General features: G+C 37.1%; 8 non-coding genes across 8 annotated transcripts; all 8 read left to right on the forward strand.

The window, feature by feature from the left end:
* The first annotated feature begins 24,456 nt into the window (after positions 1 to 24,456).
* On the forward strand, positions 24,457 to 24,620 carry LOC135000625 (U1 spliceosomal RNA). Its single transcript, XR_010202471.1, has one exon. It is a non-coding gene; the product is annotated as a U1 spliceosomal RNA (small nuclear RNA).
* Positions 24,621 to 24,772: 152 nt separating this feature from the next.
* On the forward strand, positions 24,773 to 24,935 carry LOC135000650 (U1 spliceosomal RNA). Its single transcript, XR_010202495.1, has one exon. It is a non-coding gene; the product is annotated as a U1 spliceosomal RNA (small nuclear RNA).
* A 674-nt stretch (positions 24,936 to 25,609) lies between these two features.
* On the forward strand, positions 25,610 to 25,773 carry LOC135000633 (U1 spliceosomal RNA). The gene has a single exon (XR_010202478.1). It is a non-coding gene; the product is annotated as a U1 spliceosomal RNA (small nuclear RNA).
* A 150-nt stretch (positions 25,774 to 25,923) lies between these two features.
* Positions 25,924 to 26,087, forward strand: LOC135000642 (U1 spliceosomal RNA). Its single transcript, XR_010202487.1, has one exon. It is a non-coding gene; the product is annotated as a U1 spliceosomal RNA (small nuclear RNA).
* Positions 26,088 to 37,077: 10,990 nt separating this feature from the next.
* LOC135000629 (U1 spliceosomal RNA) lies at positions 37,078 to 37,241 on the forward strand. Its single transcript, XR_010202475.1, has one exon. It is a non-coding gene; the product is annotated as a U1 spliceosomal RNA (small nuclear RNA).
* Positions 37,242 to 37,393: 152 nt separating this feature from the next.
* Positions 37,394 to 37,556, forward strand: LOC135000651 (U1 spliceosomal RNA). The gene has a single exon (XR_010202496.1). It is a non-coding gene; the product is annotated as a U1 spliceosomal RNA (small nuclear RNA).
* A 674-nt stretch (positions 37,557 to 38,230) lies between these two features.
* On the forward strand, positions 38,231 to 38,394 carry LOC135000630 (U1 spliceosomal RNA). The gene has a single exon (XR_010202476.1). It is a non-coding gene; the product is annotated as a U1 spliceosomal RNA (small nuclear RNA).
* A 151-nt stretch (positions 38,395 to 38,545) lies between these two features.
* On the forward strand, positions 38,546 to 38,709 carry LOC135000643 (U1 spliceosomal RNA). Its single transcript, XR_010202488.1, has one exon. It is a non-coding gene; the product is annotated as a U1 spliceosomal RNA (small nuclear RNA).
* Positions 38,710 to 72,089: the final 33,380 nt, after the last annotated feature.

The following is a 72,089-nucleotide window of genomic DNA, read 5'->3' on the forward strand; positions in this document are numbered from 1 at the left end:
GCTGTTTAATCACTCAATTGGATTTTTCTGCCAGCATATTTCTTTTTCTCTGCAACCCACTGCTAAATTGTGCTTCCTAGCTGTTTTTATAAAATCACTGAATCAAATCTAACTCTGATTACATCAGAGAAGGCCAGGTACCCTACACCATAACAGGGGGTTTGAAATTTTGACTTGTCTACTTAAAGATCACCAAAATCTGATAACAAGGTCAATTAAGTCCCTGGGTGGGATTGAACCACCAACCTTTTGGTTAATAGCCTTACACACTAACTGATTGCGCCACAGCGACACTTTGCAAAACTATATACTGACAAAGGCTAATAAGCATTCATCTAGAACGATTCCTAGAAACATTTTAAAAAGTCAATAATGTGGAGAGTTTTTGTAAGATGTTTCTTCCATCAACCAATGAAGAAACACATTGGTACTTTCCCATGATGAGTGAGTGCTTCAGGATCTCTTGCACTTACATGTGCAGCAGAGTACTGTAATGGAAGCATGCTGGGTCCATAACCCAGAGGTAGGCAGATTGAAACTATCCTCTGCTATATGCATTTTTTTTGTTAATTAAAGTAATCCAAAACTGGGATTGATATTTTTGCTCTTTTATTTTTACTTAAAGTACAATAACTTTTACCATTTTAATTTGTTTTAATAGTATATTGACAGTATTGTTTTCTTTCAAAAATCCAATTAATTTTCTTTACCCGATTATTAAAATGGTAATTGACAAAAACAAACTACATTGTCACCAGAAGAGCAATACAAAATGTACAAGTGATATATTAAAATCATCTTTCCAGCTTGAATTTCAATGATGCATTGGGGCAACGATTTTGTGAGAAACATCTTCACCCTTAAATAAAGATTTTCTTAATTCCTTACCTGTGTGCTAATTAGATATCACCTTGTTTTCACATTAAACAGACTTCCACATGAGAAAACAGCAAAGATGCAGTGGCGTTAATGTTTCCTGGTGTCAACCTGTATTATTTCCGTAGATATTGAAATGAGGATGCATCTTGCTGCCTTTCCAATGAAGCAAGTTTAATTTAGTAATAGGTGAAAAACCATCCCTACAAAGATGTTAATCAGATACTTGGCTTTGTGGACACTTTTCAGAGAACAAATTTGTTATCATAAAATTAAAGCCAGAAAATGAAGAGCTGTTTAATCACTCAATTGGATTTTTCTGCCAGCATTTTTCTTTTTCTCTGCAACCCACTGCTAAATTGTGCTTCCTAGCTGATTTTTTATAAAATCACTTAAATAAATCTAACTCTGATTACATCAGAGAAGGCCAGGTACCCTACACCATAAGAGGGGGTTTGCAATTTTGACTTGTCTACTTAAATATCACCAAAATCTGATAACAAGGTCAATTACGTCCCTGGGTGGGATTGAACCACCAACCTTTTGACTAATAGCTGAACACACTAACCGATTGCGCCACAGAGACACTTTGCAAAAAGTCCATACTGACAAAGACTAATAAGCATTCATCTAGAACGTTTCCTAGAAAAACTTTAAAAAGTCAATAATCTGGAGAGTTTTTGTAAGATGTTTCTTCCAGCAACCAATGAAGAAACACATTGGTACTTTCCCATGATGAGTGAGTGCTTCAGGATCTCTTGCACTTACATGTGCAGCAGAGTACTGTAATGGAAGCATGCTGGGTCCATAACCCAGAGGTAGGCAGATTGAAACTATCCTCTGCTATATGCATTTTTTTTTTGTTAATTAAAGTAATCCAAAACTGGGATTGATATTTTTGCTCTTTTATTTTTACTTAAAGTACAATAACTTTTACCATTTTAATTTGTTTTAATAGTATATTGACAGTATTGTTTTCTTTCAAAAATCCAATTAATTTTCTTTACCCGATTATTAAAATGGTAATTGACAAAAACAAACTACATTGTCACCAGAAGAGCAATACAAAATGTACAAGTGATATATTAAAATCATCTTTCCAGCTTGAATTTCAATGATGCATTGGGGCAACGATTTTGTGAGAAACATCTTCACCCTTAAATAAAGATTTTCTTAATTCCTTACCTGTGTGCTAATTAGATATCACCTTGTTTTCACATTAAACAGACTTCCACATGAGAAAGCAGCAAGGATGCAGTGGCGTTAATGTTTCCTGGTGTCAACCTGTATTATTTCAGTAGATATTGAAATGAGGATGCATCTTGCTGCCTTTCCAATGAAGCAAGTTTAATTTAGTAATAGGTGAAAAACCATCCCTACAAAGATGTTAATCAGATACTTGGCTTTGTGGACACTTTTCAGAGAACAAATTTGTTAGCATAAAAATAAAGCCAGAAAATGAAGAGCTGTTTAATCAGTCAATTGGATTTTTTTGCCAGCATATTTCTTTTACTCTGCAACCCACTGCTAAATTGTGCTTCCTAGCTGTTTTTATAAAATCACTGAATCAAATCTAACTCTGATTACATCAGAGAAGGCCAGGTACCCTACACCATAACAGGGGTTTTCGAAATTTTGACTTGTCTACTTAAATATCACCAAAATCTGATCACAAGGTCAATTACGTCCCTGGGTGGGATTGAACCACCAACCTTTTGATTAATAGCTGAACACACTAACCGATTGCGCCACAGAGACACTTTGCAAAAAGTACATACTGACAAAGACTAATAAGCATTCATCTAGAACGTTTCCTAGAAAAACTTTAAAAAGTCAATAATCTGGAGAGTTTTTGTAAGATGTTTCTTCCAGCAACCAATGAAGAAACACATTGGTACTTTCGCATGATGAGTGAGTGCTTCAGGATCTCTTGCACTTACATGTGCAGCAGAGTACTGCACTGGAAGCATGCTGGGCCCATAACCCAGAGGTAGGCAGATTGAAACTATCCTTTGCTATATGCATTTTTTTTTTGTTCATTAAAGTAATCCAAAACTGGGATTGATATTTTAGCTTTTATTTTTACTTAAAGTACAATAACTTTTACCATTTTAATTTGTTTTAATAGTATATTGACAGTATTGTTTTCTTTCAAAAATCCAATTAATTTTCTTTACCCGATTATTAAAATGGTAATTGACAAAAACAAACTACATTGTCACCAGAAGAGCAATACAAAATGTACAAGTGATATATTAAAATCATCTTTCCAGCTTGAATTTCAATGATGCATTGGGGCAACGATTTTGTGAGAAACATCTTCACCCTTAAATAAAGATTTTCTTAATTCCTTACCTGTGTGCTAATTAGATATCACCTTGTTTTCACATTAAACAGACTTCCACATGAGAAAGCAGCAAGGATGCAGTGGCGTTAATGTTTCCTTGTGTCAACCTGTATTATTTCAGTAGATATTGAAATGAGGATGCATCTTGCTGCCTTTCCAATGAAGCAAGTTTAATTTAGTAATAGGTGAAAAACCATCACTACAAATATGTTAATCAGATACTTGGCTTTGTGGACACTTTTCAGAGAACAAATTAGTTAGCATAAAAATAAAGCCAGAAAATTAAGAGCTGTTTAATCACTCAATTGGATTTTTCTGCCAGCATATTTCTTTTTCTCTGCAACCCACTGCTAAATTGTGCTTCCTAGCTGTTTTTATAAAATCACTGAATCAAATCTAACTCTGATTACATCAGAGAAGGCCAGGTACCCTACACCATAACAGGGGGTTTGAAATTTTGACTTGTCTACTTAAATATCACCAAAATCTGATAACAAGGTCAATTAAGTCCCTGGGTAGGATTGAACCACCAACCTTTTGGTTAATAGCCTTACACACTAACTGATTGCGCCACAGCGACACTTTGCAAAACTATATACTGACAAAGGCTAATAAGCATTCATCTAGAACGATTCCTAGAAACATTTTAAAAAGTCAATAATGTGGAGAGTTTTTGTAAGATGTTTCTTCCATCAACCAATGAAGAAACACATTGGTACTTTCCCCTGATGAGTGAGTGCTTCAGGATCTCTTGCACTTACATGTGCAGCAGAGTACTGTAATGGAAGCATGCTGGGTCCATAACCCAGAGGTAGGCAGATTGAAACTATCCTCTGCTATATGCATTTTTTTTGTTAATTAAAGTAATCCAAAACTGGGATTGATATTTTTGCTCTTTTATTTTTACTTAAAGTACAATAACTTTTACCATTTTAATTTGTTTTAATAGTATATTGACAGTATTGTTTTCTTTCAAAAATCCAATTAATTTTCTTTACCCGATTATTAAAATGGTAATTGACAAAAACAAACTACATTGTCACCAGAAGAGCAATACAAAATGTACAAGTGATATATTAAAATCATCTTTCCAGCTTGAATTTCAATGATGCATTGGGGCAACGATTTTGTGAGAAACATCTTCACCCTTAAATAAAGATTTTCTTAATTCCTTACCTGTGTGCTAATTAGATATCACCTTGTTTTCACATTAAACAGACTTCCACATGAGAAAGCAGCAAGGATGCAGTGGCGTTAATGTTTCCTGGTGTCAACCTGTATTATTTCAGTAGATATTGAAATGAGGATGCATCTTGCTGCCTTTCCAATGAAGCAAGTTTAATTTAGTAATAGGTGAAAAACCATCCCTACAAAGATGTTAATCAGATACTTGGCTTTGTGGACACTTTTCAGAGAACAAATTTGTTAGCATAAAAATAAAGCCAGAAAATGAAGAGCTGTTTAATCAGTCAATTGGATTTTTTTGCCAGCATATTTCTTTTACTCTGCAACCCACTGCTAAATTGTGCTTCCTAGCTGTTTTTATAAAATCACTGAATCAAATCTAACTCTGATTACATCAGAGAAGGCCAGGTACCCTACACCATAACAGGGGTTTTCGAAATTTTGACTTGTCTACTTAAATATCACCAAAATCTGATCACAAGGTCAATTACGTCCCTGGGTGGGATTGAACCACCAACCTTTTGATTAATAGCTGAACACACTAACCGATTGCGCCACAGAGACACTTTGCAAAAAGTACATACTGACAAAGACTAATAAGCATTCATCTAGAACGTTTCCTAGAAAAACTTTAAAAAGTCAATAATCTGGAGAGTTTTTGTAAGATGTTTCTTCCAGCAACCAATGAAGAAACACATTGGTACTTTCGCATGATGAGTGAGTGCTTCAGGATCTCTTGCACTTACATGTGCAGCAGAGTACTGCACTGGAAGCATGCTGGGCCCATAACCCAGAGGTAGGCAGATTGAAACTATCCTTTGCTATATGCATTTTTTTTTTGTTCATTAAAGTAATCCAAAACTGGGATTGATATTTTAGCTTTTATTTTTACTTAAAGTACAATAACTTTTACCATTTTAATTTGTTTTAATAGTATATTGACAGTATTGTTTTCTTTCAAAAATCCAATTAATTTTCTTTACCCGATTATTAAAATGGTAATTGACAAAAACAAACTACATTGTCACCAGAAGAGCAATACAAAATGTACAAGTGATATATTAAAATCATCTTTCCAGCTTGAATTTCAATGATGCATTGGGGCAACGATTTTGTGAGAAACATCTTCACCCTTAAATAAAGATTTTCTTAATTCCTTACCTGTGTGCTAATTAGATATCACCTTGTTTTCACATTAAACAGACTTCCACATGAGAAAGCAGCAAGGATGCAGTGGCGTTAATGTTTCCTGGTGTCAACCTGTATTATTTCAGTAGATATTGAAATGAGGATGCATCTTGCTGCCTTTCCAATGAAGCAAGTTTAATTTAGTAATAGGTGAAAAACCATCACTACAAATATGTTAATCAGATACTTGGCTTTGTGGACACTTTTCAGAGAACAAATTAGTTAGCATAAAAATAAAGCCAGAAAATGAAGAGCTGTTTAATCACTCAATTGGATTTTTCTGCCAGCATATTTCTTTTTCTCTGCAACCCACTGCTAAATTGTGCTTCCTAGCTGTTTTTATAAAATCACTGAATCAAATCTAACTCTGATTACATCAGAGAAGGCCAGGTACCCTACACCATAACAGGGGGTTTGAAATTTTGACTTGTCTACTTAAAGATCACCAAAATCTGATAACAAGGTCAATTAAGTCCCTGGGTGGGATTGAACCACCAACCTTTTGGTTAATAGCCTTACACACTAACTGATTGCGCCACAGCGACACTTTGCAAAACTATATACTGACAAAGGCTAATAAGCATTCATCTAGAACGATTCCTAGAAACATTTTAAAAAGTCAATAATGTGGAGAGTTTTTGTAAGATGTTTCTTCCATCAACCAATGAAGAAACACATTGGTACTTTCCCATGATGAGTGAGTGCTTCAGGATCTCTTGCACTTACATGTGCAGCAGAGTACTGTAATGGAAGCATGCTGGGTCCATAACCCAGAGGTAGGCAGATTGAAACTATCCTCTGCTATATGCATTTTTTTTGTAAATTAAAGTAATCCAAAACTGGGATTGATATTTTTGCTCTTTTATTTTTACTTAAAGTACAATAACTTTTACCATTTTAATTTGTTTTAATAGTATATTGACAGTATTGTTTTCTTTCAAAAATCCAATTAATTTTCTTTACCCGATTATTAAAATGGTAATTGACAAAAACAAACTACATTGTCACCAGAAGAGCAATACAAAATGTACAAGTGATATATTAAAATCATCTTTCCAGCTTGAATTTCAATGATGCATTGGGGCAACGATTTTGTGAGAAACATCTTCACCCTTAAATAAAGATTTTCTTAATTCCTTACCTGTGTGCTAATTAGATATCACCTTGTTTTCACATTAAACAGACTTCCACATGAGAAAACAGCAAAGATGCAGTGGCGTTAATGTTTCCTGGTGTCAACCTGTATTATTTCCGTAGATATTGAAATGAGGATGCATCTTGCTGCCTTTCCAATGAAGCAAGTTTAATTTAGTAATAGGTGAAAAACCATCCCTACAAAGATGTTAATCAGATACTTGGCTTTGTGGACACTTTTCAGAGAACAAATTTGTTATCATAAAATTAAAGCCAGAAAATGAAGAGCTGTTTAATCACTCAATTGGATTTTTCTGCCAGCATTTTTCTTTTTCTCTGCAACCCACTGCTAAATTGTGCTTCCTAGCTGATTTTTTATAAAATCACTTAAACAAATCTAACTCTGATTACATCAGAGAAGGCCAGGTACCCTACACCATAAGAGGGGGTTTGCAATTTTGACTTGTCTACTTAAATATCACCAAAATCTGATAACAAGGTCAATTACGTCCCTGGGTGGGATTGAACCACCAACCTTTTGACTAATAGCTGAACACACTAACCGATTGCGCCACAGAGACACTTTGCAAAAAGTCCATACTGACAAAGACTAATAAGCATTCATCTAGAACGTTTCCTAGAAAAACTTTAAAAAGTCAATAATCTGGAGAGTTTTTGTAAGATGTTTCTTCCAGCAACCAATGAAGAAACACATTGGTACTTTCCCATGATGAGTGAGTGCTTCAGGATCTCTTGCACTTACATGTGCAGCAGAGTACTGTAATGGAAGCATGCTGGGTCCATAACCCAGAGGTAGGCAGATTGAAACTATCCTCTGCTATATGCATTTTTTTTTTGTTAATTAAAGTAATCCAAAACTGGGATTGATATTTTTGCTCTTTTATTTTTACTTAAAGTACAATAACTTTTACCATTTTAATTTGTTTTAATAGTATATTGACAGTATTGTTTTCTTTCAAAAATCCAATTAATTTTCTTTACCCGATTATTAAAATGGTAATTGACAAAAACAAACTACATTGTCACCAGAAGAGCAATACAAAATGTACAAGTGATATATTAAAATCATCTTTCCAGCTTGAATTTCAATGATGCATTGGGGCAACGATTTTGTGAGAAACATCTTCACCCTTAAATAAAGATTTTCTTAATTCCTTACCTGTGTGCTAATTAGATATCACCTTGTTTTCACATTAAACAGACTTCCACATGAGAAAGCAGCAAGGATGCAGTGGCGTTAATGTTTCCTGGTGTCAACCTGTATTATTTCAGTAGATATTGAAATGAGGATGCATCTTGCTGCCTTTCCAATGAAGCAAGTTTAATTTAGTAATAGGTGAAAAACCATCCCTACAAAGATGTTAATCAGATACTTGGCTTTGTGGACACTTTTCAGAGAACAAATTTGTTAGCATAAAAATAAAGCCAGAAAATGAAGAGCTGTTTAATCAGTCAATTGGATTTTTTTGCCAGCATATTTCTTTTACTCTGCAACCCACTGCTAAATTGTGCTTCCTAGCTGTTTTTATAAAATCACTGAATCAAATCTAACTCTGATTACATCAGAGAAGGCCAGGTACCCTACACCATAACAGGGGTTTTCGAAATTTTGACTTGTCTACTTAAATATCACCAAAATCTGATCACAAGGTCAATTACGTCCCTGGGTGGGATTGAACCACCAACCTTTTGATTAATAGCTGAACACACTAACCGATTGCGCCACAGAGACACTTTGCAAAAAGTACATACTGACAAAGACTAATAAGCATTCATCTAGAACGTTTCCTAGAAAAACTTTAAAAAGTCAATAATCTGGAGAGTTTTTGTAAGATGTTTCTTCCAGCAACCAATGAAGAAACACATTGGTACTTTCGCATGATGAGTGAGTGCTTCAGGATCTCTTGCACTTACATGTGCAGCAGAGTACTGCACTGGAAGCATGCTGGGCCCATAACCCAGAGGTAGGCAGATTGAAACTATCCTTTGCTATATGCATTTTTTTTTTGTTCATTAAAGTAATCCAAAACTGGGATTGATATTTTAGCTTTTATTTTTACTTAAAGTACAATAACTTTTACCATTTTAATTTGTTTTAATAGTATATTGACAGTATTGTTTTCTTTCAAAAATCCAATTAATTTTCTTTACCCGATTATTAAAATGGTAATTGACAAAAACAAACTACATTGTCACCAGAAGAGCAATACAAAATGTACAAGTGATATATTAAAATCATCTTTCCAGCTTGAATTTCAATGATGCATTGGGGCAACGATTTTGTGAGAAACATCTTCACCCTTAAATAAAGATTTTCTTAATTCCTTACCTGTGTGCTAATTAGATATCACCTTGTTTTCACATTAAACAGACTTCCACATGAGAAAGCAGCAAGGATGCAGTGGCGTTAATGTTTCCTGGTGTCAACCTGTATTATTTCAGTAGATATTGAAATGAGGATGCATCTTGCTGCCTTTCCAATGAAGCAAGTTTAATTTAGTAATAGGTGAAAAACCATCACTACAAATATGTTAATCAGATACTTGGCTTTGTGGACACTTTTCAGAGAACAAATTAGTTAGCATAAAAATAAAGCCAGAAAATGAAGAGCTGTTTAATCACTCAATTGGATTTTTCTGCCAGCATATTTCTTTTTCTCTGCAACCCACTGCTAAATTGTGCTTCCTAGCTGTTTTTATAAAATCACTGAATCAAATCTAACTCTGATTACATCAGAGAAGGCCAGGTACCCTACACCATAACAGGGGGTTTGAAATTTTGACTTGTCTACTTAAATATCACCAAAATCTGATAACAAGGTCAATTAAGTCCCTGGGTAGGATTGAACCACCAACCTTTTGGTTAATAGCCTTACACACTAACTGATTGCGCCACAGCGACACTTTGCAAAACTATATACTGACAAAGGCTAATAAGCATTCATCTAGAACGATTCCTAGAAACATTTTAAAAAGTCAATAATGTGGAGAGTTTTTGTAAGATGTTTCTTCCATCAACCAATGAAGAAACACATTGGTACTTTCCCCTGATGAGTGAGTGCTTCAGGATCTCTTGCACTTACATGTGCAGCAGAGTACTGTAATGGAAGCATGCTGGGTCCATAACCCAGAGGTAGGCAGATTGAAACTATCCTCTGCTATATGCATTTTTTTTGTTAATTAAAGTAATCCAAAACTGGGATTGATATTTTTGCTCTTTTATTTTTACTTAAAGTACAATAACTTTTACCATTTTAATTTGTTTTAATAGTATATTGACAGTATTGTTTTCTTTCAAAAATCCAATTAATTTTCTTTACCCGATTATTAAAATGGTAATTGACAAAAACAAACTACATTGTCACCAGAAGAGCAATACAAAATGTACAAGTGATATATTAAAATCATCTTTCCAGCTTGAATTTCAATGATGCATTGGGGCAACGATTTTGTGAGAAACATCTTCACCCTTAAATAAAGATTTTCTTAATTCCTTACCTGTGTGCTAATTAGATATCACCTTGTTTTCACATTAAACAGACTTCCACATGAGAAAACAGCAAAGATGCAGTGGCGTTAATGTTTCCTGGTGTCAACCTGTATTATTTCCGTAGATATTGAAATGAGGATGCATCTTGCTGCCTTTCCAATGAAGCAAGTTTAATTTAGTAATAGGTGAAAAACCATCCCTACAAAGATGTTAATCAGATACTTGGCTTTGTGGACACTTTTCAGAGAACAAATTTGTTATCATAAAAATAAAGCCAGAAAATGAAGAGCTGTTTAATCACTCAATTGGATTTTTCTGCCAGCATTTTTCTTTTTCTCTGCAACCCACTGCTAAATTGTGCTTCCTAGCTGATTTTTTATAAAATCACTTAAACAAATCTAACTCTGATTACATCAGAGAAGGCCAGGTACCCTACACCATAAGAGGGGGTTTGCAATTTTGACTTGTCTACTTAAATATCACCAAAATCTGATCACAAGGTCAATTACGTCCCTGGGTGGGATTGAACCACCAACCTTTTGACTAATAGCTGAACACACTAACCGATTGCGCCACAGAGACACTTTGCAAAAAGTCCATACTGACAAAGACTAATAAGCATTCATCTAGAACGTTTCCTAGAAAAACTTTAAAAAGTCAATAATCTGGAGAGTTTTTGTAAGATGTTTCTTCCAGCAACCAATGAAGAAACACATTGGTACTTTCCCATGATGAGTGAGTGCTTCAGGATCTCTTGCACTTACATGTGCAGCAGAGTACTGTAATGGAAGCATGCTGGGTCCATAACCCAGAGGTAGGCAGATTGAAACTATCCTCTGCTATATGCATTTTTTTTTTGTTAATTAAAGTAATCCAAAACTGGGATTGATATTTTTGCTCTTTTATTTTTACTTAAAGTACAATAACTTTTACCATTTTAATTTGTTTTAATAGTATATTGACAGTATTGTTTTCTTTCAAAAATCCAATTAATTTTCTTTACCCGATTATTAAAATGGTAATTGACAAAAGCAAACTACATTGTCACCAGAAGAGCAATACAAAATGTACAAGTGATATATTAAAATCATCTTTCCAGCTTGAATTTCAATGATGCATTGGGGCAACGATTTTGTGAGAAACATCTTCACCCTTAAATAAAGATTTTCTTAATTCCTTACCTGTGTGCTAATTAGATATCACCTTGTTTTCACATTAAACAGACTTCCACATGAGAAAGCAGCAAGGATGCAGTGGCGTTAATGTTTCCTGGTGTCAACCTGTATTATTTCAGTAGATATTGAAATGAGGATGCATCTTGCTGCCTTTCCAATGAAGCAAGTTTAATTTAGTAATAGGTGAAAAACCATCACTACAAATATGTTAATCAGATACTTGGCTTTGTGGACACTTTTCAGAGAACAAATTAGTTAGCATAAAAATAAAGCCAGAAAATGAAGAGCTGTTTAATCACTCAATTGGATTTTTCTGCCAGCATATTTCTTTTTCTCTGCAACCCACTGCTAAATTGTGCTTCCTAGCTGTTTTTATAAAATCACTGAATCAAATCTAACTCTGATTACATCAGAGAAGGCCAGGTACCCTACACCATAAGAGGGGGTTTGCAATTTTGACTTGTCTACTTAAATATCACCAAAATCTGATCACAAGGTCAATTACGTCCCTGGGTGGGATTGAACCACCAACCTTTTGATTAATAGCTGAACACACTAACCGATTGCGCCACAGAGACACTTTGCAAAAAGTATATACTGACAAAGACTAATAAGCATTCATCTAGAACGTTTCCTAGAAAAACTTTAAAAAGTCAATAATCTGGAGAGTGTTTGTTAGATGTTTCTTCCAGCAACCAATGAAGAAACACATTGGTACTTTCGCATGATGAGTGAGTGCTTCAGGATCTCTTGCACTTACATGTGCAGCAGAGTACTGCAATGGAAGCATGCTGGGTCCATAACCCAGAGGTAGGCAGATTGAAACTATCCTTTGCTATATGCATTTTTTTTTTGTTCATTAAAGTAATCCAAAACTGGGATTGATATTTTAGCTTTTATTTTTACTTAAAGTACAATAACTTTTACCATTTTAATTTGTTTTAATAGTATATTGACAGTATTGTTTTCTTTCAAAAATCCACTTAATTTTCTTTACCCTATTATTAAAATGGTAATTGACAAAAACAAACTACATTGTCATCAGAAGAGCAATACAAAATGTACAAGTGATATATTAAAATCATCTTTCCAGCTTGAATTTCAATGATGCATTGGGGCAACGATTTTGTGAGAAACATCTTCACCCTTAAATAAAGATTTTCTTAATTCCTTACCTGTGTGCTAATTAGATATCACCTTGTTTTCACATTAAACAGACTTCCACATGAGAAAGCAGCAAGGATGCAGTGGCGTTAATGTTTCCTGGTGTCAACCTGTATTATTTCAGTAGATATTGAAATGAGGATGCATCTTGCTGCCTTTCCAATGAAGCAAGTTTAATTTAGTAATAGGTGAAAAACCATCCCTACAAATATGTTAATCAGATACTTGGCTTTGTGGACACTTTTCAGAGAACAAATTAGTTAGCATAAAAATAAAGCCAGAAAATGAAGAGCTGTTTAATCACTCAATTGGATTTTTCTGCCAGCATTTTTCTTTTTCTCTGCAACCCACTGCTAAATTGTGCTTCCTAGCTGTTTTTATAAAATCACTGAATCAAATCTAACTCTGATTACATCAGAGAAGGCCAGGTACCCTACACCATAACAGGGGGTTTGAAATTTTGACTTGTCTACTTAAAGATCACCAAAATCTGATAACAAGGTCAATTAAGTCCCTGGGTGGGATTGAACCACCAACCTTTTGGTTAATAGCCTTACACACTAACTGATTGCGCCACCGCGACACTTTGCAAAAGTACATACTGACAAAGGCTAATAAGCATTCATCTAGAACGATTCCTAGAAACATTTTAAAAAGTCAATAATGTGGAGAGTTTTTGTATGATGTTTCTTCCATCAACCAATGAAGAAACACATTGGTACTTTCCCATGATGAGTGAGTGCTTCAGGATCTCTTGCACTTACATGTGCAGCAGAGTACTGTAATGGAAGCATGCTGGGTCCATAACCCAGAGGTAGGCAGATTGAAACTATCCTCTGCTATATGCATTTTTTTTTGTTAATTAAAGTAATCCAAAACTGGGATTGATATTTTTGCTCTTTTATTTTTACTTAAAGTACAATAACTTTTACCATTTTAATTTGTTTTAATAGTATATTGACAGTATTGTTTTCTTTCAAAAATCCAATTAATTTTCTTTACCCGATTATTAAAATGGTAATTGACAAAAGCAAACTACATTGTCACCAGAAGAGCAATACAAAATGTACAAGTGATATATTAAAATCATCTTTCCAGCTTGAATTTCAATGATGCATTGGGGCAACGATTTTGTGAGAAACATCTTCACCCTTAAATAAAGATTTTCTTAATTCCTTACCTGTGTGCTAATTAGATATCACCTTGTTTTCACATTAAACAGACTTCCACATGAGAAAGCAGCAAGGATGCAGTGGCGTTAATGTTTCCTGGTGTCAACCTGTATTATTTCAGTAGATATTGAAATGAGGATGCATCTTGCTGCCTTTCCAATGAAGCAAGTTTAATTTAGTAATAGGTGAAAAACCATCCCTACAAAGATGTTAATCAGATACTTGGCTTTGTGGACACTTTTCAGAGAACAAATTTGTTAGCATAAAAATAAAGCCAGAAAATGAAGAGCTGTTTAATCAGTCAATTGGATTTTTTTGCCAGCATATTTCTTTTTCTCTGCAACCCACTGCTAAATTGTGCTTCCTAGCTGTTTTTATAAAATCACTGAATCAAATCTAACTCTGATTACATCAGAGAAGGCCAGGTACCCTACACCATAACAGGGGTTTTCGAAATTTTGACTTGTCTACTTAAATATCACCAAAATCTGATCACAAGGTCAATTACGTCCCTGGGTGGGATTGAACCACCAACCTTTTGACTAATAGCTGAACACACTAACCGATTGCGCCACAGAGACACTTTGCAAAAAGTCCATACTGACAAAGACTAATAAGCATTCATCTAGAACGTTTCCTAGAAAAACTTTAAAAAGTCAATAATCTGGAGAGTTTTTGTAAGATGTTTCTTCCAGCAACCAATGAAGAAACACATTGGTACTTTCGCATGATGAGTGAGTGCTTCAGGATCTCTTGCACTTACATGTGCAGCAGAGTACTGCAATGGAAGCATGCTGGGCCCATAACCCAGAGGTAGGCAGATTGAAACTATCCTTTGCTATATGCATTTTTTTTTTGTTCATTAAAGTAATCCAAAACTGGGATTGATATTTTAGCTTTTATTTTTACTTAAAGTACAATAACTTTTACCATTTTAATTTGTTTTAATAGTATATTGACAGTATTGTTTTCTTTCAAAAATCCACTTAATTTTCTTTACCCTATTATTAAAATGGTAATTGACAAAAACAAACTACATTGTCACCAGAAGAGCAATACAAAATGTACAAGTGATATATTAAAATCATCTTTCCAGCTTGAATTTCAATGATGCATTGGGGCAACGATTTTGTGAGAAACATCTTCACCCTTAAATAAAGATTTTCTTAATTCCTTACCTGTGTGCTAATTAGATATCACCTTGTTTTCACATTAAACAGACTTCCACATGAGAAAGCAGCAAGGATGCAGTGGCGTTAATGTTTCCTGGTGTCAACCTGTATTATTTCAGTAGATATTGAAATGAGGATGCATCTTGCTGCCTTTCCAATGAAGCAAGTTTAATTTAGTAATAGGTGAAAAACCATCCCTACAAATATGTTAATCAGATACTTGGCTTTGTGGACACTTTTCAGAGAACAAATTAGTTAGCATAAAAATAAAGCCAGAAAATGAAGAGCTGTTTAATCACTCAATTGGATTTTTTTGCCAGCATATTTCTTTTTCTCTGCAACCCACTGCTAAATTGTGCTTCCTAGCTGTTTTTATAAAATCACTGAATCAAATCTAACTCTGATTACATCAGAGAAGGCCAGGTACCCTACACCATAACAGGGGGTTTGAAATTTTGACTTGTCTACTTAAAGATCACCAAAATCTGATAACAAGGTCAATTAAGTCCCTGGGTGGGATTGAACCACCAACCTTTTGGTTAATAGCCTTACACACTAACTGATTGCGCCACAGCGACACTTTGCAAAAGTACATACTGACAAAGGCTAATTAGCATTCATCTAGAACGATTCCTAGAAACATTTTAAAAAGTCAATAATGTGGAGAGTTTTTGTAAGATGTTTCTTCCATCAACCAATGAAGAAACACATTGGTACTTTCCCATGACGAGTGAGTGCTTCAGGATCTCTTGCACTTACATGTGCAGCAGAGTACTGTAATGGAAGCATGCTGGGTCCATAACCCAGAGGTAGGCAGATTGAAACTATCCTCTGCTATATGCATTTTGTTTTGTTAATTAAATTAATCCAAAACTGGGATTGATATTTTTGCTCTTTTATTTTTACTTAAAGTACAATAACTTTTACCATTTTAATTTGTTTTAATAGTATATTGACAGTATTGTTTTCTTTCAAAAATCCAATTAATTTTCTTTACCCGATTATTAAAATGGTAATTGACAAAAACAAACTACATTGTCACCAGAAGAGCAATACAAAATGTACAAGTGATATATTAAAATCATCTTTCCAGCTTGAATTTCAATGATGCATTGGGGCAACGATTTTGTGAGAAACATCTTCACCCTTAAATAAAGATTTTCTTAATTCCTTACCTGTGTGCTAATTAGATATCACCTTGTTTTCACATTAAACAGACTTCCACATGAGAAAACAGCAAAGATGCAGTGGCGTTAATGTTTCCTGGTGTCAACCTGTATTATTTCCGTAGATATTGAAATGAGGATGCATCTTGCTGCCTTTCCAATGAAGCAAGTTTAATTTAGTAATAGGTGAAAAAACATCCCTACAAAGATGTTAATCAGATACTTGGCTTTGTGGACACTTTTCAGAGAACAAATTTGTTATCATAAAAATAAACCCAGAAAATGAAGAGCTGTTTAATCACTCAATTGGATTTTTCTGCCAGCATTTTTCTTTTTCTCTGCAACCCACTGCTAAATTGTGCTTCCTAGCTGTTTTTTTTATAAAATCACTTAATCAAATCTAACTCTGATTACATCAGAGAAGGCCAGGTACCCTACACCATAAGAGGGGGTTTGCAATTTTGACTTGTCTACTTAAATATCACCAAAATCTGATTACAAGGTCAATTACGTCCCTGGGTGGGATTGAACCACCAACCTTTTGATTAATAGCTGAACACACTAACCGATTGCGCCACAGAGACACTTTGCAAAAAGTACATACTGACAAAGATTAATAAGCATTCATCTAGAACGTTTCCTAGAAAAACTTTAAAAAGTCAATAATCTGGAGAGTTTTTGTAAGATGTTTCTTCCAGCAACCAATGAAGAAACACATTGGTACTTTCGCATGATGAGTGAGTGCTTCAGGATCTCTTGCACTTACATGTGCAGCAGAGTACTGCAATGGAAGCATGCTGGGCCCATAACCCAGAGGTAGGCAGATTGAAACTATCCTTTGCTATATGCATTTTTTTTTTGTTCATTAAAGTAATCCAAAACTGGGATTGATATTTTAGCTTTTATTTTTACTTAAAGTACAATAACTTTTACCATTTTAATTTGTTTTAGTGCAAAAGGCATATCAGCAGTCAGCACTAACTGGTGACATGCCATTTGTACAAGTAAGCCATGTGTGACTAATATATAAACATACTTTATTAAATAACACCTCAAACTATCATACCCTGGATTCAAACCTATAACCTGTTGAATTCTAATCAAACACCCTACCCATGGAGCTACTTGATCCTGCATCTTTTCTAACCTCCAAAAACAGATTCAGTTGCATTTTCCAGCGTGTTTTGTTTGCGCCTTTGCAAATGTCTTACATCGACAAACTTATTTAGTACTATTTTGCAAATAGGGTTACATTGTCGCAACATTGTGTTCCCTAATTGCTTGATTTTTTAAATGCAACAATTGATAAAGACACCTGATAATTGCTCTGTGGAGTCTTATTTTGTGTTTTGTGTTTAGTCTTTAGATCTGAATTTGAATGTACTTGTGAACTAACTTAATTTCCTACTTCTAAATTCATTCCTAAATTCACTACTTACATGAATCCTGTAGTTGGGCATTTTGGGACTTCGATTGTGGGCATTGTTTTGTGTCCAGACCAGCAGCAGGTGGTGTGCATTTGCTGGAAAGGCATCGAAGACCTCCGATATGCTGCATCTCCTGATGTGTGTCTCCCTCAAGTGGCTGTCAGCAAATGCCTGCTAGACACCCCATTCCAAGCTGATTGTGACATCATGGAACATGCATCATAGAACAGGCATGCTAAAACATGGGTCTTCAACCTGCGACCCTCCAGCTGCTGTGGAACTACACATCCCAGCATGCCCTGCCTCAGTTTTAGCATACCTTAATAGCAAAACTGTGGCAGGGCATGCTGGGATGTGTAGTTTCACAGCAGCTGGAGGGCCACAGGATGAAGACCCATGTGCTAGAGCCAAGCCGCAGGTACATTGAATGCTAGCAAGCTGAATATTTAAATCCTTTTTGTTCCGCAGCATTCCAATGCGGAAGATTCCATGGAACCAGAGATCCTTCCATTGAGAAGGACATGCTGCCTGGATGACTACACTGTGCAAATTAAATCACGGAGCCAGTTGGCTTGTGGGTGGCTCTGGTGACTGGGTGGTTGGGTGGGTGGTGTGTCGGAAGTGGAGCGCATGCAAATGATTGTGTATCATCCAGCTAGTGAGAGAGAAAACTCATGCAGGAGTGTGCCTGCTTGTCAGTGGGTTATGCACCTTGCCAGACGTTAAATCTACATAGAGCAGCTGGAGGGGACAAGAGCAGGTTTGCAAAATATAGATAGAAGAGCATATATGCTGGCGCATTCTCCATGATTGTGTCAGCTTATGTTTTGGTGCACTGCACTTTCCTCCACTAAGTTTTAGCCATTTTTGTTAAGCTCAAGTGTAGTTGCTTCTCGGCCTTTTGGCTGTGATCTTGTATCGTGGTTGAAGGGTCTGCTGGAGGGAGGGATTGTTTTCTTCATTGGCGAAAGACCAAAGATATTCCAGGATGGAAGGCTTGGGAACACTATCTGTTTTTCAGTTGTGGAAGAGCACAGAGGTCGGATTGGACTACATTCTATAGTAAAGGATATCTTTCTATTTATTGACCCTCCCCTTATATGTGTCTGTGTTACAATAAAGCTTCGGTTTTGTGAATCCCTCACCCTCTTACACTCCACACCCATAGCCTTATTAACTGTTCTATTATTGTATAGTTTAAATGTATAGTGCAGTTCATGATTTATAGTGTAGGCTGGCCTGTGCTGTAGTTCTGGAACTGTACTATACCGTCAGCATTTGTATTGTGTTTTGGCTGTGCTGCAACACTGTACTTATGTGTGTAATGTTTATGTATGTTTTTTTAATGTCAATAAAAACTGCTTTTTCAAGCCAATATCTGAAAACAATCAATGTTTATCTTTGATGGCAATAAAAGTGGTATGATATTTGATGCTTTTGAAAGGCAATATCTGATATGTCCCCTATCTGGGAACCATATATTAAATGGCTTTTCAGAAAAGGGAGATGGGAGAAGAGCTTTCAGTACTTGTAGGACCGATGCACATAAAGAAGCAAAAAAACATACATAAACATTACACACATAAGTACCGCGTTGCGGCAATGCCAAAACACAATAGAAATGCTGACGGTATAGTACAGTTCAAGAACTACAGCACAGGCCAGCCTACACTATAAATCATGAACTGCACTATACATTTAAACTGTACAATAATACAACAGTTAATAAGGCTATGGGTGTGGAGTGTAAGAGGGTGAGGGAATCACAAGCCCGAAGCTTTATTGAAAGACTGACACATATAAGGGGAGGATTAATAAATAGAAAGACATCCTTTACTATAGAATGTAGTCCAATCCGGTCTTTCAACTCTTCCACAATTGAAAAAGGAATAGTGTTCCCAAGCCTTCCATCCTGGAATATCTTTGGTCTTTCGCCAATGAAGAAAGCAATCCCTCCCTCCAGCAGACCCTTCAACCACAATACAAGATCACAGCCAAAAGGCCGAGAAGCAACTACACTTGAGCTTAACAAAAATGGCTAAAACTTAGTGGAGGAAAGTGCAGTGCACCAAAACATAAGCTGACACAATCATGGAGAATGCGCCAGCATATATGCTCTTCTATCTATATTTTGCAAACCTGCTCTTGTCCCCTCCAGCTGCTCTATGTAGATTTAACGTCTGGCAAGGTGCATAACCCACTGACAAGCAGGCACACTCCTGCATGAGTTTTCACTCTCACTAGCTGGATGATACACAATCATTTGCATGTGCTCCACCTCCGACACACCACCCACCCAACCACCCAGTCACCAGAGCCACCCACAAACCAACTGGCTCCGTGATTTAATTTGCACAGTGTAGTCATCCAGGCAGCATGTCCTTCTCAATGGAAGGATCTCTGGTTCCATGGAATCTTCCGCATTGGAATGCTGCGGAACAAAAAGGATTTAAATATTCAGCTTGCTAGCATTCAATGTACCTGCGGCTTGGCTCTAGCACATGGGTCTTCATCCTGTGGCCCTCCAGCTGCTGTGAAACTACACATCCCAGCATGCCCTGCCACAGTTTTGCTATAAGGTATGCTAAAACTGAGGCAGGGCATGCTGGGATGTGTAGTTCCACAGCAGCTGGAGGGTCGCAGGTTGAAGACCCATGTTTTAGCATGCCTGTTCTATGATGCATGTTCCGTGATGTCACAATCAGCTTGGAATGGGGTGTCTAGCAGGCATTTGCTGACAGCCACTTGAGGGAGACACACATCAGGAGATGCAGCATATCGGAGGTCTTCGATGCCTTTCCAGCAAATGCACACCACCTGCTGCTGGTCTGGACACAAAACAATGCCCACAATCGAAGTCCCAAAATGCCCAACTACAGGATTCATGTAAGTAGTGAATTTAGGAATGAATTTAGAAGTAGGAAATTAAGTTAGTTCACAAGTACATTCAAATTCAGATCTAAAGTCTAGGTAGGCCTCACGTCCTGGCAGCCGCCAGCATTTAAAAATGCCTTGATTAGAGGTACGGAATTAAATGTAGATAAGAAGTAGACACAAAATAAGACTCCGCAGAGCAGTTATCAGGTGTTTTTATCAATTGTTGCATTTAAAAAATCAAGCAATTAGGGAACACAATGTTGCAACAATGTAACCCTATTTGCAAAATAGTACTAAATAAGTTTGTCGATGTAAGACATTTGCAAAGGCGCATCCAAAACACGCTGGAAAATGCAACTGAATCTGTTTTTGGAGGCTAGAATAGGAAATGTGCATCGGTCCTACAAGTACTGAAAGCTCTTCTCCCATCTCCCTTTTCTGAAAAGCCATTTAATATATGGTTACCAGATAGGGGACATATCAGATATTGCCTTTCAAAAGCAGCAAATATCATACCACTTCTATTGCCATCAAAGATAAACATTGATTGTTTTCAGATATTGGATTGAAAAAGCAGTCTTTATTGACATAAAGAAGCAAAAAAACATACATAAACATTACACACATAAGTACTGTGTTGCAGCACAGCCAAAACACAATACAAATGCTGTCGGTATAGTACAGTTCAAGAACTACAGCACAGGTCAGCCTACACTATAAATCATGAACTGCACTATACATTTAAACAATACAATAGTTAATAAGGCTATGGGTGTGGAGTGTAAGAGGGTGACGGAATCACAAGCCCAAAGCTTTATTGAAAGACAGACACATATAAAGGGAGGATTAATAAATACAAAGATACCCTTTACTATAGAATGTAGTCCAATCCGGTCTTTCAACTCTTCCACAACTGAAAAACGGATAGTGTTCCCAAGCCTTCCATCCTGGAATATCTTCAGTCTCTCGCCAATGAAGAAAACAATCCCTCCAGCAGACTCTTCAACCACAATACAATATCACAGCCAAAAGAGCGAGAAGCAACTACACTTGCGTTTAAACAAAATGGCTAAAACTTAGTGGAGGAAAGTGCAGTGCACCAAAACATAAGCTGACACAATCATGGAGAATGCGCCAGCATATATGCTCTTCTGTCTATATTTTCCAAACCTGCTCTTGTCCCCTCCAGTTGCTCCATGTAGATTTGACGTCTGGCAAGGTGCATAACTCACTGACAAGCAGGCACACTCCTACATGAGTTTTCTCTCTCACTAGCTGGATGATACACATTCATTTGCATGTGCTCCACCTCCGACACACCGCCCACCCAACCACCCAGTCACCAGAGCCACCCACAAGCCAACTGGCTCCGTGATTTAATTTGCACAGTGCAGTCATCCAGGCAGCATGTCCTTCTCAATGGAATAATCTCTGGTTCCATGGAATCTTCCGCATTGGAATGCTGCGGAACAAAAAGGATTTAAACATTCAGCTTGCTAGCATTCAATGTACCTGCGGTTTGGTTCTAGCACATGGGTCTTCATCCTGTGGCCCTCCAGCTGCTGTGAAACTACACATCCCAGCATGCCCTGCCACAGTTTTGCTTTTAAGGTATGCTAAAACTGAGGCAGGGCATGCTGGGATATGTAGTTCCACAGCAGCTGGAGGGTCGCAGGTTGAAGACCCATGTTCTAGCATGCCTGTTCTATGATGCATGTTCCGTGATGTCACAATCAGCTTGGAATGGGGTGTCTAGCATGCATTTGCTGACAGCCACTTGAGGCAGACACACATCAGTAGATGCAGCATATCGGAGGTCTTCGATGCCTTTCCAGCAAATGCACACCACAAGCTGTTGGTCTGGACACAAAACAATGCCCACAATTGAAGGCTCAAAATGCCCAACTACAGGATTAATGTAAGTAGTGAATTTAGGAATGAATTTAGAAGTAGGAAATTAAGTTAGTTCACAAGTACATTCAAATTCAGATCTAAAGACTAGGTAGGCCTCACGTCCTGGCAGCACCCAGCATTTAAAAATGCCTTGATTATAGGTAGGGAATTAAATGTAGATAAGAAGTAGACACAAAAGAAGACTCCACAGAGCAATTATCAGGTGTCTTTATCAATTTTTGCATTTAAAAAATCAAGCAATTAGGGAACACAATGTTGCGACAATGTAACCCTATTTGCAAAATAGTACTAAATAAGTTTGTCGATGTAAGACATTTGCAAAGGCGCAAACAAAACACGCTGGAAAATGCAACTGAATCTGTTTTTGGAGGTTAGAATAGATGCAGGATCAAGTAGCTCAATGGGTAGGGTGTTTGATTAGAATTTAACAGGTTTTAGGTTTGAATCCTGGGTATGATAGTTTGAGGTGTTATTTAATAAAGTATGTTTATATATTAGTCACACATGGCTTACTTGTACAAATGGCATGTCACCAGTTAGTGCTGACTGCTGATATGCCATTTACACAAACATGCCATGTGTGACTGTATATGCATTTAAGGAGGGCACCCCTGCAATACCACAAACCATTGAGTGTCAAGTATACTAGATATATCTTCATATCTCATGTGCTTTCTCTGAGACCAATCTTGTTATGCCCCTTCCCCACAAGGCATGCGCCTTTTGTCCATATTGCAAAAATGGGGGGGAGGGCATATAATTCTCTGTCACAGGGCACCAAAAAGTCTAGTTATGGCTCTGGTATGCATTATGTAATCTGGCAGACCATCTCTCCAACACTGGCTGGTTGGAATAGAAATCCGGTTATCTATGTGAGCAAATGACCATCAACGATTTACTCTCAAACACTAAAAAATGGACAAAAATGGTCCCCTAAACAAATTGGTTAAATTTTGGGTTTAACCAATTTGTGTAATGACCATTTTTGACCACTTTTCTAGTGTTTGGGAGCAAATGGTTAATTGACATTTGCTCCTATACATTACCAGATTTTCATTCCAACCATCCAGACTGGATAGATAGCCTGACAGATAATTGTGTAGTGTACGCCCAGGATAACTGTTAGTCATGCTTTATTTTATGGCGGCACATAAATGGGTGGACAGATCCAGGGCAAGCACTGCCCACTCATGCATAGTTGTCAACTGATGTGAAGTTCCAGGGGGCAATCTCAGTTATAAAGGGAAGTATCTGGAAATTGTCCCTAGTTAAAAAAAAAAAAATTTGATCAACTCCATTTATTTAGTATGATATCCCAGGTGATAGGATGCCGGCAGTCAGAACAACATACTTTATTAAATAACACATCTCAAACTACCATACCCAGGATTCAAACCTATAACCTGTTGAATTCTAATCAAACACCCTACCTATTGAGCTATTTGATCCTGCATAAAAATTGTGAACATTATATGAAGCTATTGGTACTTTGCAAAAAAAAAGAATCAGCATTACAACGCAGCAGATCCATGCAGTTTGCAGCCACACACTACATGTATCTGCTCAGCCACAATGCTGATTATTTCTTCACAAAGTACAAGGTGAGCTCCAAACAGAATTCTCTAGCTTAGAATTATACCTTTCTTTGCCAAACCTAGAAGTCGGGCCCCCCACCCTGGGATCCCCCAGAGGGAGGCCTGCACCGTCATGCGGCAGGCTTGTCCGTTTTGGAAGCAGGCTGATGGGCAGCCCAGGATTGCTTCAGTCTGGGCTTGGCAGGTCTGGAAACATGAGCTTGCTTTGGGTATGCCTGACCTTGGGTACGCTTTACCTGGAGGATGAAAGGGCCAAGAAAAGTACTTTTAGCCTTCTGCGTGGTAGGAGTCATACTAGGTAGGCAAGCTGTTTTAGCAGTAGCCAGATCAGCTACAATCTTATTGAGGTCTTCTCCAAAAGGAGATTCAACTGAGGCAGCACAAGGGAACTCTCATCTGGGGACAACAACTGCAGGGAGAACACATATTTTCAGATGAACATGGTAGGGCAGAAGGCTGCCTAATACTGAAGCACCCCCAAACAACAAATCAAATGCAACTTACTTGACAGAGATGTGCCTGAGCAACGGCCCTCCCCAGCCCTATCCCAAATCATACTTATTTTGCATAGGAGATACCATGGTCATGAAGATTGTTCTCCCAGGGTTAGGTTCATTCATTGCATTCTGGGTATGCTGACCCCTGTGATTTCCCCAAATGTGGGAAACTCGACTGCATTATTTGTGGTAGTGGGGGACTGTATTTGTGCTTTCCTCTGGTCAGCTCTGGTAAAATTCAGATTTCTTTGTCTCAGATCTTCCTCTAGCCTTGTTCTTCTTTCGAGAGTTCCCTTGTGCTGCCTCAGTTGGATCTCCTTCACTTGACAGGGGGGTGCCCGAGCAGCGACCCTCCCCAGCTCTAGCCCAACTCCTACTTACCTGCCAGGTGAGATACTATGATCATGAAGTTGCTTCTCCCAGGGCAAGGCTCACCCATTGCACTCTGGGTGTGCTGCCCCTGCGATTTCCCCAAATGTGGGAAACTTGACTGCATAATTTGAGTTTTCCCTGGTCGGCTCTCATGTAATTCAGATCTCTTTGTCTCAGGTCTCTCTCCAGCCTAGTTTGCTGTCTGGTTCCACTTCTTTTTTCTTGAGCCCCTCCCTTCTATACCCTTGTGCACTATCCTGACTTCTCCTCCCGTCTGCTTACTTTGTGCCTCCCAATGCACAATGCAAACTACGGGTAGTGCTGCAGGGCCCACACCCTTTTACTTGCTTTACAGAGCAGCTCTGGAGCTGTTACAGTGCCCAGCTGCTGCAAGAAATCAGCTTGAATGCTTCAGGGGCTGGGGAATGGCCAACATGAGCCCCACACCGAAGGAGGGTGGGGGTGCTTAATGCGAACTAGGGGTCATCCAAGCACCACAAAAGGCCTCCATGCCCTGCACGCTCCTTTTCTCTTTTCATATGCAGACAAGGGTTGAAGCCAACTTTGACCCACTGCTTGGATGACATCACCATATTCAAATCCATCTGCTGCAGGCCATCCCCCAGGAATGCTTGCACTAGTTGTTGCATTTGGTTTGTTGTTTGGGGGTGCTTCAGTATTAGGCAGCCTTCTGCCACCCCATGTTCATCTGAAAATATGTGTTCTCCCTGCAGTTGTTGTCCCCAGATGAGAGTTCCCTTGTGCTGCCTCAGTTGAATCTCCTTTACTTGACAGAGATGTGCCTGAGCAGCGGCCCTCCCCAGCCCTATCCCAAATCATACTTATTTTGCATAGGAGATACTATTGTCATGAAGATTGTTTTCCCAGGGTGAGGTTCATTCATTGCATTCTGGGTATGCTGACCCCTGTGATTTCCCCAAATGTGGGAAACTCGACTGCATTATTTGTGGTAGTGGTGGACTGTGTTTGTGCTTTCCTCTGGTCAGCTCTGGTAAAGTCAGATTTCTTTGTCTCAGATCTTCCTCTAGCCTTGTTCTTCTTTTGAGAGTTCCCTTGTGCTGCCTCAGTTGGATCTCCTTCACTTGAAAGGTAGTGCCCGAGCAGCGACCCTCCCCAGCTCTAGCCCAACTCCTACTAACCTGCCAGGTGAGATACTACGATCATGAAGGTGCTTCTCCCAGGGCAAGGCTCACCCATTGCACTCTGGGTGTGCTGCCCCTTGCGATTTCCCCAAATGTGGGAAACTTGACTGCATAATTTGTGTTTCCCCTGGACGGCTCTCGTATAATTCAGATCTCTTTGTCTCAGGTCTCTCTCCAGCCTAGTATGCTGTCTGTTTCCACTTCTCTTTTCTTGAGCCCCTCCCTTCTATAACCTTGTGCACTATCCTGACTTCTCCTCCCGTCTGCTTACTTTGTGCCTTCCAATGCACAATGCAAACTACAGGTAGTGCTGCAGGGCCCACACCCTTTTACTTGCCTTACAGAGCAGCTCTGGAGCTGTTACAGTACCCAGCTGCTGCAAGAAATCAGCTTGAATGCTTCAGGGGCTGGGGCATGGCCAACATGAGCCCCACACCGAAGGAGGGTGGGGGTGTTTAATGCGAACTAGGGGTCATCCAAGCGTCGCAAAAGGCCGCCATGCCCTGCATATCCCTTTTCTCTTTTCATAAGCAGACGAGGGTTGAAGCCAACTTTGACCCACTGCTTGGATGACATCACTTGCTGCCTTTCCAATGAAGCAAGTTTAATTTAGTAATAGGTGAAAAACCATCCCTACAAAGGTGTTAATCAGATACTTGGCTTTGTGGACACTTTTCAGAGAACAAATTAGTTAGCATAAAAATAAAGCCAGAAAATGAAGAGCTGTTTAATCACTCAATTGGATTTTTCTGCAAGCGTATTTCTTTTTCTCTGCAACCCACTGCTAAGTTGTGCTTCCTAGCTGTTCTTTTATAAAATCACTTAATCAAATCTAACTCTGATTACATCAGAGAAGGCCAGGTACCCTACACCATAAGAGGGGGTTTGAAATTTTGACTTGTCTACTTAAAGATCACCAAAATCTGATGACAAGGTCAATAACATCCCTGGGTGGGATTGAACCACCAACCCTTTGGTTAATAACCAAACACACTAACCGATTGCACCACCGAGACACTTTGCAAAAGTACATACTGACAAAGGTTAATAAGCATTCATCTAGAACGTTTCCTAGAAAACTTTAAAAAGTCAATAATCTGGAGAGTTTTTGTAAGATGTTTCTTCCATCAACCAATGAAGAAACGCATTGGTACTTTCCCATGATGAGTGAGTGCTTCAGGAACTCTTGCACTTACATGTGCAGCAGAGTACTGCAATGGAAGCATGCTGGGCCCCTTAACCCAGAGGTAGGCAGATTGAAACTATCCTCTGCTATATGCATTTTTTTTTGTTAATTAAAGTAATCCAAAACTGGGATTGATATTTTTGCTCTTTTATTTTTACTTAAAGTACAATAACTTTTACCATTTTAATTTGTTTTAATAGTATATTGACAGTATTGTTTTCTTTCAAAAATCCACTTAATTTTCTTTACCCTATTATTAAAATGGTAATTGACAAAAACAAACTACATTGTCACCAGAAGAGCAATACAAAATGTACAAGTGATATATTAAAATCATCTTTCCAGCTTGAATTTCAATGATGCATTGGGGCAACGATTTTGTGAGAAACATCTTCACCCTTAAATAAAGATTTTCTTAATTCCTTACCTGTGTGCTAATTAGATATCACCTTGTTTTCACATTAAACAGACTTCCACATGAGAAAGCAGCAAGGATGCAGTGGCGTTAATGTTTCCTGGTGTCAACCTGTATTATTTCAGTAGATATTGAAATGAGGATGCATCTTGCTGCCTTTCCAATGAAGCAAGTTTAATTTAGTAATAGGTGAAAAACCATCCCTACAAAGATGTTAATCAGATACTTGGCTTTGTGGACACTTTTCAGAGAACAAATTTGTTAGCATAAAAATAAAGCCAGAAAATGAAGAGCTGTTTAATCACTCAATTTGATTTTTTTGCCAGCATATTTCTTTTTCTCTGCAAACCACTGCTAAATTGTGCTTCCTAGCTGTTTTTATAAAATCACTGAATCAAATCTAACTCTGATTACATCAGAGAAGGCCAGGTACCCTACACCATAACAGGGGTTTTTGAAATTTTGACTTGTCTACTTAAAGATCACCAAAATCTGATAACAAGGTCAATTACATCCCTGGGTGGGATTGAACCACCAACCTTTTGGTTAATAGCTGTACACACTAACTGATTGCGCCACAGCGACACTTTGCAAAAGTACATACTGACAAAGGCTAATAAGCATTCATCTAGAACGTTTCCTAGAAAAACTTTAAATAGTCAATAATCTGGAGAGTTTTTGTAAGATGTTTCTTCCATCAACCAATGAAGAAACACATTGGTACTTTCCCATGATGAGTGAGTGCTTCAGGATCTCTTGCAATTACATGTGCAGCAGAGTACTGTAATGGAAGCATGCTGGGTCCATAGCCCAGAGGTAGGCAGATTGAAACTATCCTCTGCTATATGCGTTTTTTTTTTTGTTAATTAAAGTAATCCAAAACTGGGATTGATATTTTTGCTCTTTTATTTTTACTTAAAGTACAATAACTTTTACCATTTTCATTTGTTTTAATAGTATATTGACAGTATTGTTTTCTTTCAAAAATCCACTTAATTTTCTTTACCCGATTATTAAAATGGTAATTGACAAAAACAAACTACATTGTCACCAGAAGAGCAATACAAAATGTACAAGTGATATATTAAAATCATCTTTCCAGCTTGAATTTCAATGATGCATTGGGGCAACGATTTTGTGAGAAACATCTTCACCCTTAAATAAATATTTTCTTAATTCCTTACCTGTGTGCTAATTAGATATCACCTTGTTTTCACATTAAACAGACTTCCACATGAGAAAGCACAAAGGATGCAGTGGCGTTAATGTTTCCTGGTGTCAACCTGTATTATTTCAGTAGATATTGAAATGAGGATGCATCTTGCTGCCTTTCCAATGAAGCAAGTTTAATTTAGTAATAGGTTAAAAACCATCCCTACAAATGTGTTAATCAGAAACTTGGCTTTGTGGACACTTTTCAGAGAACAAATTTGTTAGCATAAAAATAAAGCCAGAAAATGAAAAGCTGTTTAATCACTCAATTGGATTTTTTTGCCAGCATATTTCTTTTTCTCTGCAACCCACTGCTAAATTGTGCTTCCTAGCTGTTTTTATAAAATCACTGAATCAAATCTAACTCTGATTACATCAGAGAAGGCCAGGTACCCTACACCATAAGAGGGGGTTTGAAATTTTCACTTGTCTACATAAAGATCACCAAAATCTGATAACAAGGTCAATTACGTCCCTGGGTGGGATTGAACCACCAACCTTTTGGTTAATAGCCTTACACAGTAACTGATTGCGCCACAGCAACACTTTGTAAAAGTCTATACTGACAAAGGCTAATAAGCATTCATCTAGAACGATTCCTAGAAACATTTTAAAAAGTCAATAATGTGGAGAGTTTTTGTAAGATGTTTCTTCCATCAACCAATGAAGAAACACATTGGTACTTTCCCATGATGAGTGAGTGCTTCAGGATCTCTTGCACTTACATGTGCAGCAGAGTACTGTAATGGAAGCATGCTGGGTCCATAACCCAGAGGTAGGCAGATTGAAACTATCCTTTGCTATATGCATTTTTTTTTTGTTCATTAAAGTAATCCAAAACTGGGATTGATTTTTTAGCTTTTATTTTTACTTAAAGTACAATAACTTTTACCATTTTAATTTGTTTTAGTGCAAATGGCATATCAGCAGTCAGCACTAACTGGTGACATGCCATTTGTACAAGTAAGCCATGTGTGACTAATATATAAACATGCTTTATTAAATAACACCTCAAACTATCATACCCAGGATTCAAACCTATAACCTGTTGAATTCTAATCAAACACCCTACCCATGGAGCTACTTGATCCTGCATCTTTTCTAACCTCCAAAAACAGATTCAGTTGCATTTTCCAGCGTGTTTTGTTTGCGCCTTTGCAAATGTCTTACATCGACAAACTTATTTAGTACTATTTTGCAAATAGGGTTACATTGTCGCAACATTGTGCTCCCTAATTGCTTGATTTTTTAAATGCAACAATTGATAAAGACACCTGATAATTGCTCTGTGGAGTCTTATTTTGTGTTTTGTGTTTAGTCTTTAGATCTGAATTTGAATGTACTTGTGAACTAACTTAATTTCCTACTTCTAAATTCATTCCTAAATTCACTACTTACATGAATCCTGTAGTTGGGCATTTTGGGACTTCGATTGTGGGCATTGTTTTGTGTCCAGACCAGCAGCAGGTGGTGTGCATTTGCTGGAAAGGCATCGAAGACCTCCGATATGCTGCATCTCCTGATGTGTGTCTCCCTCAAGTGGCTGTCAGCAAATGCCTGCTAGACACCCCATTCCAAGCTGATTGTGACATCATGGAACATGCATCATAGAACAGGCATGCTAAAACATGGGTCTTCAACCTGCGACCCTCCAGCTGCTGTGGAACTACACATCCCAGCATGCCCTGCCTCAGTTTTAGCATACCTTAATAGCAAAACTGTGGCAGGGCATGCTGGGATGTGTAGTTTCACAGCAGCTGGAGGGCCACAGGATGAAGACCCATGTGCTAGAGCCAAGCCGCAGGTACATTGAATGCTAGCAAGCTGAATATTTAAATCCTTTTTGTTCCGCAGCATTCCAATGCGGAAGATTCCATGGAACCAGAGATCCTTCCATTGAGAAGGACATGCTGCCTGGATGACTACACTGTGCAAATTAAATCACGGAGCCAGTTGGCTTGTGGGTGGCTCTGGTGACTGGGTGGTTGGGTGGGTGGTGTGTCGGAAGTGGAGCGCATGCAAATGATTGTGTATCATCCAGCTAGTGAGAGAGAAAACTCATGCAGGAGTGTTCCTGCTTGTCAGTGGGTTATGCACCTTGCCAGACGTTAAATCTACATAGAGCAGCTGGAGGGGACAAGAGCAGGTTTGCAAAATATAGATAGAAGAGCATATATGCTGGCGCATTCTCCATGATTGTGTCAGCTTATGTTTTGGTGCACTGCACTTTCCTCCACTAAGTTTTAGCCATTTTTGTTAAGCTCAAGTGTAGTTGCTTCTCGGCCTTTTGGCTGTGATCTTGTATCGTGGTTGAAGGGTCTGCTGGAGGGAGGGATTGTTTTCTTCATTGGCGAAAGACCAAAGATATTCCAGGATGGAAGGCTTGGGAACACTATCTGTTTTTCAGTTGTGGAAGAGCACAGAGGTCGGATTGGACTACATTCTATAGTAAAGGATATCTTTCTATTTATTGACCCTCCCCTTATATGTGTCTGTGTTACAATAAAGCTTCGGTTTTGTGAATCCCTCACCCTCTTACACTCCACACCCATAGCCTTATTAACTGTTGTATTATTGTATACTTTAAATGTATAGTGCAGTTCATGATTTATAGTGTAGACTGGCCTGTGCTGTAGTTCTTGAACTGTACTATACCGTCAGCATTTGTATTGTGTTTTGGCTGTGCTGCAACACTGTATTTATGTGTGCAATGTTTATGTATGTTTTTTTTTTATGTCAATAAAGACTGCTTTTTCAAGCCAATATCTGAAAACAATCAATGTTTATCTTTGATGGCAATAAAAGTGGTATGATATTTGATGCTTTTGAAATCCAATATCTGATATGTCCCCTATCTGGGAACCATATATTAAATGGCTTTTCAGAAAAGGGAGATGGGAGAAGAGCTTTCATTACTTGTAGGACCGATGCACATAAAGAAGCAAAAAAACATACATAAACATTACACACATAAGTACCGCGTTGCGGCACAGCCAAAACACAATAGAAATGCTGATGGTATAGTACAGTTCAAGAACTACAGCACAGGCCAGCCTACACTATAAATCATGAACTGCACTATACATTTAAACTGTACAATAATACAACAGTTAATAAGGCTATGGGTGTGGAGTGTAAGAGGGTGAGGGAATCACAAGCCCAAAGCTTTATTGAAAGACTGACACATATAAGGGGAGGTTTAATAAATAGAAAGACATCCTTTACTATAGAATGTAGTCCAATCCGACCTCTGTGCTCTTCCACAACTGAAAAACAGATAGTGTTCCCAAGCCTTCCATCCTGGAATATCTTTGGTCTTTCGCCAATGAAGAAAGCAATCCCTCCCTCCAGCAGACCCTTCAACCACAATACAAGATCACAGCCAAAAGGCCGAGAAGCAACTACACTTGAGCTTAACAAAAATGGCTAAAACTTAGTGGAGGAAAGTGCAGTGCACCAAAACATAAGCTGACACAATCATGGAGAATGCGCCAGCATATATGCTCTTCTATCTATATTTTGCAAACATGCTCTTGTCCCCTCCAGCTGCTCTATGTAGATTTAACGTCTGGCAAGGTGCATAACCCACTGACAAGCAGGCACACTCCTGCATGAGTTTTCACTCTCACTAGCTGGATGATACACAATCATTTGCATGTGCTCCACCTCCGACACACCACCCACCCAACCACCCAGTCACCAGAGCCACCCACAAACCAACTGGCTCCGTGATTTAATTTGCACAGTGTAGTCATCCAGGCAGCATGTCCTTCTCAATGGAAGGATCTCTGGTTCCATGGAATCTTCCGCATTGGAATGCTGCGGAACAAAAAGGATTTAAATATTCAGCTTGCTAGCATTCAATGTACCTGCGGCTTGGCTCTAGCACATGGGTCTTCATCCTGTGGCCCTCCAGCTGCTGTGAAACTACACATCCCAGCACGCCCTGCCACAGTTTTGCTATAAGGTATGCTAAAACTGAGGCAGGGCATGCTGGGATGTGTAGTTCCACAGCAGCTGGAGGGTCGCAGGTTGAAGACCCATGTTTTAGCATGCCTGTTCTATGATGCATGTTCCGTGATGTCACAATCAGCTTGGAATGGGGTGTCTAGCAGGCATTTGCTGACAGCCACTTGAGGGAGACACACATCAGGAGATGCAGCATATCGGAGGTCTTTGATGCCTTTCCAGCAAATGCACACCACCTGCTGCTGGTCTGGACACAAAACAATGCCCACAATCGAAGTCCCAAAATGCCCAACTACAGGATTCATGTAAGTAGTGAATTTAGGAATGAATTTAGAAGTAGGAAATTAAGTTAGTTCACAAGTACATTCAAATTCAGATCTAAAGTCTAGGTAGGCCTCACGTCCTGGCAGCCGCCAGCATTTAAAAATGCCTTGATTAGAGGTACGGAATTAAATGTAGATAAGAAGTAGACACAAAATAAGACTCCGCAGAGCAGTTATCAGGTGTTTTTATCAATTGTTGCATTTAAAAAATCAAGCAATTAGGGAACACAATGTTGCAACAATGTAACCCTATTTGCAAAATAGTACTAAATAAGTTTGTCGATGTAAGACATTTGCAAAGGCGCATCCAAAACACGCTGGAAAATGCAACTGAATCTGTTTTTGGAGGCTAGAATAGGAAATGTGCATCGGTCCTACAAGTACTGAAAGCTCTTCTCCCATCTCCCTTTTCTGAAAAGCCATTTAATATATGGTTCCCAGATAGGGGACATATCAGATATTGCCTTTCAAAAGCAGCAAATATCATACCACTTCTATTGCCATCAAAGATAAACATTGATTGTTTTCAGATATTGGATTGAAAAAGCAGTCTTTATTGACATAAAGAAGCAAAAAAACATACATAAACATTACACACATAAGTACTGTGTTGCAGCACAGCCAAAACACAATACAAATGCTGTCGGTATAGTACAGTTCAAGAACTACAGTACAGGTCAGCCTACACTATAAATCATGAACTGCACTATACATTTAAACAATACAATAGTTAATAAGGCTATGGGTGTGGAGTGTAAGAGGGTGACGGAATCACAAGCCCAAAGCTTTATTGAAAGACAGACACATATAAAGGGAGGATTAATAAATACAAAGATACCCTTTACTATAGAATGTAGTCCAATCCGGTCTTTCAACTCTTCCACAACTGAAAAACGGATAGTGTTCCCAAGCCTTCCATCCTGGAATATCTTCAGTCTCTCGCCAATGAAGAAAACAATCCCTCCAGCAGACTCTTCAACCACAATACAATATCACAGCCAAAAGAGCGAGAAGCAACTACACTTGCGTTTAAACAAAATGGCTAAAACTTAGTGGAGGAAAGTGCAGTGCACCAAAACATAAGCTGACACAATCATGGAGAATGCGCCAGCATATATGCTCTTCTGTGTATATTTTCCAAACCTGCTCTTGTCCCCTCCAGTTGCTCCATGTAGATTTGACGTCTGGCAAGGTGCATAACTCACTGACAAGCAGGCACACTCCTGCATGAGTTTTCTCTCTCACTAGCTGGATGATACACATTCATTTGCATGTGCTCCACCTCCGACACACCGCCCACCCAACCACCCAGTCACCAGAGCCACCCACAAGCCAACTGGCTCCGTGATTTAATTTGCACAGTGCAGTCATCCAGGCAGCATGTCCTTCTCAATGGAATAATCTCTGGTTCCATGGAATCTTCCGCATTGGAATGCTGCGGAACAAAAAGGATTTAAACATTCAGCTTGCTAGCATTCAATGTACCTGCGGTTTGGTTCTAGCACATGGGTCTTCATCCTGTGGCCCTCCAGCTGCTGTGAAACTACACATCCCAGCATGCCCTGCCACAGTTTTGCTATTAAGGTATGCTAAAACTGAGGCAGGGCATGCTGGGATATGTAGTTCCACAGCAGCTGGAGGGTCGCAGGTTGAAGACCCATGTTCTAGCATGCCTGTTCTATGATGCATGTTCCGTGATGTCACAATCAGCTTGGAATGGGGTGTCTAGCATGCATTTGCTGACAGCCACTTGAGGCAGACACACATCAGGAGATGCAGCATATCGGAGGTCTTCGATGCCTTTCCAGCAAATGCACACCACCAGCTGCTGGTCTGGACACAAAACAATGCCCACAATTGAAGGCTCAAAATGCCCAACTACAGGATTAATGTAAGTAGTGAATTTAGGAATGAGTTTAGAAGTAGGAAATTAAGTTAGTTCACAAGTACATTCAAATTCAGATCTAAAGACTAGGTAGGCCTCACGTCCTGGCAGCACCCAGCATTTAAAAATGCCTTGATTATAGGTAGGGAATTAAATGTAGATAAGAAGTAGACACAAAAGAAGACTCCACAGAGCAATTATCAGGTGTCTTTATCAATTTTTGCATTTAAAAAATCAAGCAATTAGGGAACACAATGTTGCGACAATGTAACCCTATTTGCAAAATAGTACTAAATAAGTTTGTCGATGTAAGACATTTGCAAAGGCGCAAACAAAACACGCTGGAAAATGCAACTGAATCTGTTTTTGGAGGTTAGAATAGATGCAGGATCAAGTAGCTCAATGGGTAGGGTGTTTGATTAGAATTTAACAGGTTATAGGTTTGAATCCTGGGTATGATAGTTTGAGGTGTTATTTAATAAAGTATGTTTATATATTAGTCACACATGGCTTACTTGTACAAATGGCATGTCACCAGTTAGTGCTGACTGCTGATATGCCATTTACACAAACATGCCATGTGTGACTGTATATGCATTTAAGGAGGGCACCCCTGCAATACCACAAACCATTGAGTGTCAAGTATACTAGATATATCTTCATATCTCATGTGCTTTCTCTGAGACCAATCTTGTTATGCCCCTTCCCCACAAGGCATGCGCCTTTTGTCCATATTGCAAAAATGGGGGGGAGGGCATATAATTCTCTGTCACAGGGCACCAAAAAGTCTAGTTATGGCTCTGGTATGCATTATGTAATCTGGCAGACCATCTCTCCAACACTGGCTGGTTGGAATAGAAATCCGGTTATCTATGTGAGCAAATGACCATCAACGATTTACTCTCAAACACTAAAAAATGGACAAAAATGGTCCCCTAAACAAATTGGTTAAATTTTGGGTTTAACCAATTTGTGTAATGACCATTTTTGACCACTTTTCTAGTGTTTGGGAGCAAATGGTTAATTGACATTTGCTCCTATACATTACCAGATTTTCATTCCATCCATCCAGACTGGATAGATAGCCTGACAGATAATTGTGTAGTGTACGCCCAGGATAACTGTTAGTCATGCTTTATTTTATGGCGGCACATAAATGGGTGGACAGATCCAGGGCAAGCACTGCCCACTCATGCATAGTTGTCAACTGATGTGAAGTTCCAGGGGGCAATCTCAGTTATAAAGAGAAGTATCTGGAAATTGTCCCTAGTTAAAAAAAAAAAAAAATTTGATCAACTCCATTTATTTAGTATGATATCCCAGGTGATAGGATGCCGGCAGTCAGAACAACATACTTTATTAAATAACACATCTCAAACTACCATACCCAGGATTCAAACCTATAACCTGTTGAATTCTAATCAAACACCCTACCTATTGAGCTATTTGATCCTGCATAAAAATTGTGAACATTATATGAAGCTATTGGTACTTTGCAAAAAAAAAGAATCAGCATTACAACGCAGCAGATCCATGCAGTTTGCAGCCACACACTACATGTATCTGCTCAGCCACAATGCTGATTATTTCTTCACAAAGTACAAGGTGAGCTCCAAACAGAATTCTCTAGCTTAGAATTATACCTTTCTTTGCCAAACCTAGAAGTCGGGCCCCCCACCCTGGGATCCCCCAGAGGGAGGCCTGCACCGTCATGCGGCAGGCTTGTCCGTTTTGGAAGCAGGCTGATGGGCAGCCCAGGATTGCTTCAGTCTGGGCTTGGCAGGTCTGGAAACATGAGCTTGCTTTGGGTATGCCTGACCTTGGGTACGCTTTACCTGGAGGATGAAAGGGCCAAGAAAAGTACTTTTAGCCTTCTGCGTGGTAGGAGTCATACTAGGTAGGCAAGCTGTTTTAGCAGTAGCCAGATCAGCTACAATCTTATTGAGGTCTTCTCCAAAAGGAGATTCAACTGAGGCAGCACAAGGGAACTCTCATCTGGGGACAACAACTGCAGGGAGAACACATATTTTCAGATGAACATGGTAGGGCAGAAGGCTGCCTAATACTAAAGCACCCCCAAACAACAAATCAAATGCAACTTACTTGACAGAGATGTGCCTGAGCAACGGCCCTCCCCAGCCCTATCCCAAATCATACTTATTTTGCATAGGAGATACCATGGTCATGAAGATTGTTCTCCCAGGGTTAGGTTCATTCATTGCATTCTGGGTATGCTGACCCCTGTGATTTCCCCAAATGTGGGAAACTCGACTGCATTATTTGTGGTAGTGGGGGACTGTGTTTGTGCTTTCCTCTGGTCAGCTCTGGTAAAAGTCAGATTTCTTTGTCTCAGATCTTCCTCTAGCCTTTGTCTTCTTTCGAGAGTTCCCTTGTGCTGCCTCAGTTGGATCTCCTTCACTTGACAGGGGGGTGCCCGAGCAGCGACCCTCCCCAGCTCTAGCCCAACTCCTACTTACCTGCCAGGTGAGATACTATGATCATGAAGTTGCTTCTCCCAGGGCAAGGCTCACCCATTGCACTCTGGGTGTGCTGCCCCTGCGATTTCCCCAAATGTGGGAAACTTGACTGCATAATTTGAGTTTTCCCTGGTCGGCTCTCATGTAATTCAGATCTCTTTGTCTCAGGTCTCTCTCCAGCCTAGTTTGCTGTCTGGTTCCACTTCTTTTTTCTTGAGCCCCTCCCTTCTATACCCTTGTGCACTATCCTGACTTCTCCTCCCGTCTGCTTACTTTGTGCCTCCCAATGCACAATGCAAACTACGGGTAGTGCTGCAGGGCCCACACCCTTTTACTTGCTTTACAGAGCAGCTCTGGAGCTGTTACAGTGCCCAGCTGCTGCAAGAAATCAGCTTGAATGCTTCAGGGGCTGGGGAATGGCCAACATGAGCCCCACACCGAAGGAGGGTGGGGGTGCTTAATGCGAACTAGGGGTCATCCAAGCACCACAAAAGGCCTCCATGCCCTGCACGCTCCTTTTCTCTTTTCATATGCAGACGAGGGTTGAAGCCAACTTTGACCCACTGCTTGGAAGACATCACCATATTCAAATCCATCTGCTGCAGGCCATCCCCCAGGAATGCTTGCACTAGTTGTTGCATTTGGTTTGTTGTTTGGGGGTGCTTCAGTATTAGGCAGCCTTCTGCCACCCCATGTTCATCTGAAAATATGTGTTCTCCCTGCAGTTGTTGTCCCCAGATGAGAGTTCCCTTGTGCTGCCTCAGTTGAATCTCCTTTACTTGACAGAGATGTGCCTGAGCAACGGCCCTCCCCAGCCCTATCCCAAATCATACTTATTTTGCATAGGAGATACTATTGTCATGAAGATTGTTCTCCCAGGGTGAGGTTCATTCATTGCATTCTGGGTATGCTGACCCCTGTGATTTCCCCAAATGTGGGAAACTCGACTGCATTATTTGTGGTAGTGGTGGACTGTGTTTGTGCTTTCCTCTGGTCAGCTCTGGTAAAAGTCAGATTTCTTTGTCTCAGATCTTCCTCTAGCCTTGTTCTTCTTTTGAGAGTTCCCTTGTGCTGCCTCAGTTGGATCTCCTTCACTTGAAAGGTAGTGCCCGAGCAGCGACCCTCCCCAGCTCTAGCCCAACTCCTACTAACCTGCCAGGTGAGATACTATGATCATGAAGGTGCTTCTCCCAGGGCAAGGCTCACCCATTGCACTCTGGGTGTGCTGCCCCTTGCGATTTCCCCAAATGTGGGAAACTTGACTGCATAATTTGTGTTTCCCCTGGACGGCTCTCGTATAATTCAGATCTCTTTGTCTCAGGTCTCTCTCCAGCCTAGTATGCTGTCTGTTTCCACTTCTCTTTTCTTGAGCCCATCCCTTCTATAACCTTGTGCACTATCCTGACTTCTCCTCCCGTCTGCTTACTTTGTGCCTTCCAATGCACAATGCAAACTACAGGTAGTGCTGCAGGGCCCACACCCTTTTACTTGCCTTACAGAGCAGCTCTGGAGCTGTTACAGTACCCAGCTGCTGCAAGAAATCAGCTTGAATGCTTTAGGGGCTGGGGCATGGCCAACATGAGCCCCACACCGAAGGAGGGTGGGGTGTTTAATGCGAACTAGGGGTCATCCAAGCGTCGCAAAAGGCCGCCATGCCCTGCATATCCCTTTTCTCTTTTCATAAGCAGACGAGGGATGAAGCCAACTTTGACCCACTGCTTGGATGACATCACTTGATGCCTTTCCAATGAAGCAAGTTTAATTTAGTAATAAGTGAAAAACCATCCCTACAAAGGTGTTAATCAGATACTTGGCTTTGTGGACACTTTTCAGAGAACAAATTTGTTAGCATAAAAATAAAGCCAGAAAATGAAGAGCTGTTTAATCACTCAATTGGATTTTTCTGCAAGCGTATTTCTTTTTCTCTGCAACCCACTGCTAAGTTGTGCTTCCTAGCTGTTCTTTTATAAAATCACTTAATCAAATCTAACTCTGATTACATCAGAGAAGGCCAGGTACCCTACACCATAAGAGGGGGTTTGAAATTTTGACTTGTCTACTTAAAGATCACCAAAATCTGATAACAAGGAAAATTACGTCCCTGGGTAGGATTGAACCACCAACCTTTTGGTTAATAACCGAACACGCTAACTGATTGCGCCACAGAGACACATTGCAAAAGTATATACTGACAAAGGCTAATAAGCATTCATCTAGAACGTTTCCTAGAAAAACTTTAAAAAGTCAATAATCTGGAGAGTTTTTGTAAGATGTTTCTTCCATCAACCAATGAAGAAACACATTGGTACTTTCCCATGATGAGTGAGTGCTTCAGGATCTCTTGCACTTACATGTGCAGCAGAGTACTGCAATGGAAGCATGCTGGGCCCATAACCCAGAGGTAGGCAGATTGAAACTATCCTCTGCTATATGCATTTTTTTTTTGTTAATTAAAGTTATCCAAAACTGGGATTGATATTTTTGCTCTTTTATTTTTACTTAAAGTACAATAACTTTTATTATTTTAATTTGTTTTAATAGTATATTGACAGTATTGTTTTCTTTCAAAAATCCACTTAATTTTCTTTACCCTATTATTCAAATGGTAATTGACAAAAACAAACTACATTGTCACCAGAAGAGCAATACAAAATGTACAAGTGATATATTAAAATCATCTTTCCAGCTTGAATTTCAATGATGCATTGGGGCAACGATTTTGTGAGAAACCTCTTCACCCTTAAATAAAGATTTTCTTAATTCCTTACCTGTGTGCTAATTAGATATCACCTTGTTTTCACATTAAACAGACTTCCACATGAGAAAGCAGCAAGGATGCAGTGGCGTTAATGTTTCCTGGTGTCAACCTGTATTATTTCAGTAGATATTGAAATGAGGATGCATATTGCTGCCTTTCCAATGAAGCATGTTTAATTTAGTAATAGGTGAAAAACCATCCCTACAAAGGTGTTAATCAGATATTTGGCTTTGTGGACTCTTTTCAGAGAACAAATTTGTTAGCATAAAAATAAAGCCAGAAAATGAAGAGCTGTTTAATCACTCAATTGGATTTTTCTGCCAGCATATTTCTTTTTCTCTGCAACCCACTGCTAAATTGTGCTTCCTAGCTGTTTTTTTTCATAAAATCACTTAATCAAATCTAACTGATTACATCAGAGTAGGCCAGGTACCCTACACCATAAGAGAGGGTTTGAAATTTTGACTTGTCTACTTAAATATCACCAAAATCTGATCACAAGGTCAATTACGTCCCTGGGTGGGATTGAACCACCAACTTTTTGGTTAATAGCCGTACACACTAACTGATTGCGCTACAGCGACACTTTGTGAAAGTACATACTGACAAAGGCTAATAAGCATTCATCTAGAACGTTTCCTAGAAAAACTTTAAATAGTCAATAATCTGGAGAGTTTTTGTAAGATGTTTCTTCCATCAACCAATGAAGAAACACATTGGTACTTTCCCATGATGAGTGAGTGCTTCAGGATCTCTTGCACTTACATGTGCAGCAGAGTACTGTAATGGAAGCATGCTGGGTCCATAACCCAGAGGTAGGCAGATTGAAATTATCCTCTGCTATATGCATTTTTTTTGTTAATTAAAGTAATCCAAAACTGGGATTGATATTTTTGCTCTTTTTATTTTACTTAAAGTACAATAACTTTTACCTTTTTAATTTGTTTTAATAGTATATAGACAGTATTGTTTTCTTTCAAAAATCCACTTAATTTTCTTTACCCGATTATTAAAATGGTAATTGACAAAAACAAACTACATTGTCACCAGAAGAGCAATACAAAATGTACAAGTGATATATTAAAATCATCTTTCCAGCTTGAATTTCAATGATGCATTGGGGCAACGATTTTGTGAGAAACATCTTACCCTTAAATAAAGATTTTCTTAATTCCTTACCTGTGTGCTAATTAGATATCACCTTGTTTTCACATTAAACAGACTTCCACATGAGAAAGCAGCAAGGATGCAGTGGCGTTAATGTTTCCTGGTGTCAACCTGTATTATTTCAGTAGATATTGAAATGAGGATGCATCTTGCTGCCTTTCCAATGAAGCAAGTTTAATTTAGTAATAGGTGAAAAACCATCCCTACAAAGATGTTAATCCGATACTTGGCTTTGTGGACACTTTTCAGAGAACAAATTAGTTAGCATAAAAATAAAGCCAGAAAATGAAGAGCTGTTTAATCACTCAATTGGATTTTTTTGCCAGCATATTTCTTTTTCTCTGCAAACCACTGCTAAATTGTGCTTCCTAGCTGTTTTTATAAAATCACTGAATCAAATCTAACTCTGATTACATCAGAGAAGGCCAGGTACCCTACACCATAACAGGGGTTTTTGAAATTTTGACTTGTCTACTTAAAGATCACCAAAATCTGATAACAAGGTCAATTACATCCCTGGGTGGGATTGAACCACCAACCTTTTGGTTAATAGCCGTACACACTAACTGATTGCGCCACAGCGACACTTTGCAAAAGTACATACTGACAAAGGCTAATAAGCATTCATCTAGAACGTTTCCTAGAAAAACTTTAAATAGTCAATAATCTGGAGAGTTTTTGTAAGATGTTTCTTCCATCAACCAATGAAGAAACACATTGGTACTTTCCCATGATGAGTGAGTACTTCAGGATCTCTTGCAATTACATGTGCAGCAGAGTACTGTAATGGAAGCATGCTGGGTCCATAGCCCAGAGGTAGGCAGATTGAAACTATCCTCTGCTATATGCGTTTTTTTTTGTTAATTAAAGTAATCCAAAACTGGGATTGATATTTTTGCTCTTTTATTTTTACTTAAAGTACAATAACTTTTACCATTTTCATTTGTTTTAATAGTATATTGACAGTATTGTTTTCTTTCAAAAATCCACTTAATTTTCTTTACCCGATTATTAAAATGGTAATTGACAAAAACAAACTACATTGTCACCAGAAGAGCAATACAAAATGTACAAGTGATATATTAAAATCATCTTTCCAGCTTGAATTTCAATGATGCATTGGGGCAACGATTTTGTGAGAAACATCTTCACCCTTAAATAAAGATTTTCTTAATTCCTTACCTGTGTGCTAATTAGATATCACCTTGTTTTCACATTAAACAGACTTCCACATGAGAAAGCAGCAAGGATGCAGTGGCGTTAATGTTTCCTGGTGTCAACCTGTATTATTTCAGTAGATATTCAAATGAGGATGCATCTTGCTGCCTTTCCAATGAAGCAAGTTTAATTTAGTAATAGGTGAAAAACCATCCCTACAAAGGTGTTAATCAGAAACTTGGCTTTGTGGACACTTTTCAGAGAACAAATTTGTTAGCATAAAAATAAAGCCAGAAAATGAAGAGCTGTTTAATCACTCAATTGGATTTTTTTGCCAGCATATTTCTTTTTCTATGCAACCCACTGCTAAATTGTGCTTCCTAGCTGTTTTTATAAAATCACTGAATCAAATCTAACTCTGATTACATCAGAGAAGGCCAGGTACCCTACACCATAAGAGGGGGTTTGAAATTTTGACTTGTCTACATAAAGATCACCAAAATCTGATAACAAGGTCAATTACGTCCCTGGGTGGGATTGAACCACCAACCTTTTGGTTAATAGCCTTACACAGTAACTGATTGCGCCACAGCAACACTTTGCGAAAGTCCTTACTGACAAAGGCTAATAAGCATTCATCTAGAACGATTCCTAGAAACATTTTAAAAAGTCAATAATGTGGAGAGATTTTGTAAGATGTTTCTTCCATCAACCAATGAAGAAACACATTGGTACTTTCCCATGATGAGTGAGTGCTTCAGGATCTCTTGCACTTACATGTGCAGCAGAGTACTGTAATGGAAGCATGCTGGGTCCATAACCCAGAGGTAGGCAGATTGAAACTATCCTCTGCTATATGCATTTTTTTTTGTTAATTAAAGTAATCCAAAACTGGGATTGATATTTTTGCTCTTTTATTTTTACTTAAAGTACAATAACTTTTACCATTTTAATTTGTTTTAATAGTATATTGACAGTATTGTTTTCTTTCAAAAATCCAATTAATTTTCTTTACCCGATTATTAAAATGGTAATTGACAAAAACAAACTACATTGTCACCAGAAGAGCAATACAAAATGTACAAATGATATATTAAAATCATCTTTCCAGCTTGAATTTCAATGATGCATTGGGGCAACGATTTTGTGAGAAACATCTTCACCCTTAAATAAAGATTTTCTTAATTCCTTACCTGTGTGCTAATTAGATATCACCTTGTTTTCACATTAAACAGACTTCCACATGAGAAAGCAGCAAGGATGCAGTGGCGTTAATGTTTCCTGGTGTCAACCTGTATTATTTCAGTAGATATTGAAATGAGGATGCATCTTGCTGCCTTTCCAATGAAGCAAGTTTAATTTAGTAATAGGTGAAAAACCATCCCTACAAAGATGTTAATCAGATACTTGGCTTTGTGGACACTTTTCAGAGAACAAATTTGTTAGCATAAAAATAAAGCCAGAAAATGAAGAGCTATTTAATCACTCAATTGGATTTTTTTGCCAGCATATTTCTTTTTCTCTGCAACCCACTGCTAAATTGTGCTTCCTAGCTGTTTTTATAAAATCACTGAATCAAATCTAACTCTGATTACATCAGAGAAGGCCAGGTACCCTACACCATAACAGGGGTTTTCGAAATTTTGACTTGTCTACATAAAGATCACCAAAATCGGATAACAAGGTCAATTACATCCCTGGGTGGGATTGAACCACCAACATTTTGGTTAATAGCCTTACACAGTAACTGATTGCGCCACAGCAACACTTTGCAAAAGTCCATACTGACAAAGGCTAATAAGCATTCATCTAGAACGATTCCTAGAAACATTTTAAAAAGTCAATAATGTGGAGAGTTTTTGTAAGATGTTTCTTCCATCAACCAATGAAGAAACACATTGGTACTTTCCCATGATGAGTGAGTGCTTCAGGATCTCTTGCACTTACATGTGCAGCAGAGGACTGTAATGGAAGCATGCTGGGTCCATAACCCAGAGGTAGGCAGATTGAAACTATCCTCTGCTATATGCATTTTTTTTTTGTTAATTAAAGTAATCCAAAACTGGTATTGATATTTTTGCTCTTTTATTTTTACTTAAAGTACAATAACTTTTACCATTTTAATTTGTTTTAATAGTATATTGACATTATTGTTTTCTTTCAAAAATCCACTTAATTTTCTTTACCCGATTATTAAAATGGTAATTGACAAAAACAAACTACATTGTCACCAGAAGAGCAATACAAAATGTACAAGTGATATATTAAAATCATCTTTCCAGCTTGAATTTCAATGATGCATTGGGGCAACGATTTTGTGAGAAACATCTTACCCTTAAATAAAGATTTTCTTAATTCCTTACCTGTGTGCTAATTAGATATCACCTTGTTTTCACATTAAACAGACTTCCACATGAGAAAGCAGCAAGGATGCAGTGGCGTTAATGTTTCCTGGTGTCAACCTGTATTATTTCAGTAGATATTGAAATGAGGATGCATCTTGCTGCCTTTCCAATGAAGCAAGTTTAATTTAGTAATAGGTGAAAAACCATCCCTACAAAGATGTTAATCAGATACTTGGCTTTGTGGACACTTTTCAGAGAACAAATTTGTTAGCATAAAAATAAAGCCAGAAAATGAAGAGCTGTTTTATCACTCAATTGGATTTTTTTGCCAGCATATTTCTTTTTCTCTGCAAACCACTGCTAAATTGTGCTTCCTAGCTGTTTTTATAAAATCACTGAATCAAATCTAACTCTGATTACATCAGAGAAGGCCAGGTACCCTACACCATAACAGGGGTTTTTGAAATTTTGACTTGTCTACTTAAAGATCACCAAAATCTGATAACAAGGTCAATTACATCCCTGGGTGGGATTGAACCACCAACCTTTTGGTTAATAGCCGTACACACTAACTGATTGCGCCACAGCGACACTTTGCAAAAGTACATACTGACAAAGGCTAATAAGCATTCATCTAGAACGTTTCCTAGAAAAACTTTAAATAGTCAATAATCTGGAGAGTTTTTGTAAGATGTTTCTTCCATCAACCAATGAAGAAACACATTGGTACTTTCCCATGATGAGTAAGTACTTCAGGATCTCTTGCAATTACATGTGCAGCAGAGTACTGTAATGGAAGCATGCTGGGTCCATAGCCCAGAGGTAGGCAGATTGAAACTATCCTCTGCTATATGCGTTTTTTTTTTTTAATTAAAGTAATCCAAAACTGGGATTGATATTTTTGCTCTTTTATTTTTACTTAAAGTACAATAACTTTTACCATTTTCATTTGTTTTAATAGTATATTGACAGTATTGTTTTCTTTCAAAAATCCACTTAATTTTCTTTACCCGATTATTAAAATGGTAATTGACAAAAACAAACTACATTGTCACCAGAAGAGCAATACAAAATGTACAAGTGTTATATTAAAATCATCTTTCCAGCTTGAATTTCAATGATGCATTGGGGCAACGATTTTGTGAGAAACATCTTCACCCTTAAATAAAGATTTTCTTAATTCCTTACCTGTGTGCTAATTAGATATCACCTTGTTTTCACATTAAACAGACTTCCACATGAGAAAGCAGCAAGGATGCAGTGGCGTTAATGTTTCCTGGTGTCAACCTGTATTATTTCAGTAGATATTCAAATGAGGATGCATCTTGCTGCCTTTCCAATGAAGCAAGTTTAATTTAGTAATAGGTGAAAAACCATCCCTACAAAGGTGTTAATCAGAAACTTGGCTTTGTGGACACTTTTCAGAGAACAAATTTGTTAGCATAAAAATAAAGCCAGAAAATGAAGAGCTGTTTAATCACTCAATTGGATTTTTTTGCCAGCATATTTCTTTTTCTCTGCAACCCACTGCTAAATTGTGCTTCCTAGCTGTTTTTATAAAATCACTGAATCAAATCTAACTCTGATTACATCAGAGAAGGCCAGGTACCCTACACCATAACAGGGGTTTTCGAAATTTTGACTTGTCTACATAAAGATCACCAAAATCTGATAACAAGGTCAATTACATCCCTGGGTGGGATTGAACCACCAACCTTTTGGTTAATAGCCTTACACAGTAACTGATTGCGCCACAGCAACACTTTGCAAAAGTCCATACTGACAAAGGCTAATAAGCATTCATCTAGAACGATTCCTAGAAACATTTTAAAAAGTCAATAATGTGGAGAGTTTTTGTAAGATGTTTCTTCCATCAACCAATGAAGAAACACATTGGTACTTTCCCATGATGAGTGAGTGCTTCAGGATCTCTTGCACTTACATGTGCAGCAGAGGACTGTAATGGAAGCATGCTGGGTCCATAACCCAGAGGTAGGCAGATTGAAACTATCCTCTGCTATATGCATTTTTTTTTGTTAATTAAAGTAATCCAAAACTGGTATTGATATTTTTGCTCTTTTATTTTTACTTAAAGTACAATAACTTTTACCATTTTAATTTGTTTTAATAGTATATTGACAGTATTGTTTTCTTTCAAAAATCCACTTAATTTTCTTTACCCGATTATTAAAATGGTAATTGACAAAAACAAACTACATTGTCACCAGAAGAGCAATACAAAATGTACAAGTGATATATTAAAATCATCTTTCCAGCTTGAATTTCAATGATGCATTGGGGCAACGATTTTGTGAGAAACATCTTACCCTTAAATAAAGATTTTCTTAATTCCTTACCTGTGTGCTAATTAGATATCACCTTGTTTTCACATTAAACAGACTTCCACATGAGAAAGCAGCAAGGATGCAGTGGCGTTAATGTTTCCTGGTGTCAACCTGTATTATTTCAGTAGATATTGAAATGAGGATGCATCTTGCTGCCTTTCCAATGAAGCAAGTTTAATTTAGTAATAGGTGAAAAACCATCCCTACAAAGATGTTAATCCGATACTTGGCTTTGTGGACACTTTTTAGAGAACAAATTAGTTAGCATAAAAATAAAGCCAGAAAATGAAGAGCTGTTTAATCACTCAATTGGATTTTTCTGCCAGCATATTTCATTTTCTCTGCAAACCACTGCTAAATTGTGCTTCCTAGCTGTTTTTCGATAAAATCACTTAATCAAATCTAACTCTGATTACATCAGAGTAGGCCAGGTACCCTACACCATAAGAGGGGGTTTGAAATTTTGACTTGTCTACTTAAAGATCACCAAAATCTGATGACAAGGTCAATAACATCCCTGGGTGGGATTGAACCACCAACCCTTTGGTTAATAACCAAACACACTAACCGATTGCACCACAGAGACACTTTGCAAAAGTACATACTGACAAAGGCTAATAAGCATTCATCTAGAACGTTTCCTAGAAAACTTTAAAAAGTCAATAATCTGGAGAGTTTTTGTAAGATGTTTCTTCCATCAACCAATGAAGAAACGCATTGGTACTTTCCCATGATGAGTGAGTGCTTCAGGATCTCTTGCACTTACATGTGCAGCAGAGTACTGCAATGGAAGCATGCTGGGCCCCTTAACCCAGAGGTAGGCAGATTGAAACTATCCTCTGCTATATGCATTTTTTTTTTTGTTAATTAAAGTAATCCAAAACTGGGATTGATATTTTTGCTCTTTTATTTTTACTTAAAGTACAATAACTTTTACCATTTTAATTTGTTTTAATAGTATATTGACAGTATTGTTTTCTTTCAAAAATCCACTTAATTTTCTTTACCCTATTATTAAAATGGTAATTGACAAAAACAAACTACATTGTCACCAGAAGAGCAATACAAAATGTACAAGTGATATATTAAAATCATCTTTCCAGCTTGAATTTCAATGATGCATTGGGGCAACGATTTTGTGAGAAACATCTTACCCTTAAATAAAGATTTTCTTAATTCCTTACCTGTGTGCTAATTAGATATCACCTTGTTTTCACATTAAACAGACTTCCACATGAGAAAGCAGCAAGGATGCAGTGGCGTTAATGTTTCCTGGTGTCAACCTGTATTATTTCAGTAGATATTGAAATGAGGATGCATCTTGCTGCCTTTCCAATGAAGCAAGTTTAATTTAGTAATAGGTGAAAAACCATCCCTACAAAGATGTTAATCAGATACTTGGCTTTGTGGACACTTTTCAGAGAACAAATTTGTTAGCATAAAAATAAAGCCAGAAAATGAAGAGCTGTTTAATCACTCAATTGGATTTTTTTGCCAGCATATTTCTTTTTCTCTGCAAACCACTGCTAAATTGTGCTTCCTAGCTGTTTTTATAAAATCACTGAATCAAATCTAACTCTGATTACATCAGAGAAGGCCAGGTACCCTACACCATAACAGGGTTTTTGAAATTTTGACTTGTCTACTTAAAGATCACCAAAATCTGATAACAAGGTCAATTACATCCCTGGGTGGGATTGAACCACCAACCTTTTGGTTAATAGCCTTACACAGTAACTGATTGCGCCACAGCAACACTTTGCAAAAGTCCATACTGACAAAGGCTAATAAGCATTCATCTAGAACGATTCCTAGAAACATTTTAAAAAGTCAATAATGTGGAGAGTTTTTGTAAGATGTTTCTTCCATCAACCAATGAAGAAACACATTGATACTTTCCCATGATGAGTGAGTGCTTCAGGATCTCTTGCACTTACATGTGCAGCAGAGTACTGTAATGGAAGCATGCTGGGTCCATAACCCAGAGGTAGGCAGATTGAAACTATCCTCTGCTATATGCATTTTTTTTTTGTTAATTAAAGTAATCCAAAACTGGGATTGATATTTTTGCTCTTTTATTTTTACTTAAAGTACAATAACTTTTACCATTTTAATTTGTTTTAATAGTATATTGACAGTATTGTTTTCTTTCAAAAATCCAATTAATTTTCTTTACCCGATTATTAAAATGGTAATTGACAAAAACAAACTACATTGTCACCAGAAGAGCAATACAAAATGTACAAATGATATATTAAAATCATCTTTCCAGCTTGAATTTCAATGATGCATTGGGGCAACGATTTTGTGAGAAACATCTTACCCTTAAATAAAGATTTTCTTAATTCCTTACCTGTGTGCTAATTAGATATCACCTTGTTTTCACATTAAACAGACTTCCACATGAGAAAGCAGCAAGGATGCAGTGGCGTTAATGTTTCCTGGTGTCAACCTGTATTATTTCAGTAGATATTGAAATGAGGATGCATCTTGCTGCCTTTCCAATGAAGCAAGTTTAATTTAGTAATAGGTGAAAAACCATCCCTACAAAGATGTTAATCCGATACTTGGCTTTGTGGACACTTTTCAGAGAACAAATTAGTTAGCATAAAAATAAAGCCAGAAAATGAAGAGCTGTTTAATCACTCAATTGGATTTTTCTGCCAGCATATTTCATTTTCTCTGCAAACCACTGCTAAATTGTGCTTCCTAGCTGTTTTTTGATAAAATCACTTAATCAAATCTAACTCTGATTACATCAGAGTAGGCCAGGTACCCTACACCATAAGAGGGGGTTTGAAATTTTGACTTGTCTACTTAAAGATCACCAAAATCTGATGACAAGGTCAATAACATCCCTGGGTGGGATTGAACCACCAACCCTTTGGTTAATAACCAAACACACTAATCGATTGCACCACAGAGACACTTTGCAAAAGTACATACTGACAAAGGCTAATAAGCATTCATCTAGAACGTTTCCTAGAAAACTTTAAAAAGTCAATAATCTGGAGAGTTTTTGTAAGATGTTTCTTCCATCAACCAATGAAGAAACGCATTGGTACTTTCCCATGATGAGTGAGTGCTTCAGGTTCTCTTGCACTTACATGTGCAGCAGAGTACTGCAATGGAAGCATGCTGGGCCCCTTAACCCAGAGGTAGGCAGATTGAAACTATCCTCTGCTATATGCATTTTTTTTTGTTAATTAAAGTAATCCAAAACTGGGATTGATATTTTTGCTCTTTTATTTTTACTTAAAGTACAATAACTTTTACCATTTTAATTTGTTTTAATAGTATATTGACAGTATTGTTTTCTTTCAAAAATCCACTTAATTTTCTTTACCCTATTATTAAAATGGTAATTGACAAAAACAAACTACATTGTCACCAGAAGAGCAATACAAAATGTACAAGTGATATATTAAAATCATCTTTCCAGCTTGAATTTCAATGATGCATTGGGGCAACGATTTTGTGAGAAACATCTTCACCCTTAAATAAAGATTTTCTTAATTCCTTACCTGTGTGCTAATTAGATATCACCTTGTTTTCACATTAAACAGACTTCCACATGAGAAAGCAGCAAGGATGCAGTGGCGTTAATGTTTCCTGGTGTCAACCTGTATTATTTCAGTAGATATTGAAATGAGGATGCATCTTGCTGCCTTTCCAATGAAGCAAGTTTAATTTAGTAATAGGTGAAAAACCATCCCTACAAAGATGTTAATCAGATACTTGGCTTTGTGGACACTTTTCAGAGAACAAATTTGTTAGCATAAAAATAAAGCCAGAAAATGAAGAGCTGTTTAATCACTCAATTGGATTTTTTTGCCAGCATATTTCTTTTTCTCTGCAAACCACTGCTAAATTGTGCTTCCTAGCTGTTTTTATAAAATCACTGAATCAAATCTAACTCTGATTACATCAGAGAAGGCCAGGTACCCTACACCATAACAGGGGTTTTTGAAATTTTGACTTGTCTACTTAAAGATCACCAAAATCTGATAACAAGGTCAATTACATCCCTGGGTGGGATTGAACCACCAACCTTTTGGTTAATAGCCGTACACACTAACTGATTGCGCCACAGCGACACTTTGCAAAAGTACATACTGACAAAGGCTAATAAGCATTCATCTAGAACGTTTCCTAGAAAAACTTTAAGTAGTCAATAATCTGGAGAGTTTTTGTAAGATGTTTCTTCCATCAACCAATGAAGAAACACATTGGTACTTTCCCATGATGAGTGAGTACTTCAGGATCTCTTGCAATTACATGTGCAGCAGAGTACTGTAATGGAAGCATGCTGGGTCCATAGCCCAGAGGTAGGCAGATTGAAACTATCCTCTGCTATATGCGTTTTTTTTTGTTAATTAAAGTAATCCAAAACTGGGATTGATATTTTTGCTCTTTTATTTTTACTTAAAGTACAATAACTTTTACCATTTTCATTTGTTTTAATAGTATATTGACAGTATTGTTTTCTTTCAAAAATCCACTTAATTTTCTTTACCCGATTATTAAAATGGTAATTGACAAAAACAAACTACATTGTCACCAGAAGAGCAATACAAAATGTACAAGTGATATATTAAAATCATCTTTCCAGCTTGAATTTCAATGACGCATTGGGGCAACGATTTTGTGAGAAACATCTTCACCCTTAAATAAAGATTTTCTTAATTCCTTACCTGTGTGCTAATTAGATATCACCTTGTTTTCACATTAAACAGACTTCCACATGAGAAAGCAGCAAGGATGCAGTGGCGTTAATGTTTCCTGGTGTCAACCTGTATTATTTCAGTAGATATTCAAATGAGGATGCATCTTGCTGCCTTTCCAATGAAGCAAGTTTAATTTAGTAATAGGTGAAAAACCATCCCTACAAAGGTGTTAATCAGAAACTTGGCTTTGTGGACACTTTTCAGAGAACAAATTTGTTAGCATAAAAATAAAGCCAGAAAATGAAGAGCTGTTTAATCACTCAATTGGATTTTTTTGCCAGCATATTTCTTTTTCTCTGCAACCCACTGCTAAATTGTGCTTCCTAGCTGTTTTTATAAAATCACTGAATCAAATCTAACTCTGATTACATCAGAGAAGGCCAGGTACCCTACACCATAAGAGGGGGTTTGAAATTTTGACTTGTCTACATAAAGATCACCAAAATCTGATAACAAGGTCAATTACGTCCCTGGGTGGGATTGAACCACCAACCTTTTGGTTAATAGCCTTACACAGTAACTGATTGCGCCACAGCAACACTTTGCAAAAGTCCATACTGACAAAGGCTAATAAGCATTCATCTAGAACGATTCCTAGAAACATTTTAAAAAGTCAATAATGTGGAGAGTTTTTGTAAGATGTTTCTTCCATCAACCAATGAAGAAACACATTGGTACTTTCCCATGATGAGTGAGTGCTTCAGGATCTCTTGCACTTACATGTGCAGCAGAGTACTGTAATGGAAGCATGCTGGGTCCATAACCCAGAGGTAGGCAGATTGAAACTATCCTCTGCTATATGCATTTTTTTTTGTTAATTAAAGTAATCCAAAACTGGGATTGATATTTTTGCTCTTTTATTTTTACTTAAAGTACAATAACTTTTACCATTTTAATTTGTTTTAATAGTATATTGACAGTATTGTTTTCTTTCAAAAATCCAATTAATTTTCTTTACCCGATTATTAAAATGGTAATTGACAAAAACAAACTACATTGTCACCAGAAGAGCAATACAAAATGTACAAATGATATATTAAAATCATCTTTCCAGCTTGAATTTCAATGATGCATTGGGGCAACGATTTTGTGAGAAACATCTTACCCTTAAATAAAGATTTTCTTAATTCCTTACCTGTGTGCTAATTAGATATCACCTTGTTTTCACATTAAACAGACTTCCACATGAGAAAGCAGCAAGGATGCAGTGGCGTTAATGTTTCCTGGTGTCAACCTGTATTATTTCAGTAGATATTGAAATGAGGATGCATCTTGCTGCCTTTCCAATGAAGCAAGTTTAATTTAGTAATAGGTGAAAAACCATCCCTACAAAGATGTTAATCCGATACTTGGCTTTGTGGACACTTTTCAGAGAACAAATTAGTTAGCATAAAAATAAAGCCAGAAAATGAAGAGCTGTTTAATCACTCAATTGGATTTTTCTGCCAGCATATTTCATTTTCTCTGCAAACCACTGCTAAATTGTGCTTCCTAGCTGTTTTTTGATAAAATCACTTAATCAAATCTAACTCTGATTACATCAGAGTAGGCCAGGTACCCTACACCATAAGAGGGGGTTTGAAATTTTGACTTGTCTACTTAAAGATCACCAAAATCTGATGACAAGGTCAATAACATCCCTGGGTGGGATTGAACCACCAACCCTTTGGTTAATAACCAAACACACTAATCGATTGCACCACAGAGACACTTTGCAAAAGTACATACTGACAAAGGCTAATAAGCATTCATCTAGAACGTTTCCTAGAAAACTTTAAAAAGTCAATAATCTGGAGAGTTTTTGTAAGATGTTTCTTCCATCAACCAATGAAGAAACGCATTGGTACTTTCCCATGATGAGTGAGTGCTTCAGGTTCTCTTGCACTTACATGTGCAGCAGAGTACTGCAATGGAAGCATGCTGGGCCCCTTAACCCAGAGGTAGGCAGATTGAAACTATCCTCTGCTATATGCATTTTTTTTTGTTAATTAAAGTAATCCAAAACTGGGATTGATATTTTTGCTCTTTTATTTTTACTTAAAGTACAATAACTTTTACCATTTTAATTTGTTTTAATAGTATATTGACAGTATTGTTTTCTTTCAAAAATCCACTTAATTTTCTTTACCCTATTATTAAAATGGTAATTGACAAAAACAAACTACATTGTCACCAGAAGAGCAATACAAAATGTACAAGTGATATATTAAAATCATCTTTCCAGCTTGAATTTCAATGATGCATTGGGGCAACGATTTTGTGAGAAACATCTTCACCCTTAAATAAAGATTTTCTTAATTCCTTACCTGTGTGCTAATTAGATATCACCTTGTTTTCACATTAAACAGACTTCCACATGAGAAAGCAGCAAGGATGCAGTGGCGTTAATGTTTCCTGGTGTCAACCTGTATTATTTCAGTAGATATTGAAATGAGGATGCATCTTGCTGCCTTTCCAATGAAGCAAGTTTAATTTAGTAATAGGTGAAAAACCATCCCTACAAAGATGTTAATCAGATACTTGGCTTTGTGGACACTTTTCAGAGAACAAATTTGTTAGCATAAAAATAAAGCCAGAAAATGAAGAGCTGTTTAATCACTCAATTGGATTTTTTTGCCAGCATATTTCTTTTTCTCTGCAAACCACTGCTAAATTGTGCTTCCTAGCTGTTTTTATAAAATCACTGAATCAAATCTAACTCTGATTACATCAGAGAAGGCCAGGTACCCTACACCATAACAGGGGTTTTTGAAATTTTGACTTGTCTACTTAAAGATCACCAAAATCTGATAACAAGGTCAATTACATCCCTGGGTGGGATTGAACCACCAACCTTTTGGTTAATAGCCGTACACACTAACTGATTGCGCCACAGCGACACTTTGCAAAAGTACATACTGACAAAGGCTAATAAGCATTCATCTAGAACGTTTCCTAGAAAAACTTTAAGTAGTCAATAATCTGGAGAGTTTTTGTAAGATGTTTCTTCCATCAACCAATGAAGAAACACATTGGTACTTTCCCATGATGAGTGAGTACTTCAGGATCTCTTGCAATTACATGTGCAGCAGAGTACTGTAATGGAAGCATGCTGGGTCCATAGCCCAGAGGTAGGCAGATTGAAACTATCCTCTGCTATATGCGTTTTTTTTTGTTAATTAAAGTAATCCAAAACTGGGATTGATATTTTTGCTCTTTTATTTTTACTTAAAGTACAATAACTTTTACCATTTTCATTTGTTTTAATAGTATATTGACAGTATTGTTTTCTTTCAAAAATCCACTTAATTTTCTTTACCCGATTATTAAAATGGTAATTGACAAAAACAAACTACATTGTCACCAGAAGAGCAATACAAAATGTACAAGTGATATATTAAAATCATCTTTCCAGCTTGAATTTCAATGATGCATTGGGGCAACGATTTTGTGAGAAACATCTTCACCCTTAAATAAAGATTTTCTTAATTCCTTACCTGTGTGCTAATTAGATATCACCTTGTTTTCACATTAAACAGACTTCCACATGAGAAAGCAGCAAGGATGCAGTGGCGTTAATGTTTCCTGGTGTCAACCTGTATTATTTCAGTAGATATTCAAATGAGGATGCATCTTGCTGCCTTTCCAATGAAGCAAGTTTAATTTAGTAATAGGTGAAAAACCATCCCTACAAAGGTGTTAATCAGAAACTTGGCTTTGTGGACACTTTTCAGAGAACAAATTTGTTAGCATAAAAATAAAGCCAGAAAATGAAGAGCTGTTTAATCACTCAATTGGATTTTTTTGCCAGCATATTTCTTTTTCTCTGCAACCCACTGCTAAATTGTGCTTCCTAGCTGTTTTTATAAAATCACTGAATCAAATCTAACTCTGATTACATCAGAGAAGGCCAGGTACCCTACACCATAAGAGGGGGTTTGAAATTTTGACTTGTCTACATAAAGATCACCAAAATCTGATAACAAGGTCAATTACGTCCCTGGGTGGGATTGAACCACCAACCTTTTGGTTAATAGCCTTACACAGTAACTGATTGCGCCACAGCAACACTTTGCAAAAGTCCATACTGACAAAGGCTAATAAGCATTCATCTAGAACGATTCCTAGAAACATTTTAAAAAGTCAATAATGTGGAGAGTTTTTGTAAGATGTTTCTTCCATCAACCAATGAAGAAACACATTGGTACTTTCCCATGATGAGTGAGTGCTTCAGGATCTCTTGCACTTACATGTGCAGCAGAGTACTGTAATGGAAGCATGCTGGGTCCATAACCCAGAGGTAGGCAGATTGAAACTATCCTCTGCTATATGCATTTTTTTTTGTTAATTAAAGTAATCCAAAACTGGGATTGATATTTTTGCTCTTTTATTTTTACTTAAAGTACAATAACTTTTACCATTTTAATTTGTTTTAATAGTATATTGACAGTATTGTTTTCTTTCAAAAATCCAATTAATTTTCTTTACCCGATTATTAAAATGGTAATTGACAAAAACAAACTACATTGTCACCAGAAGAGCAATACAAAATGTACAAATGATATATTAAAATCATCTTTCCAGCTTGAATTTCAATGATGCATTGGGGCAACGATTTTGTGAGAAACATCTTACCCTTAAATAAAGATTTTCTTAATTCCTTACCTGTGTGCTAATTAGATATCACCTTGTTTTCACATTAAACAGACTTCCACATGAGAAAGCAGCAAGGATGCAGTGGCGTTAATGTTTCCTGGTGTCAACCTGTATTATTTCAGTAGATATTGAAATGAGGATGCATCTTGCTGCCTTTCCAATGAAGCAAGTTTAATTTAGTAATAGGTGAAAAACCATCCCTACAAAGATGTTAATCCGATACTTGGCTTTGTGGACACTTTTCAGAGAACAAATTAGTTAGCATAAAAATAAAGCCAGAAAATGAAGAGCTGTTTAATCACTCAATTGGATTTTTCTGCCAGCATATTTCATTTTCTCTGCAAACCACTGCTAAATTGTGCTTCCTAGCTGTTTTTTGATAAAATCACTTAATCAAATCTAACTCTGATTACATCAGAGTAGGCCAGGTACCCTACACCATAAGAGGGGGTTTGAAATTTTGACTTGTCTACTTAAAGATCACCAAAATCTGATGACAAGGTCAATAACATCCCTGGGTGGGATTGAACCACCAACCCTTTGGTTAATAACCAAACACACTAATCGATTGCACCACAGAGACACTTTGCAAAAGTACATACTGACAAAGGCTAATAAGCATTCATCTAGAACGTTTCCTAGAAAACTTTAAAAAGTCAATAATCTGGAGAGTTTTTGTAAGATGTTTCTTCCATCAACCAATGAAGAAACGCATTGGTACTTTCCCATGATGAGTGAGTGCTTCAGGTTCTCTTGCACTTACATGTGCAGCAGAGTACTGCAATGGAAGCATGCTGGGCCCCTTAACCCAGAGGTAGGCAGATTGAAACTATCCTCTGCTATATGCATTTTTTTTTGTTAATTAAAGTAATCCAAAACTGGGATTGATATTTTTGCTCTTTTATTTTTACTTAAAGTACAATAACTTTTACCATTTTAATTTGTTTTAATAGTATATTGACAGTATTGTTTTCTTTCAAAAATCCACTTAATTTTCTTTACCCTATTATTAAAATGGTAATTGACAAAAACAAACTACATTGTCACCAGAAGAGCAATACAAAATGTACAAGTGATATATTAAAATCATCTTTCCAGCTTGAATTTCAATGATGCATTGGGGCAACGATTTTGTGAGAAACATCTTCACCCTTAAATAAAGATTTTCTTAATTCCTTACCTGTGTGCTAATTAGATATCACCTTGTTTTCACATTAAACAGACTTCCACATGAGAAAGCAGCAAGGATGCAGTGGCGTTAATGTTTCCTGGTGTCAACCTGTATTATTTCAGTAGATATTGAAATGAGGATGCATCTTGCTGCCTTTCCAATGAAGCAAGTTTAATTTAGTAATAGGTGAAAAACCATCCCTACAAAGATGTTAATCAGATACTTGGCTTTGTGGACACTTTTCAGAGAACAAATTTGTTAGCATAAAAATAAAGCCAGAAAATGAAGAGCTGTTTAATCACTCAATTGGATTTTTTTGCCAGCATATTTCTTTTTCTCTGCAAACCACTGCTAAATTGTGCTTCCTAGCTGTTTTTATAAAATCACTGAATCAAATCTAACTCTGATTACATCAGAGAAGGCCAGGTACCCTACACCATAACAGGGGTTTTTGAAATTTTGACTTGTCTACTTAAAGATCACCAAAATCTGATAACAAGGTCAATTACATCCCTGGGTGGGATTGAACCACCAACCTTTTGGTTAATAGCCGTACACACTAACTGATTGCGCCACAGCGACACTTTGCAAAAGTACATACTGACAAAGGCTAATAAGCATTCATCTAGAACGTTTCCTAGAAAAACTTTAAGTAGTCAATAATCTGGAGAGTTTTTGTAAGATGTTTCTTCCATCAACCAATGAAGAAACACATTGGTACTTTCCCATGATGAGTGAGTACTTCAGGATCTCTTGCAATTACATGTGCAGCAGAGTACTGTAATGGAAGCATGCTGGGTCCATAGCCCAGAGGTAGGCAGATTGAAACTATCCTCTGCTATATGCGTTTTTTTTTGTTAATTAAAGTAATCCAAAACTGGGATTGATATTTTTGCTCTTTTATTTTTACTTAAAGTACAATAACTTTTACCATTTTCATTTGTTTTAATAGTATATTGACAGTATTGTTTTCTTTCAAAAATCCACTTAATTTTCTTTACCCGATTATTAAAATGGTAATTGACAAAAACAAACTACATTGTCACCAGAAGAGCAATACAAAATGTACAAGTGATATATTAAAATCATCTTTCCAGCTTGAATTTCAATGATGCATTGGGGCAACGATTTTGTGAGAAACATCTTCACCCTTAAATAAAGATTTTCTTAATTCCTTACCTGTGTGCTAATTAGATATCACCTTGTTTTCACATTAAACAGACTTCCACATGAGAAAGCAGCAAGGATGCAGTGGCGTTAATGTTTCCTGGTGTCAACCTGTATTATTTCAGTAGATATTGAAATGAGGATGCATCTTGCTGCCTTTCCAATGAAGCAAGTTTAATTTAGTAATAGGTGAAAAACCATCCCTACAAAGATGTTAATCAGATACTTGGCTTTGTGGACACTTTTCAGAGAACAAATTTGTTAGCATAAAAATAAAGCCAGAAAATGAAGAGCTGTTTAATCACTCAATTGGATTTTTTTGCCAGCATATTTCTTTTTCTCTGCAAACCACTGCTAAATTGTGCTTCCTAGCTGTTTTTATAAAATCACTGAATCAAATCTAACTCTGATTACATCAGAGAAGGCCAGGTACCCTACACCATAACAGGGGTTTTTGAAATTTTGACTTGTCTACTTAAAGATCACCAAAATCTGATAACAAGGTCAATTACATCCCTGGGTGGGATTGAACCACCAACCTTTTGGTTAATAGCCGTACACACTAACTGATTGCGCCACAGCGACACTTTGCAAAAGTACATACTGACAAAGGCTAATAAGCATTCATCTAGAACGTTTCCTAGAAAAACTTTAAGTAGTCAATAATCTGGAGAGTTTTTGTAAGATGTTTCTTCCATCAACCAATGAAGAAACACATTGGTACTTTCCCATGATGAGTGAGTACTTCAGGATCTCTTGCAATTACATGTGCAGCAGAGTACTGTAATGGAAGCATGCTGGGTCCATAGCCCAGAGGTAGGCAGATTGAAACTATCCTCTGCTATATGCGTTTTTTTTTGTTAATTAAAGTAATCCAAAACTGGGATTGATATTTTTGCTCTTTTATTTTTACTTAAAGTACAATAACTTTTACCATTTTCATTTGTTTTAATAGTATATTGACAGTATTGTTTTCTTTCAAAAATCCACTTAATTTTCTTTACCCGATTATTAAAATGGTAATTGACAAAAACAAACTACATTGTCACCAGAAGAGCAATACAAAATGTACAAGTGATATATTAAAATCATCTTTCCAGCTTGAATTTCAATGATGCATTGGGGCAACGATTTTGTGAGAAACATCTTCACCCTTAAATAAAGATTTTCTTAATTCCTTACCTGTGTGCTAATTAGATATCACCTTGTTTTCACATTAAACAGACTTCCACATGAGAAAGCAGCAAGGATGCAGTGGCGTTAATGTTTCCTGGTGTCAACCTGTATTATTTCAGTAGATATTCAAATGAGGATGCATCTTGCTGCCTTTCCAATGAAGCAAGTTTAATTTAGTAATAGGTGAAAAACCATCCCTACAAAGGTGTTAATCAGAAACTTGGCTTTGTGGACACTTTTCAGAGAACAAATTTGTTAGCATAAAAATAAAGCCAGAAAATGAAGAGCTGTTTAATCACTCAATTGGATTTTTTTGCCAGCATATTTCTTTTTCTCTGCAACCCACTGCTAAATTGTGCTTCCTAGCTGTTTTTATAAAATCACTGAATCAAATCTAACTCTGATTACATCAGAGAAGGCCAGGTACCCTACACCATAAGAGGGGGTTTGAAATTTTGACTTGTCTACATAAAGATCACCAAAATCTGATAACAAGGTCAATTACGTCCCTGGGTGGGATTGAACCACCAACCTTTTGGTTAATAGCCTTACACAGTAACTGATTGCGCCACAGCAACACTTTGCAAAAGTCCATACTGACAAAGGCTAATAAGCATTCATCTAGAACGATTCCTAGAAACATTTTAAAAAGTCAATAATGTGGAGAGTTTTTGTAAGATGTTTCTTCCATCAACCAATGAAGAAACACATTGGTACTTTCCCATGATGAGTGAGTGCTTCAGGATCTCTTGCACTTACATGTGCAGCAGAGTACTGTAATGGAAGCATGCTGGGTCCATAACCCAGAGGTAGGCAGATTGAAACTATCCTCTGCTATATGCATTTTTTTTTGTTAATTAAAGTAATCCAAAACTGGGATTGATATTTTTGCTCTTTTATTTTTACTTAAAGTACAATAACTTTTACCATTTTAATTTGTTTTAATAGTATATTGACAGTATTGTTTTCTTTCAAAAATCCAATTAATTTTCTTTACCCGATTATTAAAATGGCAATTGACAAAAACAAACTACATTGTCACCAGAAGAGCAATACAAAATGTACAAATGATATATTAAAATCATCTTTCCAGCTTGAATTTCAATGATGCATTGGGGCAACGATTTTGTGAGAAACATCTTACCCTTAAATAAAGATTTTCTTAATTCCTTACCTGTGTGCTAATTAGATATCACCTTGTTTTCACATTAAACAGACTTCCACATGAGAAAGCAGCAAGGATGCAGTGGCGTTAATGTTTCCTGGTGTCAACCTGTATTATTTCAGTAGATATTGAAATGAGGATGCATCTTGCTGCCTTTCCAATGAAGCAAGTTTAATTTAGTAATAGGTGAAAAACCATCCCTACAAAGATGTTAATCCGATACTTGGCTTTGTGGACACTTTTCAGAGAACAAATTAGTTAGCATAAAAATAAAGCCAGAAAATGAAGAGCTGTTTAATCACTCAATTGGATTTTTCTGCCAGCATATTTCATTTTCTCTGCAAACCACTGCTAAATTGTGCTTCCTAGCTGTTTTTTGATAAAATCACTTAATCAAATCTAACTCTGATTACATCAGAGTAGGCCAGGTACCCTACACCATAAGAGGGGGTTTGAAATTTTGACTTGTCTACTTAAAGATCACCAAAATCTGATGACAAGGTCAATAACATCCCTGGGTGGGATTGAACCACCAACCCTTTGGTTAATAACCAAACACACTAACCGATTGCACTACAGAGACACTTTGCAAAAGTACATACTGACAAAGGCTAATAAGCATTCATCTAGAACGTTTCCTAGAAAACTTTAAAAAGTCAATAATCTGGAGAGTTTTTGTAAGATGTTTCTTCCATCAACCAATGAAGAAACGCATTGGTACTTTCCCATGATGAGTGAGTGCTTCAGGTTCTCTTGCACTTACATGTGCAGCAGAGTACTGCAATGGAAGCATGCTGGGCCCCTTAACCCAGAGGTAGGCAGATTGAAACTATCCTCTGCTATATGCATTTTTTTTTGTTAATTAAAGTAATCCAAAACTAGGATTGATATTTTTGCTCTTTTATTTTTACTTAAAGTACAATAACTTTTACCATTTTAATTTGTTTTAATAGTATATTGACAGTATTGTTTTCTTTCAAAAATCCACTTAATTTTCTTTACCCTATTATTAAAATGGTAATTGACAAAAACAAACTACATTGTCACCAGAAGAGCAATACAAAATGTACAAGTGATATATTAAAATCATCTTTCCAGCTTGAATTTCAATGATGCATTGGGGCAACGATTTTGTGAGAAACATCTTCACCCTTAAATAAAGATTTTCTTAATTCCTTACCTGTGTGCTAATTAGATATCACCTTGTTTTCACATTAAACAGACTTCCACATGAGAAAGCAGCAAGGATGCAGTGGCGTTAATGTTTCCTGGTGTCAACCTGTATTATTTCAGTAGATATTGAAATGAGGATGCATCTTGCTGCCTTTCCAATGAAGCAAGTTTAATTTAGTAATAGGTGAAAAACCATCCCTACAAAGATGTTAATCAGATACTTGGATTTGTGGACACTTTTCAGAGAACAAATTTGTTAGCATAAAAATAAAGCCAGAAAATGAAGAGCTGTTTAATCACTCAATTGGATTTTTTTGCCAGCATATTTCTTTTTCTCTGCAAACCACTGCTAAATTGTGCTTCCTAGCTGTTTTTATAAAATCACTGAATCAAATCTAACTCTGATTACATCAGAGAAGGCCAGGTACCCAACACCATAACAGGGGTTTTTGAAATTTTGACTTGTCTACTTAAAGATCACCAAAATCTGATAACAAGGTCAATTACATCCCTGGGTGGGATTGAACCACCAACCTTTTGGTTAATAGCCGTACACACTAACTGATTGCGCCACAGCGACACTTTGCAAAAGTACATACTGACAAAGGCTAATAAGCATTCATCTAGAACGTTTCCTAGAAAAACTTTAAGTAGTCAATAATCTGGAGAGTTTTTGTAAGATGTTTCTTCCATCAACCAATGAAGAAACACATTGGTACTTTCCCATGATGAGTGAGTACTTCAGGATCTCTTGCAATTACATGTGCAGCAGAGTACTGTAATGGAAGCATGCTGGGTCCATAGCCCAGAGGTAGGCAGATTGAAACTATCCTCTGCTATATGCGTTTTTTTTTGTTAATTAAAGTAATCCAAAACTGGGATTGATATTTTTGCTCTTTTATTTTTACTTAAAGTACAATAACTTTTACCATTTTCATTTGTTTTAATAGTATATTGACAGTATTGTTTTCTTTCAAAAATCCACTTAATTTTCTTTACCCGATTATTAAAATGGTAATTGACAAAAACAAACTACATTGTCACCAGAAGAGCAATACAAAATGTACAAGTGATATATTAAAATAATCTTTCCAGCTTGAATTTCAATGATGCATTGGGGCAACGATTTTGTGAGAAACATCTTCACCCTTAAATAAAGATTTTCTTAATTCCTTACCTGTGTGCTAATTAGATATCACCTTGTTTTCACATTAAACAGACTTCCACATGAGAAAGCAGCAAGGATGCAGTGGCGTTAATGTTTCCTGGTGTCAACCTGTATTATTTCAGTAGATATTCAAATGAGGATGCATCTTGCAGCCTTTCCAATGAAGCAAGTTTAATTTAGTAATAGGTGAAAAACCATCCCTGCAAAGGTGTTAATCAGAAACTTGGCTTTGTGGACACTTTTCAGAGAACAAATTTGTTAGCATAAAAATAAAGCCAGAAAATGAAGAGCTGTTTAATCACTCAATTGGATTTTTTTGCCAGCATATTTCTTTTTCTCTGCAACCCACTGCTAAATTGTGCTTCCTAGCTGTTTTTATAAAATCACTGAATCAAATCTAACTCTGATTACATCAGAGAAGGCCAGGTACCCTACACCATAAGAGGGGGTTTGAAATTTTGACTTGTCTACATAAAGATCACCAAAATCTGATAACAAGGTCAATTACGTCCCTGGGTGGGATTGAACCACCAACCTTTTGGTTATTAGCCTTACACAGTAACTGATTGCGCCACAGCAACACTTTGCAAAAGTCCATACTGACAAAGGCTAATAAGCATTCATCTAGAACGATTCCTAGAAACATTTTAAAAAGTCAATAATGTGGAGAGTTTTTGTAAGATGTTTCTTCCATCAACCAATGAAGAAACACATTGGTACTTTCCCATGATGAGTGAGTGCTTCAGGTTCTCTTGCACTTACATGTGCAGCAGAGTACTGCAATGGAAGCATGCTGGGCCCCTTAACCCAGAGGTAGGCAGATTGAAACTATCCTCTGCTATATGCATTTTTTTTTGTTAATTAAAGTAATCCAAAACTAGGATTGATATTTTTGCTCTTTTATTTTTACTTAAAGTACAATAACTTTTACCATTTTAATTTGTTTTAATAGTATATTGACAGTATTGTTTTCTTTCAAAAATCCACTTAATTTTCTTTACCCTATTATTAAAATGGTAATTGACAAAAACAAACTACATTGTCACCAGAAGAGCAATACAAAATGTACAAGTGATATATTAAAATCATCTTTCCAGCTTGAATTTCAATGATGCATTGGGGCAACGATTTTGTGAGAAACATCTTCACCCTTAAATAAAGATTTTCTTAATTCCTTACCTGTGTGCTAATTAGATATCACCTTGTTTTCACATTAAACAGACTTCCACATGAGAAAGCAGCAAGGATGCAGTGGCGTTAATGTTTCCTGGTGTCAACCTGTATTATTTCAGTAGATATTGAAATGAGGATGCATCTTGCTGCCTTTCCAATGAAGCAAGTTTAATTTAGTAATAGGTGAAAAACCATCCCTACAAAGATGTTAATCCGATACTTGGCTTTGTGGACACTTTTCAGAGAACAAATTAGTTAGCATAAAAATAAAGCCAGAAAATGAAGAGCTGTTTAATCACTCAATTGGATTTTTCTGCCAGCATATTTCATTTTCTCTGCAAACCACTGCTAAATTGTGCTTCCTAGCTGTTTTTTGATAAAATCACTTAATCAAATCTAACTCTGATTACATCAGAGTAGGCCAGGTACCCTACACCATAAGAGGGGGTTTGAAATTTTGACTTGTCTACTTAAAGATCACCAAAATCTGATGACAAGGTCAATAACATCCCTGGGTGGGATTGAACCACCAACCCTTTGGTTAATAACCAAACACACTAATCGATTGCACCACAGAGACACTTTGCAAAAGTACATACTGACAAAGGCTAATAAGCATTCATCTAGAACGTTTCCTAGAAAACTTTAAAAAGTCAATAATCTGGAGAGTTTTTGTAAGATGTTTCTTCCATCAACCAATGAAGAAACGCATTGGTACTTTCCCATGATGAGTGAGTGCTTCAGGTTCTCTTGCACTTACATGTGCAGCAGAGTACTGCAATGGAAGCATGCTGGGCCCCTTAACCCAGAGGTAGGCAGATTGAAACTATCCTCTGCTATATGCATTTTTTTTTGTTAATTAAAGTAATCCAAAACTGGGATTGATATTTTTGCTCTTTTATTTTTACTTAAAGTACAATAACTTTTACCATTTTAATTTGTTTTAATAGTATATTGACAGTATTGTTTTCTTTCAAAAATCCACTTAATTTTCTTTACCCTATTATTAAAATGGTAATTGACAAAAACAAACTACATTGTCACCAGAAGAGCAATACAAAATGTACAAGTGATATATTAAAATCATCTTTCCAGCTTGAATTTCAATGATGCATTGGGGCAACGATTTTGTGAGAAACATCTTCACCCTTAAATAAAGATTTTCTTAATTCCTTACCTGTGTGCTAATTAGATATCACCTTGTTTTCACATTAAACAGACTTCCACATGAGAAAGCAGCAAGGATGCAGTGGCGTTAATGTTTCCTGGTGTCAACCTGTATTATTTCAGTAGATATTGAAATGAGGATGCATCTTGCTGCCTTTCCAATGAAGCAAGTTTAATTTAGTAATAGGTGAAAAACCATCCCTACAAAGATGTTAATCAGATACTTGGCTTTGTGGACACTTTTCAGAGAACAAATTTGTTAGCATAAAAATAAAGCCAGAAAATGAAGAGCTGTTTAATCACTCAATTGGATTTTTTTGCCAGCATATTTCTTTTTCTCTGCAAACCACTGCTAAATTGTGCTTCCTAGCTGTTTTTATAAAATCACTGAATCAAATCTAACTCTGATTACATCAGAGAAGGCCAGGTACCCTACACCATAACAGGGGTTTTTGAAATTTTGACTTGTCTACTTAAAGATCACCAAAATCTGATAACAAGGTCAATTACATCCCTGGGTGGGATTGAACCACCAACCTTTTGGTTAATAGCCGTACACACTAACTGATTGCGCCACAGCGACACTTTGCAAAAGTACATACTGACAAAGGCTAATAAGCATTCATCTAGAACGTTTCCTAGAAAAACTTTAAGTAGTCAATAATCTGGAGAGTTTTTGTAAGATGTTTCTTCCATCAACCAATGAAGAAACACATTGGTACTTTCCCATGATGAGTGAGTACTTCAGGATCTCTTGCAATTACATGTGCAGCAGAGTACTGTAATGGAAGCATGCTGGGTCCATAGCCCAGAGGTAGGCAGATTGAAACTATCCTCTGCTATATGCGTTTTTTTTGTTAATTAAAGTAATCCAAAACTGGGATTGATATTTTTGCTCTTTTATTTTTACTTAAAGTACAATAACTTTTACCATTTTCATTTGTTTTAATAGTATATTGACAGTATTGTTTTCTTTCAAAAATCCACTTAATTTTCTTTACCCGATTATTAAAATGGTAATTGACAAAAACAAACTACATTGTCACCAGAAGAGCAATACAAAATGTACAAGTGATATATTAAAATCATCTTTCCAGCTTGAATTTCAATGATGCATTGGGGCAACGATTTTGTGAGAAACATCTTCACCCTTAAATAAAGATTTTCTTAATTCCTTACCTGTGTGCTAATTAGATATCACCTTGTTTTCACATTAAACAGACTTCCACATGAGAAAGCAGCAAGGATGCAGTGGCGTTAATGTTTCCTGGTGTCAACCTGTATTATTTCAGTAGATATTCAAATGAGGATGCATCTTGCTGCCTTTCCAATGAAGCAAGTTTAATTTAGTAATAGGTGAAAAACCATCCCTACAAAGGTGTTAATCAGAAACTTGGCTTTGTGGACACTTTTCAGAGAACAAATTTGTTAGCATAAAAATAAAGCCAGAAAATGAAGAGCTGTTTAATCACTCAATTGGATTTTTTTGCCAGCATATTTCTTTTTCTCTGCAACCCACTGCTAAATTGTGCTTCCTAGCTGTTTTTATAAAATCACTGAATCAAATCTAACTCTGATTACATCAGAGAAGGCCAGGTACCCTACACCATAAGAGGGGGTTTGAAATTTTGACTTGTCTACATAAAGATCACCAAAATCTGATAACAAGGTCAATTACGTCCCTGGGTGGGATTGAACCACCAACCTTTTGGTTAATAGCCTTACACAGTAACTGATTGCGCCACAGCAACACTTTGCAAAAGTCCATACTGACAAAGGCTAATAAGCATTCATCTAGAACGATTCCTAGAAACATTTTAAAAAGTCAATAATGTGGAGAGTTTTTGTAAGATGTTTCTTCCATCAACCAATGAAGAAACACATTGGTACTTTCCCATGATGAGTGAGTGCTTCAGGATCTCTTGCACTTACATGTGCAGCAGAGTACTGTAATGGAAGCATGCTGGGTCCATAACCCAGAGGTAGGCAGATTGAAACTATCCTCTGCTATATGCATTTTTTTTTGTTAATTAAAGTAATCCAAAACTGGGATTGATATTTTTGCTCTTTTATTTTTACTTAAAGTACAATAACTTTTACCATTTTAATTTGTTTTAATAGTATATTGACAGTATTGTTTTCTTTCAAAAATCCAATTAATTTTCTTTACCCGATTATTAAAATGGTAATTGACAAAAACAAACTACATTGTCACCAGAAGAGCAATACAAAATGTACAAATGATATATTAAAATCATCTTTCCAGCTTGAATTTCAATGATGCATTGGGGCAACGATTTTGTGAGAAACATCTTCACCCTTAAATAAAGATTTTCTTAATTCCTTACCTGTGTGCTAATTAGATATCACCTTGTTTTCACATTAAACAGACTTCCACATGAGAAAGCAGCAAGGATGCAGTGGCGTTAATGTTTCCTGGTGTCAACCTGTATTATTTCAGTAGATATTCAAATGAGGATGCATCTTGCTGCCTTTCCAATGAAGCAAGTTTAATTTAGTAATAGGTGAAAAACCATCCCTACAAAGGTGTTAATCAGAAACTTGGCTTTGTGGACACTTTTCAGAGAACAAATTTGTTAGCATAAAAATAAAGCCAGAAAATGAAGAGCTGTTTAATCACTCAATTGGATTTTTTTGCCAGCATATTTCTTTTTCTCTGCAACCCACTGCTAAATTGTGCTTCCTAGCTGTTTTTATAAAATCACTGAATCAAATCTAACTCTGATTACATCAGAGAAGGCCAGGTACCCTACACCATAAGAGGGGGTTTGAAATTTTGACTTGTCTACATAAAGATCACCAAAATCTGATAACAAGGTCAATTACGTCCCTGGGTGGGATTGAACCACCAACCTTTTGGTTAATAGCCTTACACAGTAACTGATTGCGCCACAGCAACACTTTGCAAAAGTCCATACTGACAAAGGCTAATAAGCATTCATCTAGAACGATTCCTAGAAACATTTTAAAAAGTCAATAATGTGGAGAGTTTTTGTAAGATGTTTCTTCCATCAACCAATGAAGAAACACATTGGTACTTTCCCATGATGAGTGAGTGCTTCAGGATCTCTTGCACTTACATGTGCAGCAGAGTACTGTAATGGAAGCATGCTGGGTCCATAACCCAGAGGTAGGCAGATTGAAACTATCCTCTGCTATATGCATTTTTTTTTGTTAATTAAAGTAATCCAAAACTGGGATTGATATTTTTGCTCTTTTATTTTTACTTAAAGTACAATAACTTTTACCATTTTAATTTGTTTTAATAGTATATTGACAGTATTGTTTTCTTTCAAAAATCCAATTAATTTTCTTTACCCGATTATTAAAATGGTAATTGACAAAAACAAACTACATTGTCACCAGAAGAGCAATACAAAATGTACAAATGATATATTAAAATCATCTTTCCAGCTTGAATTTCAATGATGCATTGGGGCAACGATTTTGTGAGAAACATCTTACCCTTAAATAAAGATTTTCTTAATTCCTTACCTGTGTGCTAATTAGATATCACCTTGTTTTCACATTAAACAGACTTCCACATGAGAAAGCAGCAAGGATGCAGTGGCGTTAATGTTTCCTGGTGTCAACCTGTATTATTTCAGTAGATATTGAAATGAGGATGCATCTTGCTGCCTTTCCAATGAAGCAAGTTTAATTTAGTAATAGGTGAAAAACCATCCCTACAAAGATGTTAATCCGATACTTGGCTTTGTGGACACTTTTCAGAGAACAAATTAGTTAGCATAAAAATAAAGCCAGAAAATGAAGAGCTGTTTAATCACTCAATTGGATTTTTCTGCCAGCATATTTCATTTTCTCTGCAAACCACTGCTAAATTGTGCTTCCTAGCTGTTTTTTTATAAAATCACTTAATCAAATCTAACTCTGATTACATCAGAGTAGGCCAGGTACCCTACACCATAAGAGGGGGTTTGAAATTTTGACTTGTCTACTTAAAGATCACCAAAATCTGATGACAAGGTCAATAACATCCCTGGGTGGGATTGAACCACCAACCCTTTGGTTAATAACCAAACACACTAACCGATTGCACTACAGAGACACTTTGCAAAAGTACATACTGACAAAGGCTAATAAGCATTCATCTAGAACGTTTCCTAGAAAACTTTAAAAAGTCAATAATCTGGAGAGTTTTTGTAAGATGTTTCTTCCATCAACCAATGAAGAAACGCATTGGTACTTTCCCATGATGAGTGAGTGCTTCAGGTTCTCTTGCACTTACATGTGCAGCAGAGTACTGCAATGGAAGCATGCTGGGCCCCTTAACCCAGAGGTAGGCAGATTGAAACTATCCTCTGCTATATGCATTTTTTTTTGTTAATTAAAGTAATCCAAAACTAGGATTGATATTTTTGCTCTTTTATTTTTACTTAAAGTACAATAACTTTTACCATTTTAATTTGTTTTAATAGTATATTGACAGTATTGTTTTCTTTCAAAAATCCACTTAATTTTCTTTACCCTATTATTAAAATGGTAATTGACAAAAACAAACTACATTGTCACCAGAAGAGCAATACAAAATGTACAAGTGATATATTAAAATCATCTTTCCAGCTTGAATTTCAATGATGCATTGGGGCAACGATTTTGTGAGAAACATCTTCACCCTTAAATAAAGATTTTCTTAATTCCTTACCTGTGTGCTAATTAGATATCACCTTGTTTTCACATTAAACAGACTTCCACATGAGAAAGCAGCAAGGATGCAGTGGCGTTAATGTTTCCTGGTGTCAACCTGTATTATTTCAGTAGATATTGAAATGAGGATGCATCTTGCTGCCTTTCCAATGAAGCAAGTTTAATTTAGTAATAGGTGAAAAACCATCCCTACAAAGATGTTAATCAGATACTTGGCTTTGTGGACACTTTTCAGAGAACAAATTTGTTAGCATAAAAATAAAGCCAGAAAATGAAGAGCTGTTTAATCACTCAATTGGATTTTTTTGCCAGCATATTTCTTTTTCTCTGCAAACCACTGCTAAATTGTGCTTCCTAGCTGTTTTTATAAAATCACTGAATCAAATCTAACTCTGATTACATCAGAGAAGGCCAGGTACCCAACACCATAACAGGGGTTTTTGAAATTTTGACTTGTCTACTTAAAGATCACCAAAATCTGATAACAAGGTCAATTACATCCCTGGGTGGGATTGAACCACCAACCTTTTGGTTAATAGCCGTACACACTAACTGATTGCGCCACAGCGACACTTTGCAAAAGTACATACTGACAAAGGCTAATAAGCATTCATCTAGAACGTTTCCTAGAAAAACTTTAAGTAGTCAATAATCTGGAGAGTTTTTGTAAGATGTTTCTTCCATCAACCAATGAAGAAACACATTGGTACTTTCCCATGATGAGTGAGTACTTCAGGATCTCTTGCAATTACATGTGCAGCAGAGTACTGTAATGGAAGCATGCTGGGTCCATAGCCCAGAGGTAGGCAGATTGAAACTATCCTCTGCTATATGCGTTTTTTTTTGTTAATTAAAGTAATCCAAAACTGGGATTGATATTTTTGCTCTTTTATTTTTACTTAAAGTACAATAACTTTTACCATTTTCATTTGTTTTAATAGTATATTGACAGTATTGTTTTCTTTCAAAAATCCACTTAATTTTCTTTACCCGATTATTAAAATGGTAATTGACAAAAACAAACTACATTGTCACCAGAAGAGCAATACAAAATGTACAAGTGATATATTAAAATAATCTTTCCAGCTTGAATTTCAATGATGCATTGGGGCAACGATTTTGTGAGAAACATCTTCACCCTTAAATAAAGATTTTCTTAATTCCTTACCTGTGTGCTAATTAGATATCACCTTGTTTTCACATTAAACAGACTTCCACATGAGAAAGCAGCAAGGATGCAGTGGCGTTAATGTTTCCTGGTGTCAACCTGTATTATTTCAGTAGATATTCAAATGAGGATGCATCTTGCAGCCTTTCCAATGAAGCAAGTTTAATTTAGTAATAGGTGAAAAACCATCCCTGCAAAGGTGTTAATCAGAAACTTGGCTTTGTGGACACTTTTCAGAGAACAAATTTGTTAGCATAAAAATAAAGCCAGAAAATGAAGAGCTGTTTAATCACTCAATTGGATTTTTTTGCCAGCATATTTCTTTTTCTCTGCAAC

This window comes from Pseudophryne corroboree, unplaced genomic scaffold (assembly GCF_028390025.1).
Source record: "Pseudophryne corroboree isolate aPseCor3 unplaced genomic scaffold, aPseCor3.hap2 scaffold_1557, whole genome shotgun sequence".
NCBI classification, from domain to species: Eukaryota; Metazoa; Chordata; class Amphibia; order Anura; family Myobatrachidae; genus Pseudophryne; species Pseudophryne corroboree.